Source organism: Delphinus delphis, chromosome X (genome assembly GCF_949987515.2).
Source record: "Delphinus delphis chromosome X, mDelDel1.2, whole genome shotgun sequence".
Lineage (NCBI taxonomy): Eukaryota > Metazoa > Chordata > Mammalia > Artiodactyla > Delphinidae > Delphinus > Delphinus delphis.
The window spans coordinates 14,100,260-14,161,207 of NC_082704.1; the positions used below are offsets into that span (position 1 = coordinate 14,100,260).

At 39.5% G+C, this 60,948-nt stretch overlaps 1 protein-coding gene across 1 annotated transcript; it reads right to left on the minus strand.

The window, feature by feature from the left end:
• Positions 1–12,555: 12,555 nt before the first annotated feature.
• On the minus strand, positions 12,556–44,682 carry HPRT1 (hypoxanthine phosphoribosyltransferase 1). The gene is made up of 9 exons (XM_060002903.1): positions 44,504–44,682; positions 35,105–35,211; positions 33,505–33,688; positions 23,086–23,151; positions 19,756–19,773; positions 17,598–17,680; positions 14,001–14,047; positions 13,778–13,854; positions 12,556–13,261 (listed from the first exon to the last, which is right to left on the minus strand). The coding sequence occupies exons 1-9, from the start codon at positions 44,528–44,530 to the stop codon at positions 13,214–13,216; spliced, it is 657 nt and encodes a 218-aa protein (XP_059858886.1). The 5' UTR covers positions 44,531–44,682; the 3' UTR covers positions 12,556–13,213.
• Positions 44,683–60,948: the final 16,266 nt, after the last annotated feature.

A 60,948-nucleotide genomic window follows, 5' to 3' on the forward strand; every position in this document is an offset into this window, starting at 1 on the left:
CCTAATTTCCACATTTTAAAAAATCAGCATTAAAAACCATAGGAGCACAGATTGAGGTTTTCTTCTTGATGTAATCAGAATGATTGAAAAATAATTGAAAAGAGGAAAAAAGTCACAGAGCACTAGCTTCATTTAAAAATTATTTTCTTCTTCCTCTATTTTAGCTACAATAAAAAGTTTCATTTTTCCTGATTATATACATTTAGATATATACATAAAAGTTCAAAAACCAAACAAACAACCTGATTTAAAAATGGGCAAAGGACTTGAATAGACATTTCTCCAAAGAAGATATACAAATAGCTAATAAGCAGATGAAAAGATGCTCAACATCACTAATCATTAGGGAAATGCAAATAAAACCACAATGTGATGCTACTTCATACCCATGAGGATGGCCATTATCAAGAAAACAGACAATAATAAGTGTTGACAAGGATGTGGAAAGATTGGAACCCTTGTGCATTGTTGGTGGGAATGTAAAATGTTGGAGTCACTGTGTAAAGCAGTATGGCAGTTCTTCAAAAAAGTTAACAGAATATCCAGTAAACAGCAATTCCACTTCTGAATATATACCCAAAAGAATTGAAAGCAGACACAAACAGATATTTGTATACCCATGTTCATAGAAGCCTTATTCACAATAGCCAAAATGTAAAAGCAAACCCAAGTGTACTAATTTGCTAGGGCTGCCATAACAAAATACTACAGACTGGGTAACTTAAATAACAGAAATTAATTTTCTCCATTTTGGAGGCTGGAAGTCTAAGATCAAGCTGCCAACAGGGTTGGTGTCTCCTGAGACCTCTCTCCTTGGCTTATAGATGGCCGCCTTCTTGCTGTGTCCTCACATAGCCTTTTTGCATTCTTGGTATCTTGGACTAGGGCCCCATCCTTATGACTTTATTAACTTCATTACCACTTCCAAGCCCTATCTCAAATACGGTCACATTAGGGGTTATGGATTTTGGGGGGACACAATTCAGTCCATGGCACCAAATGTCCATCAATGGATAAACAAAAGGTTATATATACATGCAATGGAATATTATTCAGCCTTAAAAAGGAAATACTGACACATGCTACATGGATGAACCTTGCAGACATTATGCTAACAGAAATAAGCGAATCTCAAAAGGACAAATACTGTACGATTCCACTTATATGAACTATCTAGAGGAGTCAAATTCATAGAGACAGAAAGTAAAATGCTGGCTGCCAGGGGCTGGGGGGAGGAGAGACTGGGGAATTATTGTTTAATGGGTACAGAGTTTCAGTTTTGGAAGATGAAAAAGTCCTGGAGATGGATGGTGATGGTTGCACGACAATGTGAATGTGCTTCATGCCACTGAATTCTACACTTAAACATGGTTATCATGGTACATTTTAGGTTGTGTATATATTACCACAATAAAAAAAAGTGCAAGAACTTCCCTGAGGTAATAATCATTAAAACTTGGGGAACTCATCTTTTCATGCATCTTTCTCTACACTTATGTATATACATATTATGTGTTTTTTGTCCTTGTAGAAATCCTATTAAGTTCAAAATATTATCGTAAGAGATTTCAGATGTATAGAGAATCATAATGCAGCTGCCCATGTACCCACCACTCAGTTTTAATAAATTTTAGTATTTTCCCATTCTTGCTTGAGACCTTTTATAAAATTCTTTTATCATGTAATATTCGGTACCTACAATATTATGTGTGTAATGTGCATATAAAATTAAAATGCACACTTGAGAACCCACTACAATACCCAATCTCAGAACTAGGTCCTGTGGATACCTTTGAATCCACCTGTGTCCATCCCCATGTCATCCCCCCATCCCCCTACCTCTTCCTACCTGCATCTCCCCCCCCCACCCACCCCCAAGAAACACTATCCTGACTTTTGTATTTGTTATTCCCTGCTTAAACAGCTTGTCACATATGTATACAGCTCTATTCTGGCCACCTCTTGCTGCCTGAAAAACTATCTCAGAATTCAGTGACTTAAAGCAGCAAGCATTTAATTGTATCTCATGATTCTATGGGTCAGGAATTCAGGCAGGGTTCAGCTAGGAGATTCTTTATTTCACAGAGCAGATGGGCTGGGCTGGAAGGTCCACATGGGCTCCGCATAAGTTTGGAGCCTTGGTGGGGATGGATGGGTAGAAGGCTGGGTTCAGCTGGGACTGTTTACTGGAGTCTAGCCTCCTGAATAACTGACTCTGGGTAGTCAGACTTCTCCTAGGGTAGCTCAGGACTTTCAGTGTTCCAAGCAAGCCAAACAAAGCTATAAGACTTCTTATGACTTTGTGTAGAAGTCTGGAATGTCACTTCTGCTGTAGTCTACTGCTCAAGCAAGTCTCCAAGGCCAGCCCAGATTCAAGGGGAGGGGAATTTTCTCTGCCTCTTAATAGAAGGATTAGAAAAGAATTTTTGGCCATCTTTATTTTATCACAACAGCCCCTAAACAGTATGTTTTTAGTATTTTTAATGCCAGGCGGTGGCAGGGGCCCTGTACATGTGGAGCATTCCACAGCAAATGTCACCTTCTCAATTAGGCTTATCCTGATACCTTGTTTTACCTCCTTTCTTTTTTTTTGCCTTGATTTATTTTATTTTTTATACAGCAGGTTCTTATTAGTTATCTATTTTGTACATATGAGTGTATATATGTCAATCCCAATCTCCCTTTTATTATGGAAATTTTCAAACGTATAAAAAGGTACAGTAGGATCATGAACTCCACACAGACCGATCATCCAGCTTCAGTGATTATGCGCTCATGGCCAATCTTGCTGCCACACCCCACCTATTTCCCCCGACTCCAATCAAGCCATTTCCATCCATGAATAACTGAATATGTATTTCTAAAAGACAGGACTCTTTTTAAAACACATAACCACAATATATTATTCCATATTTTAAAAACCACAACAATTCCTTGATATCAATGTATATTCAAGTCTGTTCCAATTTCCAATTGTCTCATAAGTGTCATAAAATGTGTGTGTATTTTAAAGTTTGTTTACTTGAATTGGGATCCAAATAAGGTCCATACATCACTATTGATTGATATATATATATTTTTTTACCAGTCTTTTTCTTTTTTCTTGGCTGCGCTGCACAGCTTGCGGGATCTTAGTTCTCCGACCAGAGATTGAACCCAAGCCCTTGGCAGTGAAAGCGCCGAGTCCTAACCACTTGACCACCAGGGAATCCCTGGTTGATATTTCTTTTTTTTTTATAAATTTATTTATTTTATTTATTTTTGGCTGAATTGGGTCTTCGTTGCTGCGCGTGTGCTTTCTCTAGTTGTGGCGAGTGGGGGCTACTCTTTGCTGCAGTGTGTGGGCTTCTCACTGCAGTGGCTTCTCTTGTTGCAGAGCACGGGCTCTAGGCTCTCTAGTTGTGGTGTGCGGGCTCCGTAGTTGTGGCACACGGGCTTAGTTGCTCCGCGGCATGTGGGATCTTCCTGGACCAAGGATCGAACCCGTGTCCCCTGCGTTGGCAGGCAGATTCTTAACCACTGCGCCACCAGGGAAGTCTCCCTGATTAATATTTCTTTAAGTCTCTTTATCTATAGATTTCTCCTTCATGTCTTTTTTCCTTGCAACGTATTTGTTAAAGAAACCAGGTTGTTTATCCTGTAGACAAACAACTGATAGCATCTTAGACTGAATGAAATACAGGAATATTTTTGGCTTGTCAAACCTAGAAACTTTTCCACGTTCTCCAATTTTTCACTTAACAAGCACAATACTCCACTTTCTTGGCACTTGAGACCACAGAGGTTTTGGTTGCCTCCCCAGCACCAATTTCAGACTTCTTCCTGTTTCATTGAATCTTGATCTTGTTCAACATATTCCAAGGGAAATGAACTATAATCTTAGCTCTAAAAGTGGGCTTGATTGGGCAAAAGGCAATCCCACCCCCAATTTCCAGTTACCGGTTAAGAAATGGGACATTTGAGCCCATTCTGGCTAGTGAGACTTGAGAGATTTTTCACAGCTTTTAAGAGAGTTGCACAGAAAGCCTTTCTTGAGGAAGCCTGCACTCAGATGACTGTTGGCAGCCCCTCTCCTGACCACAAGAAGGCCCGGACTTAGGATGAAGCTGGCACTACGGACAGCAGAGTAGACCAGTGGAAACCCCATGGGTTCTTGGCATCCTAGTGGAGCAGTGGATCAAACTGGTCAGGCCTGAGCTACCTCTGGACTTCCCAGTTATGTAGCCAATAAACCTTATTGTTTAAGCCAGTTTGATCTAGGCAATATGACTGGAAGCCTAGAACACGCTAACTGATACAAAAGCCATTAAGATGACTCCAGTCTGGCTTCCTCTCTGCTGCAACCAAAATAGACTACTCACCATTTCCCACACTCCCCTGCAATTTTTTTCCCTACGCCTCTACCCAAGTAGACCTTTTGTCTGAAACCTTTTCCCCCAGCCTTCTTTCCTCTATATCTACCTGTCCAAAGCTTTCTCATTCTCCCAAGCCCCATTTCAAATATCGCTTCTCCCTGAAGCTTCCCCCAGAATGCCCTCCTGCCTCCCCCTCCCCGTTCTGAGTTTCCTCTTTGAATTTCCTCGCATCAGGTGTGCCCCCTCTTCTAGCACTGAACGAAGACTTGCCTTGCATTAGAATTGCTTGTATACTTGATCCCTCTCCCCTACTAGACTTTAAGCCCCTCAAGGCGGGGGGACAATTTGCATTCACCTCTATCCCCAAAGCACCTAGCACAGAGCCTGAGACACAGGAAGGCCCCATAATAATCTACACTAAGTCCCCTACATACGAACCTTCAAGTTGCAAACTTTCAAAGATGCGAACATGCATTCGCATGTCCAATCACGTAAGTTATTTCACGTGTCTGGTGTACACTGTCACGCGCATGCATCCTCTACAAGTGGCTGTGATTTTGCGTACTTTACTGTACAGTACTGTATAGAGTACAGTAGTACAGTGTCTTTATTTCAAGCCCAGGATGTCTGGAAGCAAGGATAAAAGCAGCGGTGATGTAGCTGGTACTGCTAAGAGGCGCCAGCTGCTGTACTGAACTACTGTACTTTTCAAGGTACTGTAAGATTTAAAATGTTTTTTAAATTTTTTGTTTGTTTTTTATGTATTATTTGCATGAAAAGCATTATAAACCTATTACAGTACAGTACCATATAGCCGATTGTGTTAGTTGGGTACCTAGGCTAACTCTGTTGGACTTGGGAACAAATTGGACTTACGAACCTGCTCTTGGAACAGAACTTATTTGTATGTAGGGGACTTACTGTACTGAGTTGAACAGCAACAATGCGGAATGTGGTTGCTCCTTTAACCTATGTGACCCCAGACAGTTGTTATCTATGAAGGCTTAGTGACCTTTTAAAGAAATTGTTGTGTCTCCAAATTTACAAGTAACGTATGTAAACACATTTTGAAAAAGGGGAGGGCAGATTCAACTGAAGGCAGCATCTTCCCCTAAGTTCCAACCAAAGGCCAGGTGGCCCCTTGTGGACCTTGTTTAACCACACCTGACCAACTAGAGCAAGGGTTGCAATCATTAACGGAATGTCTTCAGAAAGGCGACTTCGGAAGTGATGAGCTTCAGGAAGACCCACACTGAGGAGGGACCAGACAATTTTAAGAAAGGGGTGGTTTGGAGACCTCCCTGGTGGTCCAGTGATTAAGACTCCACACTTCCAATGCAGGGGGTGCAGGTTCGATCCCTGGTCAGGGAGGTAAGATCCCACAAGCTGTGTGGCAGGGAGGGAGGGAGGGAGGAAGGAAGGGAGGGAGGGAAGGAGGGAGGGAGGGAGGGAGGGAGGGAGGAAGGAAGGAAGGAAGGAAGGAAGGAAGGAAGGAAGGAAGGAAGGAAGGAAGGAAGGAAGGAAGGGGTGGTCTGGACACCAGCCCTGGTGTCAGACAGATCCCTGTTTCATACTGGTTATGTTCCAGATAAGTCACCTTGGACAAGTTCCTTCCACTCTCTGGGGGCTCAGCTCCCTCATCTAAGAAAATGGGGGGAATAAGAGTACCTACTACCTCAGGGGGAATGAAGCAATGCGTGAAAAGTGCCTACATGTAGTAAGCGCTCGGTAAACATGCAACTGCCATTAACAACAAGGAGGATGACCCTCACAGGGTGGGAGGGAAAAGCAGTGGAAAGTAGGGGTAACGGGGACAGGACAGCAGGAATGAGGAGGGAACAATCTCTCTCTGAGCAGACTTTTTTGTATAGCTCTGACTCTCATTATGTTTCGCCATAATAAGTAATTACAACTAGGATATGGGAGCCAGGGGCCTACATGAAATATAAACACTAACAAATGAATCAAATTGCTTTACAGGTGAATAACACAAAGTAATTTTGGAAAACAGCATTTTGATTGGCTACTATAAGGCTTACGACAAAGATCTGTCCACAAATACTGGACTCTAGTTAATAAATCTGTTACAGACATATGTAACTACTTTATGATACTAGGGTCAAACAAACTAGTGAATCAAGCCACATTCTCACTGTCAAAGAAAAAATGTTTAAGAATAAGGAAAAGGGGAAGGCTAGGGGATTCCTGTGGTGGGGATGAGAATGGAGACAATAGCCTTATGGAAATAAACATACGGATGTCTCCACTCTCATCCATACCACAGGATTCATTCTAGCCCAGATACAGAAGTAGATATAGATGTGTGTGTACACGGGTTAGTATGCATGCTTATATTTCCTAGCTCTGTCCACTGGGAGGACCTAGAAGCAAAGACACACCAACAGTCATAAGCACACCTAGCACTCAGATCTTTGTTTCTAACACCATTGTCCAATAAAGGAATCCTTGAAGTAATGGCTGATTCCAGAGCGGGGCAGGGCAAACCCAAGGTGAACCCGTAGTGTCCTATGGTGCCAGGAAATAGTAAAGTGCTTGAAAAGGGGTGGGGCTAATGGGAAGATGCATGGCAAATGTTCTGGGGGAAACATGTGCAATATAAATGAACCTGAGATTTATGTTCAAAGCTCTCAAATACTGTCATAATGAAAGAAAAAAAAAAATGTTAGGAAAAGAAGTTCTACTGAAAAGCTACCAAGTTTGAAAGTCACTTCAGTCATGAATCATAACGGGGAAGCTCATTATGAAGCACACTCATGCTGTATAAAGAGAAAACTTGAAACTTAATTTGGCAGTTTTTATCGGTAATGCTTGAAGTTACAAATAATAATGAAAAAACAATTAAAAAATCATTACTCTTTCAAGTGAAGTATCTATAAAATTCACATTTAAAAATGGCAAAGAGCACACACAACCCTTCATGCCAGAAAGTTATTTTGTCTGAAGCTGCCCACAGGATCATAAAATAAGCCGGCAGAAAAACTTGAAGATCACATTAGAGGAACTCTGTAATCATCTTTGAAAATGCTTCCCAGTGCCAGAGGAAGTCAGTTTACATTCTTAAAGATCAGTTATGACCTCGAAAAAGCTCTTTAATGTACAAGTCATTTGGAATTATTACCTTCAATGAGCTTAATATTTTCCTCTATGCTACCGGTGTATTAGTTTCCACATAAGAGGTGGGCGCCAAGGTTAAGTGCCAAAGAACTAAGAGCCAGGTTCTGGAATAAGATTGCCTGGGTTCGAATTCCTCATCTGCCACTTCTAGCTGTGTGATCCTGGGCAAATTATGCAACCTCTCCAGGCTTGCATTTCTTCATATGTAAAATTCGGATGATTAAAAAAATCCACTTCACCTCATAGGGGTTATCATAAGGATTCAGAAGTGCTTAGTATGGTTCCATTGCATATGGTGATAATTCAATTAATGATTAATAATAAATAGGGTTTTGGGGTTTTTTGTTTGTTTTGTTCAACCTGAAAATAGGTCTTGCTTCTCATTCTAGGTAATTCAGATACAATTTTTAAATATTTTATTTGCTTTTTAACATTCTGTCATTTATTCAACAAATACTTATCGAGCACTGTAATTTGCCAGGCATTCTCGTAGGTGTCTGGGATATAGCAGTGAACGAGACTGTCCCAGTCCTGCCCTCATGGAGCTGATGGTCTACTAAGGGGAGACAGCTGATAAGTAGAGAAATAAAGGAAAAGCTCCATTTGGCAGGTGCTTGTCAGGGAACAGCTCTGCTATGGACGTCCCCACATAGGCCATGAGGACAAGGTCAACTGCAGTCTGCCCCAAGTCTCAGACGAACGCCCTGTGACCCTCCCAGGAACATGGTAAACAGCCACGTGAGGAGCTGTCGGGAGGCCATTGGTCATCCACCTCCCGATCTTGCGGCGGCTGCCATGAGGCAGTTTCTGGTCCGCCTCCTTGGTTTTCAAAAGGCGTGGGACTTCCAACCTTGCCGCCCCACTGAGGGTACAGCTGCAGGCTATACAGTCACTTAGTTGGAGTATGGAGCCGACTCCTCCACGACAGGGCAATCCACCACTTGTGTCATCTGTCCTCCCTGTTTTGGTATCATCCTGCGGGACTGGGGATGCAACAAGTGGACATAATGCTGATCTTGCCTACGCTGCTAAGTAATAAACTCTGCATCAGCCTTGGGCTTTGTTTCCTCTGCACCTGAATTGATGGCAGAGTTGCAAGTCCAACCTAGCAGCTGTGGCAGTAGTTGCCATTTAGGGACTGCCTGACCACCTGACAGAGCTAAGGACCACAAGGAAACTAAAACAGAGGTAATGTAATGGAGAGTGACTTTGAGGCTGTTAGGGAGAGCAGGGAAGTGTTCACCAAGGTGACACGTGAGCCAGACAGGCTGATCTGGGGGAACTGAGTGATAGGCGGAAGGAACACCACGTGTGAAATGAACTGAGACAGGAGGCAGAGGATAAATGAAGTTAGACCAGCGGGCAGAGGCTAGTTTACACATGGGCTTGCAGGCCTGAGGACAGCTTGAGTTTTCAAGTGTTAAGGAGGCAAGTGATATACAGTTGACCCTTGAACAACACGGGGGTCAGGGGAGTAGTCCAAAATCTGTGTAGAACTTGTTAGTTCCAAGTGCGCAGATTCAACTCACGGCAGAGCATGTAGCGCTGTGGGTATTTATTGTAATATTCAATACATCTGTGTATAAGTGGCCCGCGCAGGTCAACATCATGTTATTCAAGGGTCAACTGTAATCCGATTTATATTTTTTTAAAGATCATCATGCAAAGAAAGAAAGTAAAAACAAAACACACACACAAGAATGAAAAAAAGATGACCCAAACTGCAGTGCAGGGGCTGACCAAGAGGGGCGAGCGCAGAAGTATGGGGCAGCGGTGTCCGAGCACTCTGGTGAAGGATGCTTGTGATGCAGCCAGGTGCTTGGAGCAGCGAGGTGGGGAAGAGTAGATTATCCACCCCTGTAGGAGTTTGGATTTTACTCGGAAACTGGGAGCCACAAGAAGGATTTGAGCCCAAGAGTGAGTCAACCTAATATTTTAATTAGGATCACTTAGGCTGCTGCGTTGAGAGACTGTGTGTGTGTCGGTCAGGGGGAAGGGGGACAAGAATGGAAGCTGCTATTGCCATAATCCAAGGAAGAAATGATGACCAATTTGTCCACGGCAGCCTTCCCTCCACGAATTTGGCAACTGAACCTCTGAGATTGTCTCTTCTGTGAAATGTGCTTACAATAGATAAAAATAATGTATATAAAGCACTGTAGCACAGCATCGGACACATGTTAAACCTATTAAATAGTAGGTATTATACTGGCTTTGCCAGTTTTATTCCTGAATCCTCTGCACCCACTTTCAGAACAGGTCCTAGAGGTTCTTGTACCTTTAAAAATGCAAATAAAACCTTATCACTCTCTACTTAAAAACCCTGAAGTTCCTTCCGTCTGTGGAATGCAGAAAATCCACCCTCCTGGTCACCGCCTACCAGGTAGGTGGTCCAGGGTCTGGCCCAGGCCTTCCTCTCCAGTCTCAGGGCCTGCCCCTTTCCTTGCTGGCTGACACTCTGGCCTTCCTTCTCTCCCTCCAACATCTCAGATGGCTTGTCACCATCTCAGTGCCTTTTGCATTTGCTGTTCCTACCATGAGAACTTTCTACTCCAGTGCTTCATGCGGCTGGTTTCTCTCCCATTCAATCGCAGCTCAACCATGAGCTTCCCTGGCCGCCTTATCTAACATATGACACCTACCCCTCATCCTCCAGTCCCCAGCACATTGCTGTTTTAGGTCCTTTACAACTTGCCACTATTGGAAATTATTTTGTTTACTGTCCCTTTCCCCAACTAGAATGAAATCTTCACGAAATCAGGAACCTTGCCCATCTTCCCCAGCACCTAGCACAGAGCGGATGCTCAGTGTATTTCTAGGATCTCAAATGCAGGGAAGGACATTAATTGATTAACTTTCCAAGCTAAAGAATTAAGGCAGTAGCCCAGGTTATCTATAAATCTTTTATACATGGAATTAAAATGGGGACCTAACTATATTTACAGGTATAATACATACAATATTCTAAGCATTCACAAAATGGGAACATATGAAGGGTTTGACACATGAATGTTCCAGGTTGCTAAGGTGTGCTTCTTCTTTAAGCATCAACATTCCCCTGGGTGGTAATACTCCTAAAACAGGGTCCACGTTGTCCTAGCTCCTAAAATCAAGCAAATGAAATTTCATTTTCCTTTCTTATGAACATCCCTATTTTAAGGGGTTGTAATGAAAGAGCAGCCCTGAGGGATTACTGGAGTGTGACATTTATGACCATTTGCGCCAATCCTCAATGACTACACGGCCCCAGAAGGCTACAGCTTTTTTCTTTTGAATACTTTTCCTCCACCTTGACAGACTGCTACCCTACAAATTACTGCTATTCCTGTCAGTATCTCCCCTCCCCTACCTTATAAACGGACTATATCTGATCTGTTGAAAATTGGTTAAAGAAATAAAATTGTTAGAACTGTATGCCCCAAAAGCAGGTTAAGTCAAGTCTGTCTGCACAACATTCTTAAAAGTGTGTGAGCTTCAGCAGGCCTTTCCTTCCTGGCTGTTACCTGGGTTTCTTGCTGGGTTTGTCAACCAGCTAAAACAGAACCACAAACTAAAGAGTCTGCACAAGTCAGAAGGGGAAATAGTTCAGCTTCTTCATGATATTGTACCAACAATCAGACCGATCTTGGTTTAATCCCTGACACTTACTAGCCATGTACCTATCTTCTCGAAACATTCATTTTTCTCAGCAGCGACTTACGTTTATGGAGCACTTGCTAAGCCCCAGGCCGCTGTCGTGTTGCACCTGTACTCTCCCATATAATGAATCCTTACAGTAAGCCTGTGAAGGAGACAGCATTATCCCCATGAATCAGTTGAGAAAACAGGTTCCAAAGTTAAGTAACTCAGTGTCACATAGCTAATAAGCAATGGTCAGGACAGTCTAACCCAGAACTCTTAGCTATTCATTCATTCAACAACCATCATCTGAGCTGCTACCACCTTTGAGGCACTAGGTATACACCTCAGTGAACAAGACAGATAAAAATTCTTGCCCTCCTTTATTTTATACATAGTAGCTTGAACCTCTTAATCTCCTCCCCTTATCATGCCCCTCCTCCCTTCCCTCTATACTACAATGAAATGAAGCAAGTCTTGCCCTCCTTATATGCAGCGTACATTCTAGAGGACATGAAAAGAAGAGACAAACAGTGAGCAACAAATACAAATGTAAATTATACTGCATGTTATTAGATTATACCACTCAAAATTGCCAACTGCCAACTATTTTGACCTACAAAAATGGTAATTTCATACGGTTCGACCTAAGAGAAGGTGGTAAGTGCAACTGAGGGTGAGGAGGGTCCGCAGTCGGAGGCGGGGTGCAGTGGTGAGTAGGGTGGCCCGGGAGAGCCCAGTGAGGTGGCGTGCTGAGGAGAGGAAGCGGAGTTACCCTGGATGCTACACTCACACGGGGTAACGCCCACCTCAGCCTCAGAGGGCACCAAGATCAAATGAGATAACAAAAGGGAAAACTTTTTGTAAACTAGGAAGTTCTAGGACTATAGCAAATTATTATTTAGTATCATTTAAAGTTCCCTGTTTTGCTGCTGGGAATTACAGCAGACTTTGTAAGGCATAAATATAGCTGGATGGCCTGCAAGGTTACTAGTTCATACCTTACCTGGAGCAGAGAAGCAATGAAGAGTTTTGGCTTAAAACTTTTCTGCCTGCTCCCAGAAAACAAAAGGTTTTGTTGTTGTTCTTTAGTCGATAGAGTATTCTCTACCCAAAGAAGGTAACAGTGTATGTCTGAAAAACTGTTGAACTGCAGGTGAGGTTGCAATGGAAGCAATTTAACAGAATTCCAAGAGAGAGCCATGTTATTTTAGCATCAGAAAATGTAATAAACTATATATCATGTGTCTAAAATCTGAGGTCTCTGAAGTAGGTAAGAATCTCACTAGCTCCACCAACCCATTCTACCAGATAATCATTATTTGCTCTGCTTGGTAAAGATTACAATTAAACTAGCTACTGAAATTTAACAGACAAGGAAAAGGCAACCAACAGAAAACTACACTAGGTTAATTTGTAGAGAAATAACAGGTATGCATAGTTTCTTTTAAAGAGACAGCCTTTATTTTAAGGATTTTTACATTGAAGACTTCAAAAAGTGGTAGGTTTTTAGAACGTATTGACCTGTATTTAAAAGGAACTGTTGACAAAGATTCTCCAGAAATAATCTGAACAAGCGGGAAAATACAGTTAATACTACTGAAACCTACTAAAATAACTCCAGGACATATGGTTTATCCGACATAACAATACCTCTAAATGCTGTCACTGATATGAAACTGACTGCTTCTTTTCTAAACACACAGTGGTATAATTAACAATATTCAATCACTTCTGTCCTTTCCTGAATATATAAAAATTAAAATACCAATTAAAAAACTAATATATTCTCCTCTTTCAATGTTTCTTACAGATACAATTTCAATATTTTCATTCATTAGTGGTGTGGTTTAAGAGATTTTTCATTCACAAATCAAACAACAATCCATCCAAAGGGAACTGATACTCTATAGGCTCATAGTGCAAATAAAGAGTTAGGGAATGCAGCAACTGACCTTTCTAAAATACAGAACGGATAAAATTCTTAGAAGATACATGCAATAAGCTCTACTAAGCAGCTGGCCACAGAACTAGAACATCTGATAATTTTCCTGGTGACTTCAAGGGGACTCCAGATGTTTCCAAACTCAACTTGAACTCTCATCTTAGGCTTTGTATTTTGCTTTTCCAGTTTCGCTAATGACACAAACATGCTATAAAATAAAAATCCAGAGATTCACATTAGAAAAGTATACTGTGAAGTGAAAGGCGAGAACAGTACTTGGCATGTCTTCTATGAACAGTATTCTGCTGCAGGGGTTTTTACAAAACAAACGGCCTTCCTCATCTTCCTCACCCGCGTTCACAAACGCGTTCTCGGCACTCCTGCTTCCAGAGGAGGTGGTGGGTATTTGAAGGAGAGTGAATTAAAAGACTTAAACTAGTTCATTTCTCGCTTACTTATGATCACATCTATCATCTGAAATAATAATGGGACAGTTACTGTATATTAAACCTGTTCAACTGTTTAGCCAGCAAGATGTGTTACCCTAGCCTGGCCAAGTTACAGCTTTAAGGACGTCTGTACTTGACTACAGCTTTATGTGACTAATGGGAACCATCAGTCTGTTCAAATTATGAGGTGCTGGAAAGAGAAAACAATTCTTCCCTCTTATAAATTTTTATATGGGTTCTGAAAAATGAGAATGAGGAAAAGAAGCATTACTTACATTCAAATCCCTGAAGTATTCATTATAGTCAAGGGCATATCCTACAACAAACTTGTCTGGAATTTCAAATCCAACAACTAAAAAGAATCACATCATTTAGATACAGAAAACATCACTTTCAAATCTAATACGTGCAAACATTCTCTAAAGTGACTCTAAACCATTTCATATAAAACTTGTTGGGTTAAAGCTGGTTAAATGATTGACAAAGTATTTCACTTACAGTCTGGTCTATATCCAACACTTCGCGGGGTCCTTTTCACCAGCAAGCTGTTAATTATAAAAAGTGACATGTGACACACGGAGACACTGCAGGGCATTACAAAAGAGAATATTCATGGTTTGCAACACGGTTTCATCTGCAGTTTAGAATACTATGGTCAGTTTTAACAAACCCAAAGAAACACTCTGAAATGGAGAGAGCTAAATCACAGGGCTCCCTGGGCAGGGGCAGCAATGAGTTCACACTATAGATGAGGCCCTCGACTGATCTTCACCTGGAACACGATGGACTGTTCTGAGAGCTGCCCCCTGACTACCCACATGCCCATCAAAGGGCAGCTACTTGGGGAGGATGAACGGGTGGGGAATGCCAACGAGCAAAGATGACAAGTAAAGGCTTTCAGTCCAAAATCCCTGGAAAACAATCCCTAAGCCACAAATGGTGTGGGAGAGGTGAGCATCACCTTTCAAGACTTCTAGTAAATAGCTTACAAAGAGGAATGTTAGCTTAAAAAAGAAGTAGCATGCTAAAGGAGCTAGTATTTGTTTTTGAGAGCAGAAACTGCAGGTAGGATGTGTCAACTCTAACGAAAGCTAATTTCATAATCCAAGTGCTGCCTGCTGAAATTTTTCAGCCATTAAAAAACCTGTAATGGTGCTCTGAAAGCCTTTACATATGATAAGGGCAGTCCCAATAAAACAAAATTTCATTACTTCCTAGATAAGTATATTAAAAGGACTGGAAAGGACCTAAAGTAATTCTCAACCTTCGCTGCACATTGGAATCATGTGGGAACATTAAAAAACTATATAAAACTCAGATACCCAGGCCATACCCCTCACCAATTACATCAGAATCGCTGGGGATGGGACACAGATGTAGGTTATGTTTTGCTTTTTAAACTCTCAGATGATACCAATGTGCAGCCAAAGTTGAGAAGCACTGGCCTAAGCCTTATCCTCCAAGGGATCGTAGTCCAGGCAAGTCCCTTGAGATTCTCCTTCCAGTAATTAGAGGACACACTTAGACTCGGGTTCCATTTAGAAAGAAAATAACAAACCAATCACAGCAAAACCCCTTCCATCTACCTGAACTCATTCAGGAACAATCCAAAAAAGGTATCATTAAACTCAGTGCAAGCTGTACTAAGAGTTCAGGGGAACTCGGCACCTCATATTCCTATAGATCTCAATGAATTATTTTGAAATAATTGCAGATTCATAGGAAGTAGCCAAGAAAAAAGCACAGGGAGCGCCTGTGTGCCCTCTCTCCAGTTTCCTCCAGTGAACATGTCACATAACTGTAGTAGATTACCACAACCAGGACATGGACATTGGTGGACTGACCTTATCCAAATTTCATCAGCTTTCTGTGCTCATATTTATATGTGTGTAATTCTACGCAATCGTATCACACGTGTGGATTCGTGTAACCACCACCACAATCAGGATACAGAACTTTCCATCACACATGGCTTTCTCTTGCTACCTCTTTATTTATAGTCACAGCCACCCACCACGCCCTAACCCCTGGCAACCACTAATCTGTTCTCCATTTCTATCATTCTGTCACTTTAAGAAGGTTGTATAGGGGCTTCCCTGGTGGCGCAGTGGTTGAGAGTCTGCCTGTCGATGCAGGGGACACGGGTTCGTGCCCTGGTCCGGGAAGATCCCACATGCCGCAGAGCGGCTGGGCCCGTGAGCCATGGCCGCTGAGCCTGCGCATCTGGAGCCTGTGCTCTGCAACGGGAGAGGCCACAGCGGTGAGAGGCCCGTGCACCGCAAAAAAAAAAAAAAAAAAAAAAAAAAAAAGGTTGTATAAATGGGATCATACAGTATTTGCCCTTTTGAGATTGGCACAGTTCCGTTGAGTTCCTCCAGGTCGTGTGCATCTGCAGTTTGTTCCTTTTTAGTGCTGAGTAGGATTCCATGGTAGGGTGGACCACAGTTTGTTTAACCAGTCACCCACCAAAGGACATTTTGGCTCTTTCCAGTTTGGGGCTATTGCAAATGAAGCTGCCATGAACATTCACACATGGGTTTTTGAGCGGATGTAAGTTCTCATTTCTCTGGGAGAAATGCCCAGAGTGCAGCTGCTGGAGTTGTATGGCAGTTACAGGTTTAGTTTCTTAAGAAACTGCCCAACTGTTTTCCAAAGTGGCTGCAGCACTTGACATGCCTGTCAGTTAATGGTTTTTTAATTTTTAATTTAACTTTTAAGTTAAAAAGCTTTCTAGTCATTCTTAACCCTGCTTTGTACTTAATCTTTTTAGGTATAAAGCACAGATACACATACATTGCATAAATAGATACACAATATATCTGTGATATTAAATTTAATGGCAAGGAAGAGATTAGGAAAAGAAGGTTGAGAAACAACCCACTTGGGCCACAGCCCCATCACTAATGACCCTCACACCTCCAGCTACAGGAAGTATCTCTCTCATGAGGCAGTCTATCTCAGTTTCACAGCATACTCCAGGAAAGAGGCACACAAGAATACCTGGAGGAGTATATGCCACAGTAGGTTGACATTTAAAACCCTGAAAGCATGTAGAGAAATGAGCAAATGCACTGATTGGTCTGCAGGAAACTGCTTAGTGCCCTAGAATGCATCATTTCTACACTCTCATCATGCCTGTCCCAAATCCATTTAAAGTAAAAACTCACTGATGATACACTGGCACCAGCTATCAGAAAAGCCCCAAAGGACAAACTGCTGACACACGACTCAGTAGAAGGCTTACTCTGATTCAAAGATGTTCGACAAATACTTTGATCCTTTAAAAGGGGTTTATAAAAACCAGTTAATCGTTTAGGAAATAAAAGTTAGATCACTATCTGACCCCTACATAAAATTGCAGATTGGTCAAAAATTAAAAAAAAAAAAGGAAAAAAAACCCCAAAACATCCAGGGACGTCACCTGACAAAAAAAATAGTAAGGCATGAACTCTGAGCCAGGTTGCCTGGGTTCAAATTTTACCTCTACAGTGATCCAGCTCTGTGCCTCTGGATAATTCCCTATGCCTTGGTATCCCCATCTGTGAAGTGGGAATAATAGTCTACCTCTGAGTCGTTGGCGAGTGAAACTATAATTAGGGATAAACACAGGTAGAACTAATAAGCCAAACAGCACAGGTAGGACCAGGAAGTGAGGCTGGCTTAGAAGAAAGGAAGCAGATATTGTACATTTTCAACGTGGCTACAAAACAAGATGCATCACACAGGACCATTACATCACTCAATTCCAGGAGCTCAGGATCTCCAGGGCCCACTCCTTCCTACCACCTCCTAACCCGTCTTTGGGATCCTTGGTCTCAGTTTTGCAAAGAGGCCCCAAATCCTCTGCCATGCTACCCAGGACAACTTTGATATCATTATTAGATTGGGGAAAAACCAAAGAGTAATAACATTGGGCAATAAGGTGACTGCACTGAAAGGCTTTAACACACGACAAATTATTTACAAAGGACACTTACTGAGTCTTACTTGAGATTATATTACTTTTTGGAGATAAGAAAATTTACCCTTACAAAGAAGCAATTAATCTTTTTTCAAATGAAGAAAGTATCCTATGTCAAAATGTTATTTACATACCTTGCAACCTTGACCATCTTTGGATTATGCTGCTTGACCAAGGAAAGCAAGGTCTGCATTGTTTTGCCAGTGTCAATTATATCCTTTAAAAAAAGAAAAGACATTTAAATGGTAAATAAAACTATCGTACCTTTAAATTCAGTCATCATATAAACACAAAAAAACAAAATCCCATGTATAACTGGAATAATGCCATTTTTTTTTCGGTGCAGTGATTCTCACAATTCATACTGAGATATTCTGGAATCTGTAAGTCATCTGGCTCTCAGCAAGCAGTAGGAATGCCAGTCCTCAGGGCTGGATTTTATAGGCACCAAGAGATCAATGACAGCTAATTTAAGTATATATATGCAAGTATGTACACACATATTTTATTAGAGAGTTGTGGTGCTGCCCTTCATTATAAAAGATATTAGATTTTTTTTTATAAACTCAAGATCAGGATGCTCCAACTCTCGGATGCAGGTGGTTAAGAGACCACACCGAGAAACACTGCTTTATACCATCTTAAAAGTATCCAAAGTATTAAAGTTTTACCATATAGAATTACTTTACATGAAAGTGAATCTTAGCTATTTAGTCAAAAGTAAGACATTATTCAAAACAAACCTATCTCTAATTGGGAAAACATTTCTTAAACCATAACCCTAATGCTCTTCAATGAAAATATTCTCTACAGATGGTATAAAGCAGCGTTCACAAAGTGGGGCTGTAAGTCATCAGAAACATCAGGGCTGGGGATTTGTGAAAAATGCAGATTTCTGGGCTGTGGTAGACAGAATTCTGTTGGCCCCCAGGACTCCTGCCCCCTGGTGTACACACTCAGAATCATCCCCCACTCCCTGAGTGTGAGTGGGACTTGCGAAATGATGGGGTTGTCAGTAGGTTGTGTTACACAAGACAGCTGTAGCAGCCTGGAGAGAGATTCTGCTGGTTTTGAAGAAGTCAGCTGTCATATGAGAGGGCCATGTGCTAGGACATGAGGACAGCCTAGCAAGAAAATGGGGCCCTCAGTCCTGCAACCACAGGAACTCAGTTCTGCCAACAACCTGAATGAATTTGGAAGAGTACCATGAGTCACAGGTGAGATAGGAACCCCAGCCTTGATTCAGCCTGATGAGAGCTGGGGCAGAGGACCCGGCTACCCTGTATTCGAGTCCTGACACCTGAAAACTGAGATAATCAGTGTGTGTTGTTTTAAGCGGCTTAGTCTGTGGTAATTTGTTAGGCGGCATTACTGCAGACAAAATGAAGCAATCTGAAGTGGAATTAGTGAATCTGTATTTTAAAAAAAGCAACCAGTTCCCAGGGATACTCATGTACACAAACCCTGTGAAAAGAGTGTTATTTGTTTATTTTTTAATCTATGAGCTAAAGTTCCTAAAAACCTTGGTAACAACAAAAAATGAATCAGGGGTTACTGTTGCTCTTAAGCCTTACACCATTTTACATAAAAGAGTAAGAACTCATTCTACCGGTGGGAATATAAAGTACTTTGATGAGTAATTTGGCAACAATAGTAAAATTGAAAACGTACAAATTCGAAAACCCAGTCATTCCACTTCTAAGTGCCTGTATCCAGAGGGAACTCACACACATGCACACAGGACAACGCAAAAGGATGCTCTTAGCAGCCCTGTTGTAGTAAGAAAAATTGGAAGCAAACTCCCTATTTGTAGGGCAATAAATAGGTTGATTTGTACACTGAAATGCTATGAAGGATTTTAAGGTCAACTAACTCTATATGTTTCAACATGAATAACCTCAAAACCAATTTTAAGTGAGAATAACAAGCTGCAAGAGAGAATATATACAGTGTAGCACTATATAAATTATCAAAAAATATATTTTGTATATGGTTATATATATGCAATAGAAGCATAAAAAGCATGGATGGGAATGACATGTGTAACTTTAAAAGGAACAAAAAAATTTCAAGCCAAAAAGAGAGGGGTAAGAAATATGCCAAAATGTTTCCACTATCCGGTAAAAGTAAATTACTAAATATTTCTTAGAAAAAAAACAATCTCACTCCCTTATAACACAAGCCCACCATTAAAACTGATGAAAAGGAATTTCTTTCCCTGGGTTACCTTTAGGACTGTGCATACCAAGTTAGAAAATCATAAACACTATATTAAAAGTATGTAAAACTTACTTCAACAATCAAGACATTCTGGAAGAAAAAGAGAAATGAAAATCAGTACAATGAATCAGACAGTGTTTCCAATTATAATTCAAGTCACATCATAACAAACTCTAAGGATTTATCCAATTCTTGCTTTAAGCTACTTTACTATATCGAACTCTGATTTAAACAAATGGGCCATCTGTTGGGATTTGGAACTCTTTAATATAAAATTTTCACTGCAATGGAATTTTTAAAAATAAAATTTGACCCATATGTTCATTTTTTAAGAGTTTTCATTACTTAAACGGAGGTCTAATCTTGGGCAAGTCACGAAATTTCTCTGGGCCTCAGTTTCCCATGTGGAAAATGAGGGACTTCAACTAATATGTGTATTCCAACTCTAACATTCAAAACTATAATTTGTACAATAACTCCAAAATCATGCATTTAACTTACCATATGGAATCCAATTCAAAATGCATTTTCTCAGTAGGTTGAAATTCATCTGCATTTTCTGGATGTGTTCATATTCTTGGACTAAACTAAAAGATACCAATGCTTCCTCCCACCATAAACCCTTACCCCAATTTCTACCTCTCAGAATTTTATAGCTGTTAGAACGCTTAGAGAAAATACCATCTAACAATTACCTCCGAGGTAGAGAAGAGTCCTATATCTATTCCTGGGAATGAGGCAGCATTTCACATACTGGTTATAATCATTGTCACAAGAAGATTCATGTTATATTGCTTATTTGTAGTTCTCATTTCTCTATCACATACCTACAAGCATCAGAATTTTAATGTTCTATATACTCTTCTAAGTCAGTGGTTATCAAGGTAGGGCACACAAGATCCACTGGGTTGAAAGAAAAGAACTTTTTTTAAACCTCACCTTATGTAATCTATAATTTTATAACTGCATGCATTTTATAATGTACATTATATTACTACCATAGTTCATATGCAATTTACTCCTTTCCTCATATCACAACTAATTTCTCTCTTTTCAAAAGATATTGTAACCTAAATCTTTAGGAAAATTGAATATACAGTTGATGCTTGAACAACAAGGGGACTAGGGACACTGACCCTCCACACAGTTGAAAATCCACATATAACTTTACAGTCAGCCCTCCATATCCACAGTTCCTCCGTATTCACAGATACAACCAGCCACAGATCGTGTAGTAAGGATTTATTGAAAAAAATTTGGATATAAGTGGACCCACATAGGTCAAACCCATGTTGTTCAAGGGCCAACTGTAATCAATTAATGGACCAAATAATTGTTTCACCACCTACCATGTGGTTCTTTCTCAGCATTTTCTCTAACCCAGCTAGCACATCTGAAGGACATTTTCCCATCAGTGACTTTGGCTCACTGATGCAGCAATTTGCACCATGGGATGGAATTATAGTTTGAAAAGAGCACTGAATTATGAGACAAAGAAACTGGATTCTAGTCTTGCCTATAATACTAAGTAGCTGCAAAACCTTGTCTAAATCATAATCAAAGACTTTTACTACTATGAGGCTGAGAGATTAAATATTTGCCACACAAAATTATAGTATCCAGAGTATGATGTCATTAATGTTTAAAAAATAAAAGAATGAGAATTGCTACCATTACCGAGAGCTTATTTTACATCAAATAGCTACATCCTTACTTAATAAATGAAAAATATGAGGTTCAGAGGTCAAATGACTTGCCTAAAGTCATAAAAATAGTCAAGTGGTAGAGAATAGATTTGAAGAGGGGTTTTCAGGGTCCAAAGCCCATATTCTCAACCATAACTGGAAAAAAGGGGAAAACTATTCATATATATATGTATCTGCACACACACAGTATCCGCCAGAGATAAACTGAAATAGAACGTCTAAATAATCCATAATCTCACCACCAAGAAACAACTTCACCCAACTTCTGCATCTTGTTTTTTTCCCACAATAAATGTGCTTACTGTGACTATCATGAAAAGAAAGTTATTTTAGAAGCAGAGACCTTTTAAGATCACAGAGCTATGTAGTGGGACAGAGCCATTAGGTGGGAAAGGCAAGGTCAAATGGAATCACAGAGAGCTTTGAAGGCTAGGTCCCTTCCAGCACTAAAAACTGATTATAGGAGTAAGGGCTTCAAATGACTTCTAAATATGGGCAAAGCACGCTGAAAGGGAAGGAGGATAGGTCTGGCAGGAAGGGAAAAGAGTCAACAGATTATAATTTCTCCTTTGAAGTTTTCAAAAGATGTTGAGGAAGACAACATTAGTTTGGCACGACCCTGATATGGGACCATAGAATTTGACACAAGTGTTGCATGTTAAAGTCGCCTTACAGATACTCAGTGAAGTAAGCTATAAACATTAAAATCTAAAAACCAGAGGAAGAAAAGAGCTTTGGAGCCAGATAGACCTGCATTTAAATTCAAGCTCTACCACTTAACTGGCAGTGTGACTTTGGACAAGTCTTTCAACCTTGCTGAGTCTTAGTCTCCTGATCTGTAAAATGGGGATGATAATATCTACCTCAAGAGGATTCTTGTGAAGCTTTTATGAGATTATGCCTTTATATCTGGCACTGTGTCTATAAGCAAAAAAGTAACTGGCAGCTGCAAAAAAAAAGCATTCCATCATTTATCATTGGTTACTCAAAAATCATTTCAGTGTATCTGAAGAATAATATTGTAAATATTCAGGTATTTTAATAGCTCTATTATCTCAGCGAAATGTCTATGCTGGAAGAATTTTGATGTATTTTAAACTCTTTTTTGGGATTCCTTAAAATAACAGTATGTTATAACATACTAAGTGTTCTAACTACCAGAAACTGTTTTAAGAGCTCTACATGCATTATATCACTCAATCCTCTTAACTCACTGAGATGACTGCCAGTAGCATCATATGGGAGACGAGAGGTTAAATAACCTGCCCAAGATCACATAGCTACGAGGTACTGAGCCAGGCTTTGAATCAAAGCTCTCCAGCTCTAGAACCCACACTTTCAGTCACTACATTATACTGTTTCTCTATCTTTTAAGAAACTATGTGCTGTCTATTTTTAAAAAGAAGACTGTCTTTTCCCCCATATATTCCTTTGAAGGATCCCAAATTAGATTCCCAGAGAAGCATACCAGCAGTACTTGGCAACACAGACTTGACGTTTAATGTTGGATTTTGCTGCCTCTTTGCTATATGACCTAGAGAAAGATATCTAACTTAGGTTGTTTCCAAGGGTTAAATAACCCTTGTTTGAGTGCATAAATAACTATCTAAACTGCCTCTTGGTGATGGATTGAAAGCACAGTGTTACTAATTGACTTGGTATGGAATGTTTTTTTCTTCCCCTTCAAGATACATACCTTTCCAGTTAAAGTTGAGAGATCATCTCCACCAATTACTTTTATGTCACCTGTTGACTGGTCATTCTAGTTAAAAAAAAAAGATAAATATATATGTATATCTTTCCACGTATACACACACATTTCAAATTATCAAACGCGAACTAGAAGATTTAAGAAGTTAGCTATCTAATGTCATAGCATTATGATAGTCTAAATGATACAAACTGTAAGAATTATGTCTCTAGAAATGAATGACTAGGTAACTTTCAACTAGAGATTAGTAAAAATTAAGAAGTTCTAATTGGTCATTACTGATTTGATGCTTCTAAGAGTCCTAAAAATGGGGTACACCCATTTTTGAGCAGGCAGTATTACAGAGGCCACCCATCTTCAGTCTCAGTAATTTCTGAACCACGAAAGAAGTTATTAGCATGACAGGTGTCTGGTTCTGGCCCTGGACCATTCCCATGAGTCAATCAAGTTGTAGGGTCTCGTCTATATCACACTTGACTCCAAAGATATTTCCCTCAAAAGTCTAGCTCAGGCCCAGGTCATCTTCAGCACAGTCTGGGAAATCGGGTCTGATCAGTAGTCCTTTAAAGCATACCTCTTAGGCTCCCAGTTTTATGCTATCACAGAATCTAGTAGAAACCCTTAAAAGAGTTTCAAAAGGGAATGCTCCACACCCACTGTAGTTGGTGGTGATAATGATCATAATTTGCTGTGCTGGATTCAAGACAGAAAACTGGAGTGAAAGAGCAGGTGAATGAAACAGCTTAGACTTGCCCTACCAGAGAGCAAACCATACCAAAGCTGTGGCAATTACAATGGTGCTGTACCAGCACAGTAACAGACAAAGAGATCAAGGAACAGAATAGAGCCCAGAAACAGACCCAGAAATATATGAGGATTTAGTATATGATAAAGATGGTATTTCAAGTCAGTAGGAAAAAGATGAATTATTCAATAAATGGTGTTTCATCAACTAGTAATCCATTTGGGAAAAAAATAAAGTATGATCCCTACCTCACAGCATACACAAAAATAAATTCCAGATGGATTAAAATCTAAACGTAAAAAATAAAGCCATAAGCAAACCAGAAGAAAACGTAGAATATTTTCACATTCTCAGAAAGGTAAAAACTTAGGCATGACATGAACCTAAACTGAAAGAAAAGATCTGTAACGAGTATTTCTAGTATACATTGGGCTCCAACAATAAGAATCCAATAGAGAAATGGAGAATGAACACGAGTAGGTAATTCACAGAAAAGAATGTCATAACATATAAAATGATATCTGAGAAACAAATAAACAACATGATTCTACTGTTCACTCATTCACACTGGCAAAACTTAAGTCTGATGATATATATTTTGGCAAGAGTGACAGGAAACAAGCACCCTTGTTGGTGGTGAGAGTATAAATCAGTACACTGTCCTTTGAAAAATATATAGCCATACCTATTAAAATTGTAAACACGCATGCCATTTGCCCCAGCAATCCCACTTCCAGGAATCAAAGCTACAAAAACACAAGTGTGCAAAGGTACATACAAGGATGTTCACTGTATCAACTGTTATAAAAAACAAAAATTGGAGACAACCAGCATGTTTATTAACAGGGAGCTATTTAAATTAAGTTCATCCACACAATGTAATACTGTGGAGCTATTAAAAAGAATCTGATAGGGCTTCCCTGATGGCGCAGTGGTTGGGAGTCCGCCTGCCGATGCAGGGGACGTGGGTTCGTGCCCCACTCTGGGAGGATCCTGCGTGCGGTGGAGCGGCTGGGCCCGTGAGCCGTGGCCGCTAAGCCTGCGTGTCCGGAGCCTGTGCTCCGCGGCGGGAGGCGCCACGGCAATGAGAGGCCCGCGTATCGCAAAAAAAAAAAAAAAAAAAAAAAAAAAAAGAATCTGATAATCTATACACACTGACATGAACAATGGTAACTAAAAACACCAAGTTACAGAGCAATGTGTTGCCTACGGAACCATTTCTGTTCAGCATTTTTAAAAAGTTTCTAACTGCAATTACCTCTGAGTAGTGAGAAGGGATAAGAAGACTTTCTACTTTTATATATAGGCATACCTCAGATATTTCGGGTTTGGTTGCAGATCATCACAATAAAGTGAGTGTCACAATACAGCAAGTCACAGGAATTTTTTGGTTTCCCAGTGGACATAAAAGTTATGTTTGCACTGTACTGTAGTCTATTAAGTGTGCAACAGCATTATGTCTAAAAAAACAATGTACAATACCTTAATTTAAAAATACTTTACTGCTAAAAAATGCTGTTGTTTATATGTGTAATCTAAAAAAATGGTTCAAACAAACCTACTTACAAAACAGAAATAGAGTTACAGATGTAGAAAACAAACATGGTTACCAGGGGGAAAGGGGCGGGGATAAATTGGGAGATTGGGATTGACATACACACACTACTATATATAAAATAGATAACTAATAAGGACCTACTGTATGGCACAAAGAACTCTACTCAATATTCTGTAATAGCCTATATGGGAAAAGAATCTAAAAAAGAGTGGATATATGTATATGTAGGACTGATTCTCTTTGTTGTACAGCAAAAACTAACGCAACATTGTAAATCAACTATACTCCAATAAAAATTAATTTAAAAATAAAATAAAATAGTCAAATACTGTGGAGGATGCAGAGACGTCAAATACTGTGGAGGATGCAGAGAAACTGGATCACTTATACTTTGTTTATGTGAATGTAGAATGGTACAGCCACTCTGGAAAACATTTCAGCAGTTTCTTTAAAAATAAAACATGAAACTATGGTAAAACCCCACCCCACCCCAAATAAATAAATAAATAGATAAAAAATTAAAATGCTAACCATCGGGCTTCCCTGGTGGCGCAGTGGTTGAGAGTCCGCCTGCCGATGCAGGGGACACGGGTTCGTGCCCCGGTCCGGGAAGATCCCACATGCCGCGGAGCTGTTGGGCCCGTAAGCCATGGCCGCTGAGCCTGTGCGCCCGGCGCCTGTGCTCCGCAACGGGACAGGCCACAACAGTGAGAGGCCCGCGTACCGCAAAAACAAAAAAAACCAAAAAACAAAAAAAATGCTAACCATCATGTGAGCCTTCAGTGAGTCTTAATCTTTTTGTAATGGTAACATCAAAGATCACTAATCACAGATCACCATAACAAATATAATAATAATGAAAAAGTTTGACCTATTGCGAGAATTACCAAAATGTGACACAGAGACATAAAGAGAGCAAGTGCTGCTGGAAAAATGGCATCAATAGACTTGCTTGACCCAAAACTGCCACAAACCTTCAATTTATAAAAAATGCAGTATCTGCAAAGCACAATAAAGTGAAGTGCAATAGGGACTCCCCTGGTGGTCCAGTGGTTAAGAATCCATCTTGCCATGCAGAGGACACCTAGTTCGATCCCTGGTTGGGGAGCTAAGTTCCCACATGCCGCAGGGCAACTAAGCCCGTGTGCCACAACTACAGAGCCCATGCAGTGTGAAAGATCCTGCATGCCACAACTAAGACCTGACACAGCCAAAAAATAAATATTAAAAAAAATTACTTAAAAAAACGTGAAGCGCAATAAAACGTGGTGCGCCTGTACTTCTAATTTTGTCATACACTTCTATATATGTGTCCGTATTTTATGGAGTGTTATTTTTGAAAATCACAAATGGGCCAACAGTATACAGTGTTGCAAACTAAACGTAAGATACGTAAGTATGACTACCAGTATCAAAAAACTCTTGCATATTACTTCTCATCTTAAGGAAATTTCGGACACCTCTTATTCTAACTAACTTAAAACCTAGAGTTTCAAAGACAGAGAATTAATAGCAAAAAAAACCCAAAAAGAAACAACTGTATGAAACCTGAAGCTTTCAATGAGAGCGAATCACAGTAGTAAACGATTTACACAGTAAATCAAGTTAAATAGCGACATCTTCTGTATAAATTTGGTATTACAGTCGACTTCAATTGACCCTTTTTTACAGAGAAAAGGAGTAAAGATCTGAGAACTGAAAAGTATGGAAAAAACCCTGTGATCCAAAGGCGATGGTGATAGGGTAAGAGACAAGAGAACTCCAAGCACGCAAGACACTGCTGCTGCACTAGATCTAAAACTCCATATTTCCGTTCGCCCCAAGGGTTTTAGCTTCGAGGTTCCTTTTTCTGGAAACACAGCCACCTTTTAAATGAAGGGTAATACAGAAGATTCAGTTAAGAAAAATGTTACAGTCCACTGTGCTAGAATACAGGTATAAGTGCCCAAATTGCATACAAATGGCACCCATGAATCAATTACCCCACCAGAGGATTTTCCCTTGCTCCCTCCCTTCCTGTCTATGACAAGCTTCCCACTGTATCCCTGCTGCATTTCATTACTGAGTGACTCTTATGTGCTTCATCTTTAAGGAGATGATGGGACTGGCATGGGAGAGCCCGATATGTCCTTAACTCAGAATGTCACTGTCAACTACATAAAATCCCCAGAGAAGCTCTTTGGGTCTACCAAATACATACCCTCCGTGTCTGTGTTTCCATTTTATCTACCTTTTCTCGAGTCTACGTAAAAAAGAGAGAAAGGAAATAGGAAGGAACTTTCTTATTTGTCTATCCCTAAAAATTTTGCAAACCTCCAGGTAGCAACAGGAACTGAAGCTTGGTATAGGAAAAGAGGAGAGAAAGCTGTGTGAAAACACGTTAATGAGTGGGCTGCAAAAGAACGGCTTGGAACAAACAGGTTGAGACCATAAGAAGAGAATGCAGAGAGGTTAATCACCAAAACTGGGCTCCCAAGAGGGTGAGACTAGGAGTATTACTGACGTAGGAAGTCCAGCCTTAGCACTTAGTGGCTTAGCGATATGTGCCTTCCTTTTTGCAGTGAACTTCAGATCATTCTTTAGGACCCTAGAATGGAGTTATGGGGAAACAACTGTTCCTTCTACATCCAGCTAGGTCCCAAGTCCACCACACTCAATCATATTTTCTCTTCACGTCATAATTTCAACCATCCTCTGTGTCCTTTAACTGGTCTCCTGTACCCTGATCAAATATCAACAAAAGTGAGAATATTAGAATCATGAACTTTTAGAGGTAGACTGCACCTCAGATGAAAAACGGCAGATATCCAATTTTCTAAAAATATATGCAGAAAATAGTAAGTCTGGAAGGATATATGCCCAGGTAATAAGTCAATTTATTTACCTGTTATTTTAAACTTAAAATGTTGCTTTAAAGGAAAAAGAAGCTATTATCAGTTTTAAAAATGATGCTGATGAAGCAGGGCCCTTATAGATGATCTAATCCTGCACTATCCAATATAATAACCACTAACCACATTATTTAAAATTAAATAAAACTAAAAATTCAGGGACTTCCCTGGGGGTCCAGTGGTTACGAATCCGCTTCCACTGCAGAGGGCACGGGTTCAAGCCCTGGTCAGGAAACTAAGATTCAACATGCCGCGCAGTGTGGCCCCAAAAAACAAACCAGAGCCTCTGTTGCATGAGATATATTTCACAGCCTCACAGTCACATGTGGCTAGTGGCTCCGTACTAGACAACACAGACACAGAACATTTCCATCATCACAGAAAGTTCTGTTGGTCAGCATTGCTCTACACACATCAAAGATATCATTTAGTACAACAGGGTACCAGAAAAGATTGAAGTGTTAGTGCTGATATTTAATATCTAGTATTTTCAAGTACACTGTTTTCAAACCTTCAGAAGTTATTGCAACCTGTCTTCTTGTTTTTCATTCCATGTCTGGTTTGGGACTAGGATCTGACAAACATGTTCTATAGAACCACTCTTCATGGCCTAAAAGATAGTACCTTGCATACAACAGGTGGTAATATGTTTGCTGAGTGAATTAATCAATTTCCTTAATTTTAAAAAATTTGTTTATTTATTTATTTATTTATGGCTGTGTTGGGTCTTCGTTGCTGTGCGCGGGCTTTCTCTAGTTGTGGTGAGCAGGGGCTACTCTTCGTTGTGGTGCACGGGCCTCTCATTGTGTGGCTTCTCTTGTTGCAGAGCACGGGCTCTAGGCACACGGGCTTCAGTAGTTTTGGCACGCAGGCTTAGTAGTTGTGGCTCGCGGGCTCTAGAGCACAGGCTCGGTAGTTGTGGCCCATGGGCTTAGTTGCTCCACAGCATGTGGGATCTTTCCAGACCAGGGCTCGAACCCATGTCTCCTGCATTGGCAGGTGGATCCTTAACCACTGCGCCACCAGGAAACTCCCTCCTTAATTTTTTTTAAAAATAGAAGTTGTGGTTTCATGGGGCCAAACCTGACCAGTACCTTCATGTTCTACTAATCAGGGTGCTTACATAAAACCTAAGTTGTCCGACAAGGACTACATCACAGTGAAAATCCACAGGCAAGAGTTAGAAAGTATACTTTTGACTCTAGTTCTGTTAGTGTTTCCTTATACCATGGACAGTACACATCCCCATTCCTGCCAATTTAAACTGAACAAATTCTTTTCTCCATCCACGTCTATGGTCTTAGTTCAATAAGCAGGAGAAAGGCATAAATCACTTCACTTTCTTTATATAAATAGATAGATTTACAGAAGATAAGCTTTAGACTATCTAGTGTCAACATCAAAGTGGTACGTTTACATTTAACTTCAACTGTTCTGGAGAAAAAAGCATACCTTAAAGCCATTAACTAAATACATACAGAGAAAAGTGTCAGACCAAAAGCTACTGACCTCTTCTTAGACGAGACACTTTAAGAAACTACTCCAATATTTTCTGCATTTTTCTTCAACAAGCTCACTCAAAAAGTCAGTTTCTTACAAATAACAAATTGCTATAAAGTAATTTGTACCTTTGACATACTAAACAGATAGCCTAATCAAGCTACTAATCAAGTGACTTCCAAGATTAAGACTGAAACTTATAGCTTTCTGAACCTTGACCCTAACTGAGGAAAAATCCCATAACTGGCAAAATGAATTGTTTGCATGCAAAACTTCTGAAGAAATAATAGGAAGCCCATATTAGAGGATCCAAGTCAGTTAAAAGTTTTCCCAAATAAGACTCTCAGTTCTGCACAGAATTAAAGGCCTGTGTTCAAATTGAAGACCTGTATGATCCTGGGCAAGTCACTTAATCCCTCTGCCCCTCATTGTTCTCAAATGTACATGGAGATAATAATTCATAACTCAAAAGTTTTCTGCAAGATTTAAAATCCTAAGAAGAGGGACTTGCCTGGTGGTGCAGTGGTTAAGACTCTACACTCCCAATGCAGGGGGCCTGGGTTCGATCCCTGGACCAGGAACTAGATCCCACATGCATGCTGCAACTAAGGAGCCCGCCTGCTGCAACTAAAACCCGACACAACCAAATAAATAAATAAATAAATATTTTTAAAATAATAATAATGAAAAATAAATAAAATAAAATTCTAAGAAGAATTTCATTTTAACATAAGCCATTTAGTCTGGACACACCATAAATCAGGTTAATTTCTCCTTTGCTTAGGGCCCACAAAAAATATTCCCACAAAAAATTTACTTGTTGGACAACTTTCCCTCTCGAGACTTCCTCATTTTTTTTTTAAATTAAACTATTTTAGTAAAAAAAAAAATTCACTGCAAAATTGAACTCACAACAGAGAAAATACATTTGCACACTTATCAACTGTGTCTTTTTTTAATATCACAGAGCCTTAGGGATAGAAAAGTCATTGAATATATAGTACTACATTTTATTGTTCTAAGATGTACATTCACATTTTAATACCCCTGAAACTGACATATTACAATCAACAGCAACTTACAACAATAACTGACAGCGTCTTCTTTCTTAGCAGTACAAAAAATAGTGGTAAATCTTAAAATCAGTGCTAAGATTTAATGAAACATGGTATTTGGAATCCCCAGGCAATCTGTCAACTAGGCACTAAGCAAATAAAATTCTGCCTAGCTACTCTAAGTATGTAAACTATAATGTGAGTGTATATACACAGAGAGAAAATTCTTCAAAATATTAGAAATAAAAGTGGTAGTGGAATTTAGGGTGACTTAATTCCTTTATAACTTTCCATGGTTGTATGTTCTTTATAATAAACATGTATTTTTTAATCGGAAAAATACAATTTTCATTCTGAAGAAAAACTAGATGGGGTGTGTTAATATTATTATGGCTCTTTATATATTCTGGGAACATTTAATAGTTCATGGAGCATTTCTTTAGGATAAGTACAGAACAGTTAATGTTTAATTCACTGTTTCAAACTGGTCAAGATCAACATGTAAAACTGCATTAACATCAATGTTACTGATGCTGCAATTTTAAATTCCCATTTTATGATTATATCAAATTAAATTGCCTGTTTTTTTATAGGCACATGTGACTATCTTCCACAACAAGCTGATGAATTATTAAATAGGGTAGAAATGTTACTTCAAATCAACAGAAAGTATATGGTTTTCCTAATTTCTATTGTTTAGTAGTAAATCTACACAGAATTTCACATAAAACAGAACAGATACTTTTTTCTCTATGTGAAAATTTACCTAAATGTTTGCTTTAATCATGTTGAATGTTCCAACGCTTTTTATCAGTTGAGGAGTTCAGCTTAACAATCCTCTAACATCTGAAACTAATAGGAAAAAAACTAGGACTTCCCTGGTGGTCCACTGATTAAGACTCCAAGCTTCCACTGCAGGGGGCACAGGTTCGATCCCTGGTTGGGGAACTAAGATCCTGCATGCCACGCAGCGTGGCCAAAAACAAACAAACAAAAAAATAAAAATAAAAAACAACAAACAGGAAAAAAACTAAAAGTAGAAAATGGAATTAAAATGTCAAAGTGTTTCTACCGCTTCAAAATTGCTCTATAACTATAAAATACTCTTAAAAATATTAAACTCCTCTCAGTTTTTTAATGAGCTTTCTTTTCACAGAAAGAACATTCTGCACAAGTCCCCAGAGCAATGAAGTATAAGTCATAAAGTAACAAAATTGATTTTTATGTGCACATGTGGGGGGCGGGGGGGCGGTGCTTAAGAAGACCAAACAGAGAAATCAAGCCCTGGACTGTAAGCCCATGTTTTGCCTCTAAGCAACAACATATTAAAGCCTGGGCAGCTATACTGCCTAGAATTAAATCTTAGTGTAAATCAGCAAAATAAATAACTTCTGTTGAGTAAAAATCCAAATTTTGTATTTAAGCAAGTCTTTAATTCAAGTGAGACTCTGACACGTTAAAAGGAGCTTATGAGTATGAAGTAATGTCATGATATATGAGCACAAAGGGTTTTAACAGGATAGGGAAAATGTCTATGATAATGCTTAAATGGCTGTCCAATCACCCACAGGACTGATGAAAATGGAGAAAAGGTCAAAGACTTGGGTCAAATAGATGATTAACGAAGAGAATGGAGGCTGAAAGTTAAATGTAGATAAGTGGTCTTATGCTCAATGAAAATGTAAACATAAGCCAAGTTTCTACAAAGATGCACTACAATACTGACTCATGAAAGAGCAAAGATCAGACATTTATTCTAATCCTTGAAGAAGCTAGGAAAAATCCTATTTTTAAGGAAAGGAGTAACTCTCAGGAACTACAATGACAACATACAACCAGAAAAAAAGCAACAGTATGAAGTAATAAAAATCAAACATTCACACGATCAAAGAAATTGTGGATGATGAAATTCACGAGTAAAGATGACTTGGATTTTGATTCACCACAAAGTGTCAATATTCTGAAGCATTTGAGATTGTGTGACACAGACAAAGCGACTGTGACTCAAAAGTGGTCTTTTCAATGTGCTAATGCTCTCGCTCCATACGCACTTTCTAAGAGACAACTGTTGACCCACCTTATTACTCACACCTAACTCCAAATACGACTCCCCCTCAAGTCAATCTAGCTCCAGAGAGGACATCTGCCACCAGTAAGTACAGTCAAAAGAGTATATCCCCCAAGTCCCAAGAGCAATTCCGAAAACGGGTTTTTCAAAATCCAAAACAAAACAAAACAAAAGTAAACCAAAGAACCTTTAAAATAAGTATAGGCGACTAGTTTGAAAAAGACAATATTTACTTGGATATACAGTACTAGGGAATATATTAGAAAATCTCACTCTAACCAAGTAAAATGAACATGTAAGTATAGTTTGCAGAGCTTCAAAAACATACAGGAAAACCTACAGTTGCCATGGGTTTTTTTGTTTTGTTTTGTTTTTATTTCAGCAAAACATAGTCCTTCACATCAAATTAATGTTAATTTGAATTCATATGGTTTTGTTTTTATCTATTATGTAGATCAATTTTGGTTCTTTAGTTGTATAAGTTATAAGCTAATGGAATTTATATATAACCAGCTAAAGCTCATACATATAGGATACATATAATAAAAATGCCACGTTTATTTTAAACATGCATTAAATATACTTACACAGTAGCTCTTCAGTCTGATAAAATCTACAGTCATAGGTATAGATCTATCACTATTTCTGTTCAGTGCTTTGATGTAATCCAGCAGGTCAGCAAAGAATTTATAGCCCCCCTTGAGCACACAGAGGGCCACGATGTGATGGCCTCCCATCTCCTTCATCACATCTCGAGCCAGCCGTTCAGTCCTACAGAAATAAAATCAAGAATTTAATAGAAATTAAATTATATTATAAAAGGAACATTTAAACTTTACAACAAACATCCCTTAAAGATTAAACTTCGAATTCCCTGGCAGTCCAGTCGTTAGGACTCGGCACTTTCAGTGCCGTGGCCCTAGGTTCGATCCCTGGTCTGGGAAACTCAGATCCCGAAAGCTGCGAGGCTCAGCCAAGCATTAAAAAAAAAAAAAAAAAGAAAAAAGATTAAACTTCAACAAAACACATCCTTTGCCCCCATGAAGTATAATATCCTTGCTCATAAAGTGAAGATAAAAATTTCAAAAACCTTCCAAATCCAAGTGTACTGTTACATCTATCATAAATTTTAAAAACGCAAATTAAAATAAGATACAATTTTCACCTATCAAACCAGCAAATTCCAATAATACAATATTAGAAGAGATTGTAAGGAAAGAGCACTCTCATATACCATTGGGAGTATAAATTAATATAAACTTTTTGGAGGATAATTTGGCAGTATCAAAACATTCAATAAACACCTTCCCCTTGTCACAAAATTTCCCCGTGGATAAATTTGAGCAACTGCCCAAACATCTATAAAACGATGTTCCCTTCTAGTATGATCTGCAAAAGCAAAATAATGGAGACATCTTGCACCTAATCAATAAGGAACTGGTTATATCAATTATGGTACAGCCAGAAAATGGAATGCCATGCAACCTTTAAAATATATGAGATAGTTCTGGATGTATTAATATGAAAAAATGCCCAATAAATTTTAGACCTATATGATAGTAATACCCATGTGTTAAAATATATAGTATATGTACATGGCCAATGTATAGGGAGGAAATGTGTACAGCAGGCTGAGAGAACTTCACTCTTCTTGTTTAAGCCTCTATAGTTAGAATATTTTAGAATTCTAGAATATAGCTATATTAGAATAGAGTTATAATATTGATATTATAATTTTAAAATAAAAAACAACAGCCAGACACACAAGGCAAGCATTTAAATAACAAGTAAAGTTTTTCACTGCAATTCATTTAACAGGAAATTTTCAAGCTAGACGTGCATAATCATCAAAATCTGACCTTGTCTTCCCGTGATTCAGCCCCAGTCCATTACCCTGTTCAGGGTTGAGAAATCAGACTTTGTGCCTAGAGTTCATTCTTCCAATCTCCCTTCAATATTTACTTTATTCTACTCCCTACAGATTCCCAGTATACTATGACTTATACTGGGTAATTAGTAAGCTCTCCCTTCCTCCCTTTTTTGTCAAGAGGGCTTTTAAAACAGAAAGCATCTATTATGTGACAAGCTGGTCTAGTTCATGTTCAAACATCAACTACTTAAAACAGTTGCTGACACTTGAAATTAATATAAGAAAAAAACAAAATTTCAATTTAAGATCGTACTAACCTGTCCATAATTAGTCCATGAGGAATAAACACCTTTTCCAAATCCTCAGCATAATGATTAGGTATACAAAATAAATCTAGGTCATAACCTGGTTCATCATCACTAATCTGAAAGAGAAATATGGCTGTTTTCAGTGAGAGCATTTCATGATACAAACACTTGATTGGATTTAGACGTTTAGAACCCTTAGCCTATCACAGAAATTTAGGTATGATATCAAGAACTTTCTGTAATTTCGTAGGTATGATAATGAATTACAGTTATATAAGAAATCAACCACATGTTTTAGAGATGAATAGTTAAGATTACAGAAGTAAAATGACATGAAATTTTCTTTAGTTCAGCAGAGTAAAAGAAAAACTTTAAAGAGCTAAGACAAATGTGGCAAAATCTTGACAATATTATAAACGCGTGATGAGTATATGGGGATCCATTATATTATTCTCCCGACTTTTGCAAATGTTTGAAAATTTAGTAAAAAATGCTTAATACAGTATAGTCTAGCAAGTTAAAATATTACAGCGAGCAAGAAAAACTGCTGTTCCCCACCTCAAACCCAAAGAGTCTCTCTCATCTCACAGTAGGAAAAAAAAATCACCAAAAAAGCTAAGTGATTCCTTAAAAATCCAAACTTCTAGAAGTCTGAGATTGTTATAATCAACTCATGAGGTGCCTTCATAATAGATACTCTAAGATTGTTTGAGTAGGACCACATATTGGTCGTCTTGATATGTCCAGTCCTTATAATGCAAAATGTTTAATAACACTGATGATGAGGGACCTGTGGTGGTAAAATGTACTATGATTACAGTTTTATAATTATATAATGGGCCTATAAACACAGAAAAATATAACAAAATCATAAAAAACTTTTGTCTTGCGGAGGGGAGTTACAGCGATTTTATTTAACTCTTTATACTATATATCCCAAATTTTCTTCAGTGAGTACATATTGCTTTTTAAAAATATCAAGTCTTTCTTATAAATTATTTGTGGTAGTATGTGTTTTTATATACATATGTGAAAAGTATGGGGAAATTTTATGATATATTAAAACCAAATCTACAAACAAAAAAATTTTAATACAAAAAGTTAAAAAAAGAGGAGAGAGAGGGAGAGAGGAAGAAAGAAAGGGTGGGTATGGAAGAATATACCAAACAATAGTCAACTGTAAGAAGTGGGGACCTGCCACTTTCTACACTTTGACTTCTTTTTTTTTCCCCACTGCCAATTTCACTTTTTAAAAAAATTATAGTTGATTTATAATTCCCACTCAGCATTATATTTAAAGCTTATTCAAAGACACAAACCACAATTATAATACTGTCTCACATGACATTCAAGACTAAGTATCTTCCAAATCACATTCAAGAAGCTGATGACATGAACTCTGGCAGTTTGCAAGAAATACTGGTCAAACCATAATTAAATCTCACTGCATCAGTTAATATCTATTGAGTACCTCCTCCTTCAGTCAGCACTGTATTAGGTGCTTAAGGACAAGTAGCTTGGTTTTCAATAAATTTCTAAAATATATACTTAAGATACATTTATTATTCACAGAATTGATAATTATATTCTAAGAAATTTGAGGTTCACATCATCTCTCTTTCAGTCCCAAGAGCTCTGAGTTTTCCAGACTTCGGTGGAATTTCAAGTACCGTCATGTCAGACTGGTAGTAGCTGTGCACCGCTTCTGCTTGGAGCACGTGGCCAGGAGCCTGGCAGTGACTCAGGCAGGTGGACTGGGACATGCCCACAGGTAAGCTCCAGCAGCACATAGTGCACAGGCACTCGCTCGGCACGAGGTGTGAAGTCAATATTGATTTGTTTTTTTAAAAACATGTATTACTTTCATATGCAGGAAAAAAAATCCTATTTTGAGGGGCAAAAGATTATGCCAGGTCCTCTAAGGTGAAGTACTAATGTATCTGCTAAACATTGTCATCAGGCTTATTTCAGAAGACATTTACTATAAAAAGAATGGGAGTATGGAGGTTCCTTAAAAAAACTAAAATAGAGCTATCATACAACCCAGCAATCCCACTACTGGGCATATACCCTGAGAAAACCATAATTCAAAAAGAGTCATGTACCACAATGTTCACTGCAGCTCTATTTACAATAGCCAGGACATGGAAGCAACTTAAGTGTGCATCGACAGATGAATGGATAAAGAAGATGTGGCACATATATACAATGGAATATTACTCAGCCATAAAAGAAATGAAATTGAGTTATTTGTAGTGAGGTGGATGGACCTAGAGACTGTCATACAGAGTAAAGTAAGTCAGAAAGAGAAAGACAAATACCGTATACTAACACATATATATGGAATCTAAAAAAAAAAAATGGTTCTGAACCTAAGGGCAGGACAGAAATAAAGACACAAATGTAGAGAATGGACTTGAGGACACGGGTGGGGGAAGGGTAAGCTGGGACGAAGTGAGAGAGTGGCATGGACATATCTACACTACCAAATGTAAAATAGATAGCTAGTGGGAAGCAGCCGCATAGCACAGGGAGATCAGCTCGGTACTTTGCGACCACCTAGAGGGGTGGGATGGGGGGGTGGGAGGGAGGCGCAAGAGGGAGGAGATATGGGGATATATGTATACGTATAGCTGATTCACTTTGTTATAAAGCAGAAACTAACACACTACTGTAAAGCAATTATACTCCAATAAAGATGTTAAAAAAAAAGAATGGGACTAGGACATTTGTGTCATCTACAAGAGTATTTCAAGCAAGCATTACTTTTATAATGCTTCATAACAAGCAAGCATTACTTTTCTAAATTTTATAAACTGAAATTTAGTTAAAAGTTCTGGGAAAAGAAGAGCTAGACCTTGCTAGATGCTACAAGAGGACAAACATTGATATCAGGCTCATCAGAACAGATCTGCTATTACCTGACAAGAATGAAAACGTACCATTTCATAGTGCTTTTAAAGTCAAGATCCGGAGCACCAAAATGGCTTCCCTGAGACTTACTCACCCCTTCCTCCCAGTTACTCACTGCTTCTGCCATAAGCATAAACCAGGACCCACCCAGGACTCTTTGAAACATGCAACACTTATAAAGCCTACTGGTTCTGTGAAAATGGCTCAGTGCCTGGCTATGGGTTTTGCAGGCAGCCTAAGAACTTCAAGAGTCTTGTTTGTCTCAATCAAAGCCAATGTGAATTCTGCCCAGAGTTCATCCCAAACATGCAGTTTAACACAGACAGACCAGCACAGATGTACCCCCCCCCAAATAGGAATTCTCTCTCTGTCAACACGCCAAATTAATTTCCAATTCAGGGACTTCCCTGGCGGTCCAGTGGTTAGGACTCTGCGCTTTCACTGCTGAGGGCCCCGGTTGGGGAACTAAGATTCCACAAGCTGTGTAGCGTGGCAAAAAAATGTTTTTTAATTAAAAAAATTCTTTTTTCCAATTCAAAAGGTTTTATTTTCAATCAATACTATTAGATTTACATATCACATTCCGTGTAAAAGGGTTGATATGTTATTTCAAGATTAAAAAAACATGTCAATATAACTCTTCCCAAAAGGCAAAAATAAGAATTCATAAAACCTGTATCACTTGAGGTACTTTAGGCATAAGTTCACAACTTTGTTATAATTCACTATAAATACATGGGGTGTATTTATGGGGGTCCTAATTTAAGAAACATATGATTTGGCCATGCATAGATAATTGTCAGAACTGGGCAAGGACTACATGAGGGTTCATTATACTAATATGTGTACCTGTGTATGTTTCAAATAAAGTTAAACAGGAAGCAATTTATTTAAATGATAACAAGGCACCAACATCACTTTTTCTCAATTTTACATTAATGAAAAATCCAAGTTTTAAAAATTCATATTTAATGTTCAAATATGTATTAGAATAGTAATTGTTAAATGGTGAGGACCTTATTCAGGACCTGTAATTCTTATCACCAACACTCACTCAAATATTTATTGAGTACCTACTATGTTGTACATACTAGAGAGGATTAGATAAATTTGACACAACTACCCTCAAAGAGCTTACAGTGTAGTAGAAGATATGACATATACATGAAAAACCATAAGACAGTGTGAAACTATTTTAAAAATACAGAAAAAGTATTATGGGAGTTTAGGAGGGTACTCAAACTCTCAGAAGCCTTGCTTGCACCTAGACCACTGACAATAAGAAATAACAGAAGATATAATTCAATAGACAGGAATTTGTTTTAATCATCCCAAGCACCAAAGCTTCATATTAAACAGGGCTAATAATCTCAATCTCTAGAAGAGCTAGAGAGAAATATACTTGGTGGCCTTTAATCTTATCAGCCCTTATTTGTTCCATCTGATATTGGTTAATATCTGGTATTAATTAACCCCATCTAACATGGATTAGTTAACAATCCAGTGGGTACTCTGATAGGAAGGGATTGCAATATGTTTAATTATATAAAAATGCATCCAGCACCCACCTTGATTAAGGTACTATGCAATAGATTTTGTAGGGGGATACAAAGATGATTATAAATTTAGAGCCTTCAAAGAGCATATAATCTAATGGAAAAGACATATACACATATAACTAACTATACAGCACATTAAAGCTTATAATCTGTACCAAATCTAACTTCAGAAGCCCACAAACGTGTGATTATCAAAAGCGGTTATACACACTAAAGATAAACATGGAACCCAAGGTCAGCCAGCACCAATGACTCCCTCCTAAAGCAATATCAAGCTTAAAGTAGTCAATATATTCTGTTGCCTAGGATATAAACTGAGTAAATTAGACTGGTATGTCTCTGATACTGAATTAGCACAGCCTTCTAAATCAACTAGGCAATAGCAATGCCCAACTTTGTATATGAGTATAAATCACATCTGTTTTATTATTTGTGACTTGGTGTTGCGTGTCTAAGCACGTGGTTATTACCAACACCTTCTAAAAGAACTGCATTAGTCTGCCACAACAAAATACTGTAGACCGGGTGGCTTAAACAACAGTAATTTATTCCCCACAGTTCTTTAGGCTGGGAAGTCCAAGACCAAGGGGCCAGCAAAGTAGGTTTCATTCTGACGTCTCTTCTCTTGGCTTGTAGGCAGCCATCTTCTCCTAGCTATCTGTGTGCTGAGCGCTGGGGCTGGAAACTCTCCGGTGTCTTTCTTAAAAGACCAGGGCCCCACCCTCATGACCGTACCTAATCCTAATTACCTTCCAAAGGCCCCATCTCCAAATACCATCACATTGGGGGTTAGAGCTTCAACATATGAACTTAACATAAAATGGCTAAAGATCGCAAAGAAGGTCCTGGATGGCTTTGGGGAGGGCCCAACCCCAAAATATTTGGGGGAGAGCCCTGGAGGGGCTGGAAGTGGTAAACAAATGAAATGTGGTTTCTCTGCAGATCCACCTTTCCTACTCTGATTTCCAGTTCAGCCAGAAATGGCCAAAGGATAGGTTATTAATAGCTCTCAGTTACTTACCATTTATCCAGACAGTTCAGAAATCTGACTGCATCTCCTCAGAGCTTTAAAACATAGCTCTCAAATTCTAGCCTATCTGTAATATACTTGTTAATGGTAAAATCTACAAGGCACTTTTATTAATATGAAAGATTATTGAAAATGTAACATTACTATCTTTTGTCTATTTGCTATCATAAATTACCAAAATAATTTTATTTTTCAGTAAAACTGAAGCCACAAATTCTTAATAATTATGTGTCACATCGATAATAATGGTTTCCATACATGAAAAATTTTGTGGTTTACACATGTCTAATTACAGAGATATACTATCTAAAATTACAGTAAGCATGGACATTAACTCGAGCTAAGACAACACATGCAACATCAATTCATCATCTGTGAGCAGGATTGCTTAAGCCTGTTTGTGGTCAAAAAATGACAGTGTTCCTGGGTCCAAACAAGACTAAATGGAAGTGAGGAAGCGAGTCTTTAAAAATATGAATTAAAAGATGTACAGTAATAGATAAAATACATTTTATTTTATTCCTAGTAACCAACAATAATTCCAAGCTTCTAGAATAGGCAGAAATGGCTAGGTGGCATATTTTTACCTTTTATATTCAGACACTTTAAAATTCTCAGAAAAACCCAAAGCAGATGTGTCATCCCCTTGGGATAATTTGTAATAACTCAGGATATCATAAGACCAAAATTATGAACTACTGATGCATTTATCCCTAAATGTGAAAAGAATTAAAAGGTTTACAAGAATCTAAGGGTTACAAGAATTAAAATCAGCATTCTATTCAACTCAGGGATAAATTATTACCTGCTTCTACGTAAGCGGGCCCATAACTACTATCTAATACTATCATCTTTCCTTTCCAGTGTGCACAGTGGAATAACAGGCATGTTAATTCTGGGCAAAACATAAATGTCTATCAATTATCAGAAGCACAGTGCTGAAGATAGTAGTTTCATAGCAATCTGAAGTGTTTGTTTGAATTCTTATTAGTAGCAAGTTATTCTAAATGTTTGTTAGTAATTTGGTAGCCACTGGTGGAAAATAACAATCCAGTCTCAATATTAACGATGGTGGTTGACACTTTTATAGCATATAAATCTTATCAATGCACACAATATACAATTACAGATAGGAAGAAGAGCACACTAGCACATCTTTATCATCTCTTCACAGGGGAAAAGAATGACATGGCCCAGTTACTGCCTAGTGAACTACAGAAACCTAAAAGAGAACTTCAAGACCCCTCTTCTCTGCTGATCTCGTTGGTCCTTTTGTCTTTTTCCTACCTCCTGCCTATGGACTTTCTGTGACACCTAGATACAAAAAATGGACAGAAAACAATTAAGATGAATCTACAGTATGCATGTCACGTTAATCAATTTGTAGAATGAAACCCCCAAACTCAACTGCTCCATTTTTTGGTGGTCACCAAGAATAATTTTGGTCTACATTGTCAGTCTAAACCCTGATAACAATGACAGGGTTGTGGACCAAAAAAATGCACTATTTTATCAATTCTGTGAAAATTATTAGCCGGGTAAGATTTAAGTCCAGTTAATAAGGGTTACATTTCTAGCACTACCATCCTGAAATTTAGAAGATATTTTATCCACATAATGTGTATCTGATGTTTCACAATAACTTGCAAACATTCAGAAGCTTGTTCTTTGTTCAAGTGTGTCCAAGTTTACCCTGGAAGTTTAGAGAGATAGTTACAAGTAGCATGGGTCATATCAGGCAGATCTGCAGGTCAATTTCATCTAAGTGATACTGGGCAAGTTATCAATAGCTCACCAATCTGTGCCTCCAAGGTCATACTAGTGTTTATCTATCTCCCTCCTATTATGTATCTTTAGGGCAGTTATATTAGATAATGTTGCAAAATATTTACTTCAATGCCTAAAGCATAGTAAGTACTAAATAAATATCTACTACTGTCACTATGAACCTAAAAGTGGAGAGGTTAAGAGCAGACTCTGGGGCCAGATAGCTTAGATTCAAATCCTAGTATTGCTGGGTAATCTTGGGAAAGTTACTTAACCTCTCTGAGCCACATAAATTTTTTAAATAAATATCAAACCAGTTAATATGTGTAAAGGGCTTAGTAACCAGCATACAGTAAGCACTATTTAAGTGTCCGTCACTGCTAACATGAAGACAATTTCTGGGAAGGAAATTAAAAAAGGAACAGGAATTTGCAAACCGAAAACACAATCAATATCTTGATGCTCAAACAAAACTAACAGCCAGGTCTAGCAAAAATAATTCACTATATGCTGGTGCAGCCATTGGACCCCAAAGCTTAAAAGCATCTAACTTCCTCAGCAACTGAATAAAAACAGTTGAGTACCTACTATTAGCATAACATTTAAGTGTATGGACCCTCCTTGAGAGAGACCTAGGTTTGAGTCTGAGCTCCTCTTAATAACTGTGTGACACTGGGTATGTTACGTTAAGAGGTTAAGTTACTTAACCTCTCACTGAGGCTTCAAGGATTCCTCATCTGTAAAACGATAATCATACTCTTGTTAGAGGGTTGTTTTGAGGACTAAACAGGACTATGTAGGTAAACACATCGATAGATATTATTACTATTCCCAGTCAGGAACCACGCAAAGGTTGTTCATTCACAAAGACCGGCTATCCTTTCAATAACACCATGAGGTAGTTAGCACCTCAGTTATACATAAGACACTTAAATCCAGAAAGGTAGTTACCCAAGGCTACACTGCTAGTAAATAACCCACGCAAGCAGGATCCCAGGCCAGACTCCATTAAGAGCACTACTCTTTACCTTAAGTCACAATGCCTAATATGAACTAGAACCCTTCCCTTTTTAGGGCTCAAGTGGTTAATTATTTAATGTATTCATCCAACAGACCATCACTGAGAATTTCTTGCATGCCAGGCACTGTACTACGCGCTGGGGTTACAGCGGTGCTTCCTGCCCTTATAAAGTTTATGTTTTTGTGGGAGAGACAATCAACAGGTAATAAGGTAACTGCTAAAATAATAATAATAATAGTAATAATGCAGGCTAAGGCATTTAACTATTGAGAGAGGGTTGGCTATTTTAGCAAGCGTGATCAAAATGGGAGGGTAAGGGGAGGGAGCAGCTGGGCTTGTTCGAGAAACAAGGAAAAGAACCAATGAGGCTGGAGACAGGATACCAAAGACGGATTACGGTGCCAATGCCCTTGAAGGTAAGGACCAGATTCGCATTTTTTGTCCCCTGCAGCATCAAAGAGCATAGGATCCGGATTCAAGCAGATCTGATTACGAGGCCTGGCTACCTCTGGGCCGTGGGAAAGCTACCTAATATCGGCTAACTACTTTCTACGTGTGTAAAAAGGTAGGCATGGTTACCGCTGCCAAGGCTGCCGTGAGGATGCAATGAGGCAATGCGCATTCCCACAAATAATCATTACAATGTCTGCAAAACTAGATTAAAATACCAGTCCCCGCATGCCTCCCATGTGGTCGTTTCCGTGCTCCTGGTCCCTCTCATGGAGCTGCCCCGAGGACCTCACCCACACACCGCAAATCGACAGGGAAGAGCCCCTCCTAAGAAAGCTCCCACCCTCACCCCGCCAGATCATTCCCGAACTGGCCCACGGCCCCTCCCCATAGCACGCTCGCAAGCGGCACATGTCAACCAAAACGCCATTTCCACCCTCTCCTCCCACACGCAGCCCTCCTTCCCGGGGCTCTCCTGAGGCGGCCACCCCCACCTCACCGTTCCATCCCCCCAACCGCCCGGGTGTGACGCGCGGCCGAACCCAGGAGGCTGCGGCCGCCCCCGCCCCCCGGCCCCGGGCCACGCCGACCCGAGCCCGCACTGCGGCCCCGCGTCTCAGGGAACGGCCGCCGCCGCCGCCACGGGCCTGGCGGGCCAGGCTGCTCACCACGACGCTGGGGCTGCGGGTCGCCATAACGGAGCCGGCTGGTGCGCGGGCTGAGGGCAGTCTGAGGAGGAGGAAGCCGGTGGCGGGGCCGAGAAGAAGGCGGAGGCGCGGCAGGAGGCGGCGCCGCGCGGGAAAGCAGAGTAGTCCGCCCGAGCGCTCCTCGCCGCCGCCGCCGCCGCCGCCGCTAAGAGCTGAGGCGCAGCAGGCCCCGCCCCCGCTCCGCCCCGAGGCCCCGCCCATAACGGCCGCGCGCTCCCCGCGCCCCTCCGTGGGAGCCTGCGGCTTTCCACGCTCCCGAGGTGGTCGTGGGAATTTTCTTCCCAAAGAAGCGGAGACTCCCGCGCAGCCTCTCTTCCTCTTTCCCTCAGTCTCCCATCCAGAAGGCTCCCAAATTCCCAGACCTGCCACCGCCCTCCTTTCTTCCCAGTGGCCCTAAACTGGGCGCCGGCTCTTCAGGTTCCTTGGACTGCATTGCGGCTTCCATTTTTCCTGACTCGTAGCCGGATTCTAACAAAAATCTTTAACTGGATATAAGAGTTGAGACCTAGAGCCCTAGAGTCAGCCCGATAAGGGTACAAATGTGAGGGGAACCCTTAACTGTTCTGTGACCTTGTGCGAATCAGGCTCACTGAGCCTCTCTTTTTCGTCTCAGTAAAATGGGGATATTATTAACAAGGATCGTTGAGGATTAAAGAAGATGATGTGTACGTATATGGTGTGTGCATATGTATATCTATCTATCTATCTATATATATATGGTACAGCACTTAGGACAGTGCACAATCAGTAAATGGGAACTATCACCTTTGCTGATCTATATTCTTTGCCACCACAATTCCCGATACGGAAATGGGTGAAAAAATCTTCCCCGACTCTCCAATAGGTCGAGTAAGCAAATAAGAGTTGTTCCATTCCTAACGTGCTCATCTGTGTAGCTCCAGCACCCACCCACCACAGTGCCCAGCACAAAGTTGGTGGCCTCCATTAAGGCCACTGAGGGAAATGTGATGGTAGGTGACTTGTGAAACGGGGTAAGTCATTGAAGTCGGAGCTTCAGTCTCTTTCTCTAAAAAATAGTGCTGCTATGAACTTTTTTGTTTTTTTACGTATCTTTTGGTGAACATGAGTGCATTTCCATTGGGTATATAGACTTTGAAGTTCGTATTAGCACATTTTTATTACTTATTCTTTTAACAATCATTGTTTCACTGGGAAATTAATTCAGAGAACTTTCGGTTATACATTTGGCCCCTGACACAAATGGACTCAGCCACCCACACTGGTTTCTAAATTAGATACCAACACTTCAGAACCCTTCCAGCTTGCTTCTGGCTTGCAGTTTCTTTCTCCAGCCCCTATGGTACCACATACTCCTGTATTTTAACAGAGATTTGAAATAAATGGTGAAAGCCCAGTTGACTTTAAAGACAAAGAAACAGTCATTATTTCAACCCTGTCATTCTAGGTGACAACTTGGAGCTTTTACTTGTGTTTAAAATTTAAAACAGCAAACAAAGTGCAGTCTACAAGACGTAATCCTTTTGTTTGGTAAGTGAAAATCTGGTTAATGTATGAAATATTTTACTGAATTTGGACAATGTATTTAAAATTGAAATGTATTCTTTTAAATTTTTAATTGTTTCAAAACTAAAGATGAAATCAAGAAAATAATGGTTTTTACTATTACAGAAAATAATTTTGTCAGACAAAATAATTTTCTCGTATAATTTTGTCATTCTGGGTGTCAAATATGCTATGTATGCCACCGATCTTTACTAGAATATCTGCATGAAGGAAGAAATAAGGAAAGCATGGGTATAACCCAAGATTCCCCTGCCCCACTCCTGACTTTCCAGAACAGTTTTGTAATCCACTTATGTGGACATAATGAGGAATTATTTCTGTACCACAACCAATTCTGAGTATATTTCTGCTCCACACATTACCATGGTGCTGTGGTCCACCAAAACTTGTATTTCTATTAAAAAAAATTATCACTGCAACAATACTTATCCTAGGGCTTCCCTGGTGGTGCCGTGGTTAAGAATCCACCTGCCAATGCAGGGGACACAGGTTTGATCCCTGATCCGGGAAGATCCCACATGCCACAGAGCAGCTAAGCCCGTGCACCACAACTACTGAGCCTGCGCTCTAGAGCCCATGAGCCACAACTACTGAAGCCTGTGCACCTAGAGCCCGTGCTCCACAAGGAGAAGCCACTGCAATGAGAAGCCCGCACGCCGCAACAAAGAGTAGCCCCCACTCACTGCAACTAGAGAAGGCCCGTGTACAGCAGTGAAGACCCAATGCAGCCAAAAATAAAAATAAATAAATTTATTAAAAAATACTTATCCTAAATGTTGAATTTTCAAACTGAATTTACAATAGCTTTCTCAATGTCAGATGTTTCGCCTTCATCAGAATAAATTCCCATTAGCTTTACTTTGATTCCATGAATTGGATGACAAATTGAACCATTACTGGAATTAACCAATGTGATGGTTAATTTTTATGTTTCAACTTGGCTTGGCCATGGTGCCCAGATATTTGGTCAAACATTATTCTGGATGTTTCTGTGAAGGTGTTTTTTTGGATGAGATTAACATTTAAATCAGTGGACTCTGAGTAAAGCAGATTACGTTCCCTAATGTGGGTAGGCCTCATCCAATCATCTGAAGCCCTGAATAGAACAAAGGCTGACCTCCCCTGCAGGCAAGAAGGAATTCTGCCGCCTTTTTGGACTGGAACTGCACCTCTTCCCTGTGTCCAGCCTGTTGGCCTTCTCCATCAGATTTTGGACTCGCCAGGTCTCCACAACCGTGTGTGCCAATTCCTTAAAATCTCTCTCTCTCTCTCTCCCCCCCCCCCCCCCCCACACACACACACATACCCTGTTAGTTCTGTTTCTCTGGAGAACCCTGACTAATATAATTGATTTTCAATGTGAATCATCTCACGATATCAATATAAAACTGACATCATTTAACTGTGAAGTTCTCCTGCAAATAGAGCTACTTATTAAAAGGTATTGTTTCACTTTTCATCATGTACAAGGAAACCTGAAATCAAAAATGAGTAAATGAATTTTGAAGAAGTTATTTGATCTAAAAAAAGTCATTCACGAGCAATATGAAGATACCCTCTCTGCAGCTGCATCTTGTTAAATCACCTTTGCTGCACGGCCTTCTTAAAATAACTACAAACCTTTGAGGTAGATGATGATGCTGTCTCTGTAGACATGTCTTCTGGTTTTCATGTAGTCAGTGATAATAACTATCAAAAATGTTTTGTTCATGTTACACATTCATGATCAATTTTCTGGAATAACAAATTTGGTATTTTTTTATCAGTTATGCACTTTAGTTTTTTGAACCCATGCTGAAAGGGTGGACTGCAAATTTAAAAAAAATGAGGGTTGTAGATTTGCAACATATAATAAATGACATAACCATTGTACCAAGAGCATTCAGATTACTCGCTGTATTACGTTCTATGGCAGGACATATTTCTGCCTCTATTTCCTGAATGTATTTTACATACACATAAATATGTAATTCCCTGTGTCCACTGGCCTACTGACTGGTGGCCTAGCAGCTTCTTGTAACTTGCAGGTTTTGGCACGGGCACACCCAGCTGGCACACCCAGTGTCCAGCAAGGGGCACAGTGGTGAATACTGCCCCCCCCCAATCCCTACCCAGGACAAGAATGAGTCGGTTGTCTTTAACTCCTAGTGTCAGTGCACTTGCTTTGTTATCAGTGAACACCCAGCACACTGTCCTTGAGAGGGAGCTGTTAGTTACCTTGTATTTGGAAAAACTTAGGAAAAGGGAGAAGAGTTATCACTGGTTGTTGTTTAGGTTTAACTCTCTGTTAAAGTGAGAATTTGGTTCTCTGTACATGCATCTCACAAGCTAGTAGATGAGACCAAGGCAGAAGCTGGAATTAAAAAGTGGTGATGCAACAGACCCATCCTGGCTTATTTCAATTCAACTATTAATACACTTCGTGTGAAAATGAAAAATCTGGGACAAATGCTAAACTGGACAAGATGCCGGGATAACACATAAGCTGGGAATGTTTTGGGCAAACTGGAATGTATATACCTACAATGTATATACCTACAATGGTATAGGGCCAGCTGGGGGATGCTTTCCAATGCTGCTGATGGCAGCTCTTCAACTGAAGTCCTCCAATCTCTGAGAGTTTTCTCCCTCTCCAGTTCACTTTGGCCACCTGCCTAACGTTAAGCATGCTTCAGATCCACGGGAGACCTCCAATTCCACGGTCTATCACCCTGTTCTCGGCTTCCCTTACATCCCTGACTTCCCAGTTCAGTTTGCATCCCACATGAACCACTCTCTCACCACTGCCAGAAGTCCTTTGTGCCCTTCTAATTCTGCTCCGCCACAATGGCAAAGCCACATCCTGGATCAACCTACAGCCTGTTTTGTCTACCCGTTGGACTGTGGAGGGCTGTAGGAGAAAACCCCGCAACCATGCGGGTTGGTTCCTCTACAGATTCACGGTCTCAAACCTCAACTGGGCCCTAAACACCCCTCCACAATCCTTCACAAGTGCTTGGTCAGCTCCCTGCCTTGTTCCCCTCAGTAATGCTCTTAACATTCATCCCTATTCAACCCCATCAAATTCACTCTAGAATGAAGACTCAACCCATTAACTTATGAAGAGAGGGAAGGAATCAGGCCTGAATCACATCAGTTCCTTCCACCCGCATCTACACTGCTTCTTCCCCTTTATCCTCCAGGCCCAGAGGTGATGAGTCTCTCCATATTTGCTCTATCTACTTTCTCACTTCCCATCTCCCCTCAACAAACTTTCATTGTCTTCTGCATCCACCATTGGACTGAAACAGCTTTGACAAAGAACACCAGTGACTGCTATCTTGCCAAATCCGATGGACACTATCTTTGGCCTTGTATAACTGTCCTTCACATTGCATTTGATACTATTTATCACTTTGTTCTTGAATGTCTCTGCCATCTCTTTGGCTTCCGGAACACCACCTTCCTGATTCTCCTGCTGCCCTATTTCTTCTTGCTTTCTCTCTCAAAGTTTCCAATATACCCTTCCCCAGTGTTAACATCCAATACAACCACACCCAGTACAATGATCAAAATCAGGAAACTCACATTGCTACAACAGTGTTAACTAATCTAGAACCCTTATTTAAATTTCACCAATTGTCTCGTTACTGTCCCTTTCCTGGACCACGCTGAATCCAGGAATGCATGTTGCATATCCTTAAGTCTCCATCATTCTGGAACAGTTCCTCACTCTTTGTGATCTTGACTTTTTTTTTTAATTGGAGTATAGTTGCTTTACAATGTTGTGTTAGTTTCTACTGTACAGCAAAGTGAATCAACTATGCATACACATATATCCCCTCTTTTTTGGATTTCCTTCCCCTTTAGGTCACCGCAGACCATTGAGTAGAGTTCCCTGTGCTATACAGTAGATTCTCATTAGTTAACTATTTTATACATAGTATCAATAGTGTATATATGATCTTGACAATTTTGAAGGGCACTGGTGAGTTATTATTCTGTACAATTTCCCTCAATTTGGGTTTGTCCAATGGTACGGCCTCATTAAATTTCAGGCATTCCATTTTGGGTCAGAAATACAGCAGCTGTGATGGTGTGTCCTTCACAGTGCTTCGTATTTGGAGGCATATGCTACCAATCTGTCCCATTACTGATGTTCATTTGGATCACTCAGTTAAGGCAGTGTCTGCCAGGTTTCTTCACTATAAGATACTATTTTCCCCTTTGTAACTAATAAAGGTTATGAGGAATGATACTAAGACTATGTAAATATTGTTCCTCATCAAACTTTCACCAATTTTAGCATCCACTGATGATTCTTGCCTGAAGTAATTATTACTGGGGTGTATGTCAAATGTTGATTTTCCTATTAACATCATTCCTTCTTAGTTTATTAGCTGAAATGCTATTATAATGGAGAGCGTTCCCTTCTCCCCAGTCATTATTTATTAAATTATTTATATCGTCATGGACTCACGGGTTCCAATTTTATCTTATAGGTAATGATCCATTAATAGCATTACTTTGTTGCCCAAATTGCCCAAGATTTGGCTGTTGGGAGTCCCTCTATGTTGGCTCCTGTGTCTTGATATTTCCCCACCATTCTTTGAGCACTTTTTTTTTTTTTTTTGCCGCGCCATGCAGCATGCGGGATCCTTAGTTCCCCCAACCAGGGGATCAAACCCGTGCCCCCTGCACTGGGAGCATGGAGTCTTAACCACTGGACTGCCAGGGAAGTCCTGGGCACTTTCTTAATTTCTGGCACCGCATGATATTCTAGGCTCATCTTGTACTTTCCCTGCCCTAGCCTTGGAATCAGCCATTTCCCCCAAAAGCCCTGGTTCCTTTCATTGGAGAGTGGCGTTAGAAACCAAGCTCTGGGCACTAGGTTATAATTTAAATCATGATGATAAAAACCAAGAGTCTTATAATAAGCTTTTAAAGAGTAATTTATATTTATTTATTTGTTTGTTTGTTTTGGCCATGCCACGCGGCTCGCAGGGTCTTAGTTCCCCGACCTGTGATTGAATCCAGGCCCTCGGCAGTGAAAGCGTGGAGTCCTAACCACTGGACCTCCAGGGAAGTCCCAAGAGTAATTATATTTTAACAACTAAGGTTTAAAATGTAATGCCATCTATCAGTATTTAGTATGTGTATGTATACTTAAATTTGTATATTGAAATACGTACATTTTGAGGTATGTTAAATTCTTTTTTGAAAAGGGAACCTTATATAAAATAGAATTAGTAGCTCACAAAAATAAAAAGGACTACACATTAAGTACACAGTTTGTTCTCAAGGTGAGGCAATAAAAGAATTACTTTAAAAAAATTTATTTATTTGGCTGCACCAGGTCTTTAGTTGTGGCATGTGGGATCTAGTTCCCTGACCAGGGATCGAACCCAGGCCCCCTGCATTGGGAGCATGGAGTCTTAACCACTGGACCACCAGGGAAGTCCCAAAAATTACTTTCTAAATGAAGGCAGAGTTGTTGCCTCACCCAACATAAATCTGTACTCTTAAAAGGCCAACCTTCATGCTTATGTGCTGCATTTGAGTGTTTCTGCTATAGACAATTGTAGAAAAATCAGCAAATAAGACAGAAAGAATAATAAAGGGTTCCTTACTTCTAGAGAAGTTAAAATCCCTAAGGTTATGTTACCTGCTATTGTGGTTTTCAGAAAGCACTGTTGCTCCGGTTATTAATACAGCTAAGGCTGTGGCTTCTTGGGGTTCTCAGGTTATGTGTATGCTGACATGACATCTCTTTCTAATGTTGCTCTTTTCCAGGACGGGGCCCAAAATTCAGAATACTAAAATGAACAGGGTATTTTACACCAAACCATCTTTAGCACCCTCCTAGGTGGCTGCTAGCACCAAAAGCTTACTCCCTCATCTGCTGACCCGTGGTATCAGGATGGAGGGGTGTGTGTTAGAAATAATTAGGTATAATAGATATGCTTCATATATTTTTAACGAGCTCAACAGTAAACTGTCTTATATAGTTCAGGCTTCCAACACAGGGAAAGTTTTAAGTCAAAGACAGAAGCTCAGGTTACTTTAGGTTAATTTTGTATAGGCCAAATACTACTATAGGAAATTGGGTACCTTTTCAAGCTGGGTAGTAACAAGGTGACAGATAAATTGACTTCTAAAGAAGATTTTATGGCTGAGTTTAAAATAGCTCTGTTGTTTGAAAGTGATTATATAGCACACACTGTACTGGGACAGATTTTAACACCCTGAAGGTTTATCAAGGCCTTCTCTGTTCATAATATGTTTTTGCCTCAGGGTTATCATACACTAAGTTAATAAAAAGTTACAAGTAGGTCCATTCACTTGCGTACAATTCTCTAATAAGGCATTCCATTTCCCTCCATTCTGATACTTTTGGTTACTCTAAAAAATGAAACAGAACCATTCCATCTTTCAGCACTTGGTTTCTGCTCTCCCTTCACACTTACTTAAAGGGCCCTGCTATAAATTCGATAGAGCTGTGCCATCTGATAGAGCAGCCACTAACCACACGTGGCTATTTAAATCTAAGTTTAAGTGAATTAAAATTAAATAAAGTAAAACACTTGGTTCCTCAGTCCTACTTAGCCACATTTCAAATGTTCAGCGGCCAGACACAGAACATTTCTACCACTGTAGAAAGTTCTGTAGGACAGCTCTGGGCTAGAGAGTCTTCTGGAAGGAATGGTAAAGAACAGTCTCAGAGCCTCGGGAGGAAGGAAGCAGGCTTTTCAGTGTAAGCTGATACTGCTACCAGGTGCATAAAACTGACAGACTGTTCCAGTGCACCTAAGACTCAGGATTCCCAGGACTATTTTGGTGCAGAGGCAGATGACTTCACAAAAGTAGACGACTACTCCAAGTGGAAATCGAAACAGGACTGAGTAAAACTGATGAGAAATCTAGTTGCGGTTGTCTTAGAATCTTATCAGAATTGCTTTTAATGCTCTATTTTCCGACAGGCATAGACAAAGGCCCCATTCTTTCTTTTCTGCTCCACTTCTAACCCTCAGTTTAGCAGGCTGTGTCAATGCCCTTGGAATGAATACATTTGCTTAAAAATTCACTATCAGTGGACTTGCAACTGAAACTTAAATTTCGAAAAGAAAAGCATAACTCTTTCCCTGACTGATACGTTATTTCAATTCTCTGATTTGTGGAGGGGGCGCTCTTAAAGAAAAACTCACAAGGGAGGAATCGAAGCAGGAGAGGGAGAGAGGTGAGCAAGGACACAGAGCCCTGGACTGACCCGCTGCAGCAGTCCTGCCTTCAGGCCCGGGGGACAAGGATTTTGTATCCTGGAATCATTGACTACCTTGGAAGAGGGTGAGTGTAGCCTCCCAGGCTCCCATCAGGCAAGGGCAAGAAACCAGAGGTCCCAGGTGTAAGGTACACTCGAAGCTAATGTGGGATGGGGGCACAGCTGGTAAAGGGACCTGGCCAGGGCACCAACAGCAACTACCACATCTGGAGGAAAGAGTATAAACTGTATTTGGATCAGGTGGCCTAGAGAGGACCCCTCTCCTTTCCCATTCAGGAATCAGGGAATTGGGAATCAGGGTGATTCGCAACCTTTTCTACTGAAGTACACCCAAAATAGGGGAAATTGGTCTTTTGAGCTGTTTTCACCCTTTAGCTGGTCCACAGGCTATGCGAAATAACTACCAGTGGAAATGACGAATCATGGGATTTTCTTTGGAAACACCTTCCTAATACAGGAAACTAGTTTAAAGGAATAGTATCAGCACGGATAAAAAATAATGCTAATAATGACTTTGTTACTACATAATTAAGACTATGCCTAATTTCCACCATTTATTAGAAATTTAGAAAGCAATTGACTAGGCAACAAATTCATTGTTGCCTAATCAACTGCTTTTTAAATAAATCATTTTCACTGGCAGCTATTTCATAATAATTTGCTTAGCCGAATCCAGGTAAAATTCTGCAATTTACATGAATATATAAAACTGTTTCTACTCAACTTTGTGTGTGGACTTTTAAAGGCATGCTATCCGACAAATGTTTGTAATAATTATTTAGCAATTGTATTTTGTCTGTATTATTTTGATCGTATATCCTAATAAAGTGTGTTTGGAGAGTTTAAATTAGCATTAAACTAGATTAATAAGCATCTGATTTTATACAGTCTACCAGAATTGCCTGTAATATATACCTGTATAACATATAATATAGAGATAATTATATATAAAGTGAATTATGACCTTTAAGATGATTTCAAACAAAACCTCAAGAACTTCTGTTTGCTTCTCCCTCCTCAAATCTGTGGAAATTTAGATGAGAATAACAAACACTTAGCACTTACCACTGGAGAAACTTAAACACTGGAGGGGTTCAATAATAGTACTGTGATTGTTATTTCTTAAAAGTCTTTGTTTTTTAGAGAAATATATATATATTTCTGTGGGAGAGGAACAGGTAGGGGTATATATGAAACAAGATTGGAAGTTAGTTAATAATTGTTGAAACTGGCTAATGTGTTCACAGTAAAAACTTTCTGCAGGGCATTTAGTAATATGAATTAATGGACTTTAAAAAATGTGCACAGAACTTTGACTTGGGAATTTGTTTAGAAATTTATCTTAAGGAGATAATCAGACAAGGGCAGAAAGCTATATGTTTAAGAATGTTCATCTCAGCATTATTTTTAAATATTTGTTACTTTGTATCCTGTAAGAAAAAAAGAAATGTTACTTCAACAAAATGAAAAAGGAATCTAAGATAGATGAAGAAATGAGATACAAAGCATAACAGTGGCAGCTGAAGGGTGAAAACAGCTCAAAAGACCAAGTTCCTCTATTTTGGGTGTACTTCAGTAGAAAAGGTTGGGAATCACCCTGATTCCCAATTCCCTGATTCCTGCATGGGAAAGGAGAGGGCTCCTCTCTAGGCCACCTGATCCGAATACAGTTTATACTCTTTCCTCCAGATGTGGTTCCCTAGTGAAATATCCTGATGGCTCACCAAGGCTTACTCCTATTTCCTTCTTCAGGCTCCCTTAACAAGAGCTGCTGTTTCTGCTGGTGTGTTTAACTTAACTTAGAAAAAAAATTCAAAATTACAGATAAGTTACAAGAATAATACAAAGAACTCCTGTATATCCTTCACCAAGATTTACCAACTTATGACATTTTACCCTATTTGCTTTATGTCTTTTTATACATACACATACATACACACACCCACATTAGTTTTTTGAACCAGTTAAAATGCAGACATGACACACCTTTACTCCTAAGCATTTCAGTATGTATTTTCTAAGAACAAGGATATTCTTATATAACAACAATGATCACAAACAGGAAATTAACATTGATACAGTATCATCTAATATTCAGTCCATATTTACATTTAGTTAAAAGTCCCCAAAATGTCCTTCATAGCACGAATTCTTTTTCTGAACCAGGATCCAACTCAGGATCGCACGTTACTTTTAGTTGTCATGTCTCTTTGGTCACATTTAACTTGGAACAGTTCCTCTGCCTTTGTTTTTCAAGACGTTGACTTTTTTGAAGAGTATGGGCCAGCTGTTCTGTAGAACATTCTTCAATCTGGAGTTCTCTGCTGTTTCTTCATGATTAGATCAGCACTGTTTGCACTAGCAAAATAATGGCCACAAAAAAACCTGCAAACAACTTAACTGTCTGATGATAGGGAAATGGTTAAATAAGCTGTGATACAGCCACAAAATGTACTATTATGCAACCAGTAAGAATGATAGAGTGTATTTACTGACCTGTGAAGAAATTTCCAAGTTTTAAATGAAAATAGCAGAATACAACTCAGTAGGTATAATATGAGCCCATTTTATCTGATTACATATATGCATAGAAACATTGAAGATTTTACAAAAAATATAATGGTGACCTATGGTCCACAAGATTATGAGGGATTAAAAAAATTTTTTTCAGTTATCTGTATTTTCTAAATTAGGTACGATGAGCGTCAGGTCATCTGTGAATAGTGAAAATACTTTTTAAAAACTTTAAAAAGTAATGGGATAGCTTCACTTTTATATCTGAAGGATCACTGTGTGGAAAGGGAATAGCTATTACTTTTCTGTACTGTTATCTACCATGAATCGGCTGATTTCACTTAAAATAACTTTATCTTATTTGCTCTTTAAGACAACCCAGTGGTTTAAGGGATATATATATATATATATATAACAGGGATACTATTTTGACAGATGGGGTGCGGCTGAGGCTGAGAGAAGGGGAGGTTACCTTGCTCAGAGTTACCACTTACTAGTGGTAAAACTAGGACTCAAACCCAGGTCTTCAGACCATAAAGCTCTTAATTTATCCACCTCCCTCTGCTCCTGTGTGGCCCCTTTTCAGGTGTCTGCTGCCTGATTCTATCTGCATAACAGGCTTAGAATTTTTACAGTTCCCCAGCTTTTGTCTCACCATTGTACCTCTGGTGATTTTCATAGGTTTTATAAGTAGGCAAATACCTTAACTTTGATTTTTTCTACTAAACAAGAATTATATATGTGTATCTATGAACATAAATGCATTTTGCTTTCTGATGTGCTTCAAGCTTTGAGTTGCCTTTACCACGTGGCATTTTTCACAAGCAAGTTGGCTAATCAACTTCATTACCTCTTGATACCCATGGCCTCAACATCTTCCTTCTCTCAACTTTCCCTTCTACCCTTTTACCTCCCAGGTGCCTACAGTTCACCCCACTCTGTATGTGTAGGTCCTTTGCCAAGGAAAGACCAGATTGTGATTTTGCATAGCTACCTATTAAATCTCTGCTAGCGGGGAGGGGCTAGGTAGATAGTCCATGTACAGTCCCAACCACTGGAAGGCCCTTTCAATCTTGCTCCTGTCACCTTATGAGTTACTCTTATCTTTGGGTCATCTGCAAAAGCAGGCTGGCAGAGAACCATATGATGGTGCTTGGACTGTCAGGGACATTAAACAGAGTCAAGAAGTCAAGTAAGGTAAGAACTCAAAAGCGCCCGCTGGCTTTAGCAACAGTCACTGGTGAACTCTGCTCGAGTGGTTTTAATGTAGTTGAGAGAAATGGAGACGTATAGACAGAAGCGAGTACAGTGCGCTAAGGAATGGATAATAAAGATATGTAAGTGGAGACATCAAGTGGGGACTTGACTTTCAAGAAAATTATATGAGAAGAGGAAAGAAATAGGGTAAAACTAGAAGGGAGCACAGGAACAAGGGACGGTGGATTAGGGGACGGAGATCTTCAGTTTGGGTTCCCTCCTTTAATCCTCACAGGTCTATGCATGGAGTAGTATTTTCACCTGCATTTAAAAGATGAGATAATGGAGGTACAGAGAGAGTCAGCAACCTAGTCAAGGTTACATGGGATCTGAGCCAAGGCCACCAAAATCTAGAGTCCATACGTAAGTAAAAAGGATTGCAGACTGATATGGAGAATTTGAGACTAAACACCAAAATTTTGGTGGCATCGGTCTGCATTGTGATGTCCTCTAGCAGGTCATCTTCCCCAGATGTAAGACTGGGGTGAACTCTAGGCAGAGGGGAGACAAAAAGGTGGAAGAGAATTACAAGAAGTGGGAAGTTGAGGCCAGTGGTGTCAAAGGGTAATGGAGGTGATTAACCATCTTATCCAAACTGAGTAGTTAAGGAAGCAAGACCAAAAACTGCCCAATAAAGAAAACGAAGGAACTAAGAGTCTGGTGAACACGGGCACAGAGTGGAAGAAGTTAGGAATCTCGGCAAAAAGTTAAAAAGAAAAACATACAAACGAAACCCAGTAGAATCCAAACTAGTTAATCAGCAGTAAGAATAGAGAGGATGGATCCAAAAGACAGAATGACAGATTCTAAGGAAGTAGATGTGGAAATCAAAGTAGATGAACTGTAGCACTATCAGGACAACTTGGTTTGAGACTCATGCTTGAGTAGCCAGCAGATTGAGTAAAAATGTCCAGGAGAATAGCACAGAGTCTCATTTGAGACTCAGCATGGAGCTTCAGCGGGTGGAGCAGACTGTGGGTAGGGACTGGAACTCATCAGCAGAACACACAGGTGACAGCTGGAGCAGTACACTGTGGTGACAAGCGAGAACAGTACAAGAGGGCAAAGACCAGGACACCATGGAACACTTAGATCAGGGTAGGGAAAAGAGTCAGGAAAGGACTGGTCTCGAAGGGGTGGTATAGATCATGGAAATTAAGGTAAGAGAGTTTCCAGGAGGGCATCAAAGGAAAAAAAGAATAAAGATATGAATGTTCTAAATGTTTTGTGTCAATCTTTCTAGGAAGTGGCCTACAAATAGTTGGCTGCATTTCCAAGTTTCATGGAATGGAGTGACCTCAGTTATTAAATGCAGTAAACGCTACCTAAATCTCCTACCTTGCCTCTTTCCCAGGGAGAAAGAAAACCTGTCAAGTCTTTTCCCTAAGCGACATACATTTTCCTTAACCCCTCTTCCTGTACCCCCACCCCCAGCATACTGGATAGCTGCCCTAGGCTGTTTGGGCACATGGGATGAGCTGAAATGTTTAAGAACAACTCTTCTAAGGGAGGTCCGGAAAGACTGTTGTATTTGAGGATAATGCCAAAATTCCAGCTCTCTGATCTGCAAACTTTCAGACACTGCTTATCTTTTGTGCTTGCTCTCTAACCAAGAACATATGAGACCAGGGTCCAAAGAATTATTGCTTCCTGGTAATACTAAATCAATACTAAATATAGAACATAAGCCTATTGGGCTTAAGGGTCAGGAACATTTGAAAATAAGCCTTTGTGTTAAGTTGTATGGCTAACCTCTGAAGTGAAAGTAACACCAGTCTCCATGATTGCTGCAGTTCAAAGTTACAGAAAGAACTCTCTAGTGTAGTCATCCTGTTTTGTCACCCCTCCTTAAAGACTTAATTATTTTATAAGCATATAAAAAAAGGGGGGGAAGGAAACATGACCAAAGGTCAGGTTATTGGTAAAATACTTAAAAATTATTTTTGTAATATTATACATCTGACTTAAATCTTTTTAAGTAAAATAGTTGTTTGGCTAATGTCATAAATACCCAGTTAGCACAAAATGTGACTTTGAGAATTAGAAAAAAACTAACGGCATCATACGGCATCAATTCATCCTGACTACATTCAATTTATTCTTTATTTAGGAACTTTCTTGATAACCAAATATTCATGTTATTTTTACTCTTATTTCTTACTTTATTTTCAGACATGCAGGTAACTAACTGTTGCTTGAAATTCTTAAATGAAAAAAACAATTTTCTAGCAAATAAGCTAAAAGCATGATATAAATATCAAGTCAATTTTTCTAGTTAGTCTTAGATTTTATTCATACAAGGACAAAACAACTAGTTGAAAAGGTCAAGTGATTCTATCTTATTTTTACATAATTGACCAGTTGTTGGAGTCATGATTTGGGGAGTAGGAACCATCACGACAGATAAAGGTCATAGGAATTCTTCAACAAAACAGTACACAACCCCTTCAAGTACACTAAACTGAGCCATATTTGACCCTGGACACAAAGAGAAGCAGATCCATCTGGCAACAATGAACAGCTACGAGCAAGCTGTTACTGTTCAGAAAGCAGAAGGAAGGAAAATGATTCACCAATTACTACTGTTAATAATACATACAAAACAAAACCTTTTGACTTAATCTTTTCACAAATGAAATATAGTGTCCATTTTCCCGAAGATAATTCATATTCCACTTTGAGATACAGTCTATCTGGTCTTTACAACAAAATCAAAACCCCATAGAATTTTCTGTAGAGCATGTATGGTTTTATTTTTTTTTTTAAAAAAGGTACCACACCTCTTTTCATTAAAAAGCACTTCTTTGGAGTAGCAGAGCAAGGAAGCTTAATCCCTACAGGTGGACTTTTAAATTGGTACCAATTTTCTGGAGGGCAATTTTTATCCAAACTCTAAATGTACATGCCCTTTACGTAGCAGTTCCACTTCTGGAAATTTAGCCTAAGAAATTACTTGCTTAAGGACATGAAGGTGCACGTGAGACTGGACAGAACCATACCCTACAATGCCATGGAGCCGCTAAACAGCATGTGAGAAATCTAGTTGTGCTGACACCTTGTGATGTTGTTCAAGCGAAAAAGACAAGGTGCAGAACTGTAGGTACAGCATGAGCCTATTTATGCTAAAAAAAAAAGCGCGTCTAAGTTATATCTGTACACAGGCATTTGGCAGAATACACATCAAATACTGGGGAGTAGGCTTGTGGAAAAGGGGGGGATTCTCACATTTTGCTTGATATATCTTATATTTTAATTTTGTACAATGACTACATATTTTTTTAATTGAGGTAAAGTTCACCTAACATAAAATTCACCTTTTTGTTTTTGGCTGTGCCGTGTGGCATGCAGTGGAAGCGCGGAGCCTTAACCACTGGACCACCAGGCAATTCCCTAAAATTCACCCTTTTAAAGCATATAATTTGTGGTTTTTAGTATAGTCACAAAGTTATATAACCATCACCACTATCTAATTTTCATCACCCCCAAAAGAAATTCCATGCCAGTTACTCTCATCCTCCCCTCCCCCCAGCTCCTGGCACCCACTAAACTGCATTCTGTCTCTTATGAATCTGCCTCTTCTGGACATTTCATATAAATGGAATCCTACAATATGTGACACTTTGTGCTGCCTTCTTAGCCCCTTCTTAGCTAGCTTCATCCAGGCTGTAGCATGTATAAGTACTTCATTTCTTTTTATGGGTATATATATTACTTTTATAAATAAAAAAATCTGTTGGTGGGGTGGTGGTGGTGGGATGAATTGGGAAATTGGGATTGACATGTATACACTAATATGTATAAAATAGATAACTGATGAGAACCTGCTGTATAA

What these genes read in the sequence shown, in the direction of transcription:
- HPRT1 (XM_060002903.1), bottom strand. Translation starts at nt 44,530, where the DNA reads ATGGCGACCCGCAGCCCCAGCGTCGTG. An exon ending in CCCGCAGCCCCAGCGTCGTG is followed by an intron (nt 35,212 to 44,503) that starts GTGAGCAGCCTG and finishes TTTCTCTTTCAG; the next exon opens with ATTAGTGATGATGAACCAGG. An exon ending in CATGGACTAATTATGGACAG is followed by an intron (nt 33,689 to 35,104) that starts GTTAGTACGATC and finishes TTATTTCTGTAG; the next exon opens with GACTGAACGGCTGGCTCGAG.